Source organism: Dermacentor andersoni, chromosome 8, assembly GCF_023375885.2.
Source record: "Dermacentor andersoni chromosome 8, qqDerAnde1_hic_scaffold, whole genome shotgun sequence".
In the NCBI taxonomy this organism is placed as follows: Eukaryota; Metazoa; Arthropoda; class Arachnida; order Ixodida; family Ixodidae; genus Dermacentor; species Dermacentor andersoni.
In genome coordinates, this window is record NC_092821.1 from 74,561,364 (window position 1) to 74,633,452 (window position 72,089).

Below are 72,089 nucleotides of genomic sequence, written 5' to 3' on the forward strand. Positions count from 1 at the left end.
TGCCCGAGCCGTACGTTCTGTCACTCGCCAGAGTAATTGGAGGCTGGTAGAGGAAACACGTATTCACTTCTGTTTTAGAAAAAGTTAGTGGCGTTACACGTCATGAACGCAGGTGACGCGCAAGCGTATGGGGGGTATAGGACACACGAAACTATCGGCCATCGGTGCGCCTTTGACGCCTACCCTGTCCACATCGCAAATCGTATTCAAGACAGGGCTCGCGCGACCGTGACATACGCAGCAGCCACCGCAGTAGAAGGCCCGTTGGAAACGCTCGCTGACTATTGAAATTACCTAGCATGGTGGCAGCACGCAGAGGCAGACATGAACACTCAACATTCGATGACCACGGACACTCGCTGTCGAAGCGCAGGCGTGAGGAATCGCGGCAGCAGCAGTGAGCGAAGTGACCTTCGTGCTGCCCATCGCTTCAACGAAACTGAGCGGTAATAACACTGCGCACATAAAGCGAGGAGCCTTCCGCGCACCTAGACTGTGCCCCCAAAGCAGATCGCTTTCAAGATAAAGCCCTCGCGACCGCGTGTAACCGCACCGTGGGAGGCTATGGTGGAACCACTGGCAGGGAAGTACAGTCCAGTTCCGCAAGGTGGCACGGTGGTAAGGGGCGCGATCTCGCATTCTTCCCTCGTGACATCTAGCGGTTTGAGACGCTGTCGTTGAGACCATTGCCTCTGGTTACAGCGTCAGCGATCAGAGGTGGTGACAGGTGCTGCACAGGATTCCGAACGCGTCGCTTGAGGAAGGGGCGCTCGAAGTACCAGTTGGCTTCCGCTTATGGGTAACGCATGGCAGTAAGAAGAAGCACCCCTCATATTATAGTGCAATATAGTGCCCAAAATAATCACCTATTAATGCGTGCTAAATGTATTTGTGAATAGTAAGCGAGGTTGTTTCTTCTTAAATTGCTTCGCTGTCTATTAATAGCAACATTTCGGCAGCGCAATTTCAGGCATATGCGTGTGAGACTGTGTTCAACATGTTAGTTTAAAGAGTATGAAGACGCTTAACAGTCTTTATCCTCAAATTTCATCGTTGTCGTTGCCCATAGTGCTAATTAAATGAGCAGACGAAATTTTCAGTCAAGCGGGAGCCAGCGCAGAGGCCCCGATGCCTTCCTCCTTCGCGGCTTCAGACAAACAACGCCCATTTCACTAGCTGGCCACTTGACACGTGAACGGAACTCTGCTAAATCAATGTGTCACGTAGAGGTCGAATGCTACCGCCTCCGAATGCTCTAAGCTGGTTTGCAGTGTTCTGAAAGAATGAGGGGAATGTGTTTCAAGCGCTGTATGTTCGATAATCAAAATGTAACGCACGACGCCAGAGCGTGTTGGCGTGCTGGAAGACGACCAGTCCATTATACCATTAGAAGCACTTCTGTCGTGGCATACCGGTACGCACCACGTCTGGGCAAATCCTAGTGGTTGAGAACACCGGCATGGGCATGACAGCTGTCCTTCCTGGAAGCATACAGGCCGTCAAGAATTCTGGTGCTACCATACATGAAAAGAAACGACGTCGGGCAGCCCCCTGCCCCTACACGTTGCTGAAATTCATATCTGAGCACATAGGAATCCCGCGAATTAAAAATTACCACAGCTCAAGCTAGTATGGCGTTCTGTGCGCTGAATATTTAGATACAACAAATTACAAAAGACAAATTAGAAATATGGAACGCGAAAGTAGTATTGGTGCTTAACGAAAGAAATCAACTCCATCTCTTATACAGGGTGTCCCAGCTAACCTTAGCCAGAGTTTCAAAATATGCTAATGCCACATAGCTGGACAAAACCATGGAAATGTTGTTTGCCGTCGCTTGTGCATATTAGATTAAAATTTTTCAGGTTGCTCTACAATTTTATCATTGGAACTTCTGAACTAATTACAATATATTAGAAATTGATTAATTAATTAGGACTAATTATTTATCTAGGTAGCATTTAAAAGAAAGATAATCTGAGTATCTGCAAGCGACGGCAAACAACATTACCTTGGTTCTGTCCAGCTACGTGACATTCGCAAATTTTTTAACTCTGGCTAAAGTTAGCTGGAACACCCTGTATATAATACAGATTTATGATCCAGAAATGCACTCAATATATTGTCTCAACTAAACATGCTGCATTTACGCATGCTACTTATCGAATTAAAACACTGCGATGTCTGTAGCGTTGTTATATCTCTGCAATTTTCTGCGTCGTCTAGATTGGTTGACACATTGATTTATTATTGCATTGTATTAAATAAACTGTTGCGCAAAACACGTGATTGGTGACGCATATTCAGTGCTAAGTCAGTGTTTTAGTACATAGTTAGCCTAATCATTTAGATAGCGTACCTGAGAGAAAACTACGGAAGCGCTGGGGCGCGGTAACCTGTGTTGTGCGAAAAACATATTGTGCTCACGTGATCAGTAACATTTGCTGTCTACGGATACCATCTTCATTCTCGGCTATCATTGTTTACCTTATTAATGCGATAGCAACTACACGGAGACTCCAGGCGCATTTCTGCCGTCGGCGTCGCCGTCGCCGTCACCGTGAGGTTCGACATAAAGCGCAAGGGCAATAAAACCGTTGCTGCGCGCCGTATTCTGTGTGTGCGAGTGAAAGCTTGTGAGAGCGAGCCGGCGTATTCGGTTCAATCTCGCACGATCGAGTCACGAACACGAGCAGGAAGCGTGCCCTTTCCTGTCGCGCGTGAGGCAGGGGGTACAGGCGAAGGAGGAGGGGCGTTCTTCGGCGGCTGGTAGGGTACCTCGATGACCTCCTCGCCCGCCACTCCGTACAGAGTGGAGACAACCGCGGCGCCTACTACGGCGTGGGGCATGCGAATGGCGGACGCCGTAGGGACGCGTTGCCAGGGCTCGTGCGTCTTGAAAGCAATCTCTGACGCGTGCAAAATGCGCGCCCGCACGGGCCTCATCTTCAAAACGACCTGCGATGTTTGAAAAGTGCCCATATACCGGTAACTTCGTATGCGCTGTGTTTGCGATGTTTTGTTCGCGTTAAGGCGGAAGGTGCACGAAGGTCAATTCGCTTGCGGCTGCCGCGCTTCCTCACTCCAGCATTTTGACAGCGAGCTTCCGCGCTTATGGAGCGAGATGTGTGCAAGTGTACCTGCGCTAGCGTGACGCCGTGCTTGTTAATTTAGTTAAAAGACGTTGGCGGGCTAGCTGGTTTGAATCCATGAAAGAATATGTAAGCGCGACTAAACAAAAACGTAGAAAGAGGCAAGCACACAAAGTCAGCGCTTCGTCTGTGGGTCTGTTTCTTCCTACATCCTCGTTTAGTCACGCTTACACACTCTTATCATTGTAAATTGAGTTAGTAAGCGAATGTTTACAAGTTTATACGGCCGCTAAAACTACTATCCTTACTACGTAGAGCCATCCCCTAATTTGCTATTGCAATCGGTGCTTCGGATTTCGGGCGAAACTGTGACCATTTCCTAAAATTCATGCAAGTCCACTATTTAGCATTCGGTGAATGGTGCCGCTTCTAGTGCAGCTGCGAAATGTTTTATTTCCTTATTTTCATTTTCTGGTTTCATTTCATTATTTACAATATTATCTGCTCTTCGGCCTCGTTGGAAGGAGCGTACGTGTCAGACATCTTTATATAAGCTCTGACGCAGGCGGATAAAACATGTGAACAGCTGCTCGCCACAGCTTGTGAAGGCTATTTTTTTAATATCATGCACATATGCCTATTTAAGGCACTCTTGAAGAAACCAACAAATTAAAAAAATATAGTTTTCATGGCAGCCACTTTAACATCTAGTGATGTAGTGTCATAACCAATACAGCGCACATCAAATCCGTGCGTTCCCACATATCTGTATGCTAAAATTTGGCCTCACTCTGGCGCACTCTATCCACGAGCTAAACATTGAGGCTTGAATGATCGTTTTTGTTTGAGACTGAATTTGTCATATGTCATATTTACATATATGAAATCAATACTTCTTATTTTCTTGTGTTAAAATAGATTACGCAGAAAGTGTGCAACTTCGGTGAATGCGTCTTCCCAGTAAGAAGGGCATTGTAGAGTTAAATCAAACACAACATACTTTCAAGCCACAACGTACTTGCGATACTACGCCGCCACACTCATCTAGGGCACCTAATAGGTCCGCTGAGGAGAACATTTGCACCACGTACCTGAACCCACTCCTGTTCTATAATAGCGATCATCTTCTCTCTCTACTATGGACGCTACCAACTGTCATCTCTGAGTTTTCTATGCTTCACTGCGCCTTGACGGTAGCGACATCTGTTAAATATGTGTCTCTCCCGCGCTCAAGAAACCATTTTAACGAGGTTTTAGTAGCTGTAATTACTTTGCTAAATTCAGGACAGGCCGTTGGCCGTGTCTCTTGCATATTTTGCTATATCTTCAGTTACCTTTCACATTTCAAGAAAAAGAAATTCGCAGTAATTTTCCTCCTATGTGTTTTGTTACTTGCAACTGGTGGTTTGTTCTCTACACAGTAGGCATTCCCGGAGATTACCTGCTTCTAGGACGACCAGTTTTCAAGCATATCTGTGGAACTACACTGAGAACACTGCTTGTTAGCGTTGCTTCTGTACTGAGCTCACCTATGTAAGACAAATCTTTCTGGTATATAGAATTTTTTTCAACCAATACATCAGTCTTCCGTATTGGCTACCACTAGCCATGGCTTGTACTCAACGCAGGTTCCAGCCATTCGGCGAGCAAGAGAGATGACACAGGTGCTGCTGCTGGTAAGGGCACTCTGCCAGCCTTCAAATCCGTATCCCACGTGCTTTTTGACCTTGACGGCCTGCTTATAGGTGAGTGACACCTTAGTAACAGCAAATATGTGCGACCACAAAACGCAGTTATCAATTCAGTGTAGTTGTGTCACTCCAATAATCCGTTATAGCTTTCACTTTTCTTTTTCGTCCGTTGTGAAGGGGAAGACCTAAGCATTACTGGAGATGAAAGCTTAGTCTGGGATTCCTTTGTAAAGGCTTATAGATTAAGTTTAGGGAAAGATGTACTTGTCCAGAAAGCACATTTTTTCTCGCTCAATTAATAATATCCACTCCAAAGCAGCAGTACGCTTCGAACTGACCGCGATATTGTCAGCGATATTACTGGCAACAGCATTGCTGTAAGCAGTACTACTCATTGATCATTCGCAGCGCAAATGGCCAGAGGCATAGAAATAGTAGAGGCGAGAGGAGTGCAGTTTATTAACTCAAGGTTTATTCGTAATATGTGCCAATCAAATATACGAGATCAGAAAAAACAGTATGAAACTTATATGGCGTGACAAGAACAGCAGTCCAATGGCTTATGTGTAGTTATATCTATGTAGAAAGCCTACTCCTGTTAAGTTGCAGCGATACACGGCAGGCTCACATTAGACTACACATGCTCTTGCGCGTTCTTTTAGCTACCTGATATATTTAAACTGGCCCATGTTTCTTATAAGCCTTCAGCTAAAATGCAGTACCCGTGTCTGCGTGCATCACTCCGTCTTTTTGCAATGTAAAGCATGGATATTTTCCTAAGTCGAGTAATGTTATTTTATTCAACGGTATTTCGCAATGCAGCAGCTTGAAGGAAAATCGCCCTTGTAATTAATTCTACAGTATCCAATTAGAATGAAGGTTCGTAGGAAGATAGAGACGCATTGACCGAAAGCCCCGAGAAGGCGAAGCCCAGAGCATGAAACAACGTTCCGACAAGGCGACTTGCCTTCACCACAAAAACAAATTTTTGTGTCCAAAGGTTGGCTCTAGGGTGAAAGTTCACTCTTTCGGCCACTATAGATCGCTATGCAGTGTTCCAATATACAAACGCTTATCACACTAAACACACGAGGTCACCTTCGCGAGGAACACACGCTGTAGTATAAAGAGTGCTACGAGGACTGTGGTGTTCGAATCAGCTCCACGCATGCTTTGAAGGCGAACAATGTTACCCCTGCATATTCAGTCAGACCAGGTCAGCGTTCAATTGTGTAGTCATCTTGAGTGTCCCAACTGTGTCCTGCTTTTGCTATCACCTCTTACTATTATCGGTCTCTTTCCTTTGTTAAAGACACCGAGAAGTTCTACGCTCATGCTGCAGAGAGAGTGGCCTCTCGTTACGGCAAGAAATTTACCTGGGAGCTCAATAGGCGAGTGCTGGGAACCCCAGATGCCTGCGCAGCGCGCACAATTGTCGAGACTCTTGGTCTGCCGCTAACTCCGGACGGTTTCTTGGAAGCAGTGGATCAGATGTCCCAGGAAGTATACCACAGCGCGCAGCTCATGCCTGGTGAGCGCGCACTTCTCGCGGTTATTTTTTGGCACCGCAGGTGCAACGTGCATAGGCATAAATAATACTAGGCAAGTGGCGAGGAAATTAGAGATATTGTTTGCTAGCTTCTCACTAACTAAGATTGGTGCTGATGCTACACGCAATGAATAATGGATTATATAACAATAATTACGAAAGAAAAACGTGCTTGTAAAAATATCAAAGGAACTTTAATTGGTGAACTCTACGCGAAGCACAAGTATGGAAAGCATGCACAAATAAGCAGACAAAGTATCTACGCAAATATTTAAAACACAGAGAAACTGTTCCTCTTGACAGTGGACGTTCCTATCTCAGTTGCCATGACCTTACAATCCTTCACTGACACATTGGCGTGCCAACGAGGTCAAAGTCAATCGAATCTTGTCAATCCTCACAATTTTACAGGGCTGTAGAGGTTGAGGCATATTGCTATTACTCACGAGTGGAATTGGTGCCTGAATAGAGAAGCCGTCTGTGTATTCCCTCTCCTGGTTTTACAACAGTCCATGGACCGCAAGATAAAACTGGCCTTGCTCGAAAGGGTTTGTTTCAGCGCTGGCAGCTACCTAGAATAGCTTCGATGTAGCAAGCCGCAAGGTGGTAAAACTGAGAAACTATACTTTATGAGACTACGAAAGATATTCTAAAACTGAAAACAACTTCACGTCGGTGCACAATATCGCTGGGGCTGAGCAGTATTTTAATAACTGTCGCTGTCAGCTGACGCTTTTATTAAAGGTGACGAGCTGCGAGGCAATTGGAATATATGGCAGACCACTGATGACACCTTAAAGGCTCAACACAAACCATGCGTTTGTTTTTCTGGGTTTGCAGGAGAATTCTGAAAGTATCAATTTGAAGAACATTCAGAGTATGCAACCTAATGAAGTGACTTCATTGCGACCATTAACGCGTATGGGCACCCTCTTTTCGGTGGAGGACTGGAAAAGGGCCGTCGTAACGTGGCACATATTCGTGGCACGTTATTCGACTGTTCTATAGAACAGTCGAATGTCTTTGTGACAGATGAAGACGTTTATCCACGTAGAGCAGTCTTTATTCACAAGGGCGTCTTGAGCAAAACGCGCCTATGATGTCGTCGGCCGCAGTCGCTAAAAACACTCCCATTTCTCAACATACTCCTATGTAGTAGGCACGGTGCTCTGGGGAGAAGACCAAAATTTCGCCCGCAAGCCAGAGAGTGCTTGGTGAAAGACCTCTCGTGCTCCGAAACTGACATTTGCCCTAAATCCGCATCATCATCAGCAGAAGCAGCCTGGTTACGCCCACTGCAGGGTAAAAGCCTCGCCCATACTTCTCCAACTACCCGCTCATGTTCTAATTATGACCATATTGCCCCTGCAAACTTCTTAATCTCATCCGTCCGCCTAACTTTCTGCCGCCCCCTGCTACGCTTCCCTTCCCTTCGAATCCAGTCCGTAACCCTTAATGACTATCGGTTATCTTCCCTCCTCATTACATGTCCTGCCCATGCCCATTTCTTTTTCTGGATTTCAACTAAGATGTCATTAACTCGCGTTTGTTCCCTCACCCAATCTGGTCTTTTCATATCCCTTAACGTTACACCCATCATTCTTCTTTCCATAGCTCGTTGCATCGTCCTCAATTTAAGTAGACGCCTTTTCATAAGCCTCCAGGTTTCTGCCCCGTACGTGAGTACTGGTAAGACACAGCTGTTATACACTTTTCTTTTGAGGGATAATGGCAGCCTGCTGTTCATGATCTGAGAATGCCTGCCAAACGCACCCCATCCGATTCTTATTCTTCTGATTATTTCAGTCTCATGATCCGGATCCGCGATCACTACCTGCCCTAAGTAAACACAGATAATTTGCCCTAAACTTGGAAATAATTCCACTGTGTCGACCTATATGCTTCATTTGTGGTCAGCTTTGTCACAAATCATCAGATTGTCAGAAGAGAGCCCATCAACTTTAAACTGTGTATTGTCGTAGAGGATGATGTAAAGCATGTCTATTAATGAGTTAGCATTTTAGGGTACTTCATTCACTTTCCAGGAACTGTACATCTGTCTACGTTTGTATCAAAGTCTCTGTGTTTGTATCTAACTGTTTTTCCGCCTGCATGATTTACTGCGTAGTCGGTGGTACAATGGGTAGCGCATCGGGCTGTTGTGCTGAGGTAACAGGGCTCGAAGTCAACCATTGGGCCAACTTGGGTCACCTAGTATGCGGTAATGTGTACATGCGTGCCGCTGTTAAACGAACCTTTTCCACGCCGACCTTGGTCACTGCGGGACTGCGTATGCATACCTCTGTTCCAAGAAACTCTTTGGCGCAAATTTGGAGCACTGGATATGCGCCACTCGGTCTGTGCTCGCATTAAATGAACGTCTTTGATACCAACTTTGGTCACTGGATGTGTGCCAGTACGCATGTCCCGCTCCTCCATGAACGATTTTCATGACGACTTTGATAACTAGGTATGTGCCAGCGGAATTTGCCGCTCTACAACGATTAAAGAGACCCGCTTAAAGATCTCCAATGCTGAACGTAATCGACCCCACGTAAGAAGGGTCCCGCAAGTGCAACAACCCGGCTCCTTAACAGGCTGCGTAACAAATGCACTGGGCATGTGCCGCTTTTCAATGGACGCCTTTCACGCAGCGCTTTAGCGAGTATTGCCATGACGGTACTGGGTATACCTACAGCTCTTGAAGAACCTCTTGCCAACTAGCGAAACGGAGTATGGCCAACTGAGCGTACAGCAGGCGAAGAAATAATTCTCAGTGTTCGCAAACAACGGCCCGCCACGCTTCTCGTCTCGGGGGCTACGCGCGAACTTCGTTTGCCATCTGGTGCACAGTGGCACCAGATGACACGTACAGCGTGTCAAGAAAGAAGCGCGAGAGAGGAACCCGGTTGCCGCATGAAGCATTTAACAGCGTTCGCAGGCACCGACGACGCATGTGTTTGGAAGGCCAAGCGCAGGCTTCACGGCGGCTGTGCTAGACGGCGTCGATTTTTCTTAGGGAAGCGCGAAAGAGGAGTCCCGCTGCTGTACAAGCCTCATACATGACTCGTTTCGACGGTGGGAAACAGTATTGTTGCTGTATTGATTAAAAGCTAACTCATCACCGTCGACAGGCACCCTTACAAGTGAACGAAGATTCATGATAACCAGTCAGCTTTCGTTAGTCCGTATGTGACTACCATTATCAAGGTAAATAACACAGAGCGGGTCTTGATCACGAGAATGAAATATACAGAAGAAAAAGGGTTGGAGTCCTTGCGGCAAGCATTGCAATATTCTGTCTGAAACTTGCCACTGCCCTTAAAATAAATGTACAATCATTGCACTCTACCCGTGCTAACATATCGGGAAAAAACGTGGCGATTAATAAAGAATCTCGAGAACAAGTTAAGGACCGCACAATTCACGACGGAACTAAAATTGTTAGGCTTAATATTATGAGAGAGGAAGCGCGCGGTGTGGATCAGACAGCAAATCTGTGATAGCTGATATTCGCGTTTCCATAAAAGCAAAAAAAAAACGCAGCTCGGCAGGCCATGTATAACGTACTGCAGAAAACCGGTGGACCACAAGAGATACAGAATGGGTGCCAAGGGAAGAGTAGCGCAGTTGAAGATGGCAGAAAATTGGGCGGTGTGACGAAATTGGGCAATTTGTATGCGCTTGCAAGTTGTAATCCGCAAGGGCAAGATAGGAGGAAGCAGAGATCGCTTGGAGAGGCCTTGCATTCGGTGCTGCTGGGGACCGAAAGAAGAGGCTGATGATGATGATGGTGATGATGATGATCGTGTCACCTGAGGTTAAGTCAGACATATTGCTTTTTATACATGAGAAAAACATTGCGACAGCGCTAAGGGCACCCGACGCATTCAATACTCATCATTCTCCGCTGTTACAGGGTGAACTAATCGAACAAGCAGTCTCTATCTCGGAGGATACTGGCGTAAACAAGCCGGTTCTGTGCTCGTCGCTGGACGATATGTAACACTTACTGGGGCTAGAGCTATCCTTTTGTAAGCTAAAGGCAGTTGCATCGAGGTTCTCATAGCATGTGTAAAAATTCACTCACCGTTTCTCACTCAAACTCAACGCTGAGTGTGAAGTATACATTACTACCTCTTTACAATATCATCGTGGCAAAAGTGCTCAGCTCATGGGAAGCCAATGACCCGGACAGAACTTGGGAGGAGCCTGCGACACAATGGAAACTACTTAAAGAAATGTAGCCAATAGCGAGGCGAACGCCAAGGATAAATCACGAATGCTAGCCTAAATTTTTGTCATTTATGAAAAATCCAGGTAAAACGACAAAAGCTGATCATTGTGTAATTTCGGCGTTTGCAATCGGAGGAGCCTTATCGTGAAAAAGATAATAACAATACCCTGGAAGCTTGCAGGGCAAAGGTGGGCACAACAACGCTCCGCAAAAGACACCCGGGACACTCGATCAATTTTCACAAATGAATATTCTACCGTTGTTACCACCTATCCCCAGGTGGTCTTTCAACAGACGATGGCTGCTAGACGCCTTGGCGGCAAGAAATTGAACGTGACACACCAAAGTTCGATCTCCCAGCACAAGTGCGCTAAGTAAACAAAGGAGCTCATTTTAGAGTTCTTCTGGTCACCCATTCTACAGGAGGAGTTCTGAAGATACGTGGTCATGTGACGCCTGCCAGAGGAAATTTCCCTGCAGCAAAGAAGGCAAAGCTCCCGGCGATCGAATGCTTCTTTGTAATGCGCTGCTCAAGCCTAAGGTGATAGATTCTGCCCCACGCTAGTCCATTGCTGTAGCTGTGCCCACAATTGATGCAGCAATGGTATCAGGGGCACTGTAACGTAAAGCTAGCGCAAATTTTGCTATTCTAATTGGGCTATCAGCCCACCGCGATTGGTCACAAACTTTTGCTGATCACGCCCAATTCGCTTGTCTGTCACGCGACGTCACAAAAACCGCGATAGCTCCCCTTCTGATATAACATGTGCACACTGATGATGCATGATTGGACCGAACCAAATAAAAATAGTTATTTCTGATGCGACGCCTTTCGCGATTAGCCCTCGGCTATTAGTCAAAATTTTCCGGGCTGCGCCCACTTCACCTGCCAGTCACGCGGCGTCACAAAACCGCAAAAATTCACCGTGTCAAAGTGCCGTTACGCGTTAAAGATGCATTATTATGCCGAAGAAATCTGAATTTTCTTCTGAATACCCACGGGTTGCCCCGTTCCGGATGGAATGAAAGATGGCTGCCACCGATCGCTCAGGCACTGGCTACTCGCACCTGCCGGAGAGCATGGGTTTATTTGCGTATAATAAAGCTTTTTACGTGGCCGTGTAATGTTTTCGAGCACTTGCGACACGTTTACGACCCCGTTCTGCCAACTCTTCTTTGCTGAGAATCCGTTTTAGCGTCATTTTTAAGCTTCCGTTGCATGCTACCACGATTTTCGGCTAGCCACCGCAAGCTATGTAAGGAAAAGCGGACCAGTCGCAGACGCCGGCACCACCCTCTTCATCCCGTTATCAATTTTCAGTGCACTGGCTCGGCCCCATCGAGCCCTTCTCCACTGGAGCGCGCTCCTCACCTCTTGACAGCCAATTAGATAAGACAAGCCGGTCAGTGTAGGCAATGTTATTCGTTTTCATGCAAACAAAAGTGACCTCCTGTGAACGATGAGAGCGTTTGATTGGACTGCTCAGACAATCCAGCGTGTCACCGCCCGATGCTTGCATCAGGGGTTACGCAAATTTGAAGTCAGCAGCTAGGAATAAAAACACATTGGAGTAGTTTTACCGTATAGGACCCAAGATGAGCGAATGAAAGATATCACTGGTAGGATTTTTACGACAGCCCCTTTGCTATCAAGATTTTTGCTTCACTAGCAACTTAATTATAAATTAATATATGCTGCCTATTAGGCTCATTGGTGTGGCACCGTATCACCCATATGCGATGTTGTAGTAATAAAATTCAATAGAACCCTGAAGCATATGCAGCTTAGGTTGTGCTAAGAGCAACACATGTAATGTCACTACTTGACTGCACAGCCTTTCTGTATCGCGAAGACTCGCAGGTCAACATGGACTTCTTTTCTGCTTATCTATGGCCGACACGTCCGAGCAACTCTCAATAAGCTTGAGGTACTGCAAACGGGGGGTGATTTGGGTGAAGTCAACTCCAGATATGGTTATGCGCTTGATCTGAGAAAACGCCTTGAACGTACTTTGCATCTTGCATAAAACAGGTTGTCTCTAGCACAGAACACGCAAAACAAATAACAATTGCACCACGACACGACAGCTAAAAAGTGATCACGATGCTGTCATCTCGCTGATGAACCTTGAAAATTAGCCTTATGCACTCGAAAGGAGCATTTCATGTAATGAGTTAGAAGAGTGACCATGACTGTTGTTCCGTTCGTGGCCATGTACCAAAGCTGATACAAATAAGAAACCACCTCCTCCTAACAATGTGTAGTGCTATGTGACGCCTGCTGCTGAAGAGGAATTTCCACGTCCTGGGCCTTGATCATGGGTGGCGCTGGCTAAAACTTCCAAGGCTAATCCTGTACACAAATACCAAACATTTTGGACGAGAGCATCACTGCTGTAGAAGCACTTGTAACATTGCAATCAGGATTATGAGGCGCAGGACACTGTAAGCTGCTACAACCTCGCCCGACAGACGCTATTATTCACTGTCGTCGCTCTGCCCAAGTTTGGATCTGCACTCAAGAAAATGGCGGACTGCACAAATGATTAAGCTGTTCTAATCTCATGCGGATCTTCTACATACGGGGCGCCAAATTCAGACGGCTCTTTTTCTGGCAAGAATTGCTTTATACCTTCTCGTAATCCTTTCTAAACATCGAAATAAGTACCCATGCATAAAAAATTGCGTTGTTTTACTGATATTGCTTCGCTCTCAGCTACAGGTTACACTTTTCTTTTAGTCGGTCCACTTCTCTTGCATTCCTCTATTTCCCAATTTACTCGCTCAGTCACAAAGGTAGCAAATAAACTTGGGCTTCTTAGTGAACAGTGATATTGTAAATGACGATGGAAATAAGACAAAGTAAGGCCAAGTAAAATACACATAGCGATGACGTGTCTAGCTTACTTTGATACCGCCAAGCATAAACAATGAGATGACTGAAATTTTGGAAGTTCTGCAGCTTAAGTTCTACCTCATATCGGCATGCAGGCGCTGAACGTCTGCTGCGCCACCTACATGCTCACGGTATCCCCATGGCCGTCGCCACCAGCTCGACACCAGCTTCATTCGCCCTCAAGATGACGCAGCATAAAGATATTGTGGCCCTCTTTCACCATGTGGTCTGCTCTGGCGGGGACCCAAGAGTAAAGCACGGAAAGCCTCACCCGGACATATTCCTCGTCGCCGCGTCGAAGTTTCTGGAGACGCCACCTTCCGAAAAGGTGACGTGGAATTCTGATGTTTTGAAGCTTTACAACGCCCTCCGACGGATACTTGTATTGCAGCGAACTGTTCGGGAGCGTCAATTTTTCTTTATTTCACCATTTCTTTTTTAAATCGTAGTGCAACCTTCCGCCATTGAGATGAAAACTGTTCTTTCGCTTGGTGCAAGCGTGTTTTCTGCTGTGACCTTCCACATTTCTGGGTAATTTACATAATTATAGTTTGTAGACGTTTTACTGTATAAGGTTATTTTCCTACTTTTGTCACAAGGGAGCTGTGGGTCGCTGCGAAAAAATCTCTAAGACGAAAGATTGCAACTGTATAACGTTATGTAATTGCACACAGCGGTGGCTTCCTGGTAGAGTCACGATTTCTTCGGACGGCCCTCAAACACTTGACAAAAGCGTAGTTGTTGCAGCTTTCGATTGACACGGAAGTTCCACAGTAATTTTGTTCTTGTTTTGAGTTAGTCGTTAACGCGGTGTGCAGAATCGTCAAAATGACGATACAGGAATCCCCCATTTGCCGAAACTTACAGCAAACACGACAGCTTGGCTTCTCGGTATGTATATAACGAAGGCGCTCATTGTATTTGCCCACAATGAGTCGCCTAAAATTTCAGCTTTACACAAACGTTGTTACACATCTTAGTGCTCATTGTACCTACGTGCCTGCATGATGACCTTTATCAGTACACACTACTGTTCCGCTGACTCAGCACGAAATGAACCAAATTTGAGCCAGTACTTTCGTTATCACTTTTTATTGAGATAGCTATTATATGGACACTCCAGGCGCATTTCTGTGTCGGCGTCGCCGTCGGCGTGATGTTCCGTGTGAGTGAAAGCTTGTGAAGGCGAGCCGGCGAACGTGGCCTGGGTGCGTGCCCTCTCCTGTGGCGCGCGAGCCAATGGGGGTCAGGAGAGGGAGGAGTGGCGTTCTCCGGCGGCTGCCAGGGTGTCTCGCTGCACTTTACCGCAGGTTCCTACTTCCCAAACAAGAATCTCTCTCTCTCTCTCGATGTTCTCCTCGCCCGCAACTCCGTACAGAGCGGACACATTTCGGCGTCTACTACGGCGTTCGCCACGCGAGTCGCGGACGCCATAGGGAGGCATTGCCGGCGCTCGTGTGTCTTGAAAGCAATCTGCGATGTGGCCAAAGTGCCTGCCCGCGCGGGCATCATCGTCAAAGCGATCTGCGATCTTTGCACTGTGCGCGTAGTGCTGGTAGCTCCGTATGCGGTTTGCATTCGACGTTTCGTTCGCGCTGAAGCGACAGATGCACGGAGGTCAATTGGTTCGCGGCTACTGCTGTGATTCCTAACTCTTGAGTTTTCATAGAGTTTCCGCTGCCATTGAGTGAGATGTGTTCATGTTTACCTGTGCGCGCGTGACACTGAATTGTTTAATTTAGTTAAAACACGATGGCGGGCTAGTTGGTTTGCGTTCATGATAGAATGTGTAAACGCGACTGAAGAATGACCTAGAAAGAAGCAGACACACAAAAGAGCGCTGTCTCTAGGTGTCTGTTTCTTTCTACGTCCTCGTTGAGTCACGCTTACATATTCTATTATTGTTAATTTATTCAGTAAGCGAAAGTTTACAAGTTTATACGGTCGATAAATCCACTATCCTTACTTCGTACAGCTATCTACTAATTTGCTATCGCGATAAGTGTTTCGCCTTTCGGGCGGAACTGCGAATATTTTAGTAAACCGAAAGCACAAGAACCTTATGAACATGGAGTCAACAGATGAAAGACGCATGTGGTTAGAGATCGCTAGAAAAGGACTCCGTCTTGCAGTGAACGTAAATGGTGATGACGGCGATGAACAGGAAAGCGGATAATAAGTATTCTACATCTTCAACAACGACAACTCTACTTCTGCCACATGAAAGTTGTGGCTTCTATCATGCTGAATCCCTTTCGTTAGCGTTCGACGGTCAGGGTTTTTCTTGTAAAGAAGCTTAGCTGACTAAATTTTTACTAGAGATGAACAGTCTTTTGCGTTGATGAATGAGAAGAAATGCGCATAAAATTTACACAATTATTGCTCTAATAAGTGCTTCTGTAAAAGGTGCGCAACCTTCAGCAACTGTGCATTGTCGTGTACTATGAAGCAATGACTGTGCTCTCAATAATAGTTGCCTTTTGTGTACTTGACAGCAGTCATTTTCATCACATGTCGTGTTCGAGAATATATTTTTACAACATGCCAATGTGGTGGAGATCAAATTTCCAGCTAATTTTGCCGCGATTTCTCTTAATAACCTATTAGAACCCACTTTTGAAGGTTTATCATTTTAACATTGTAGTCTTGCGTACGTTTAAATTAAGGTTCAGGAATAGATAAATTTTCCCATGTCAGATTTTTTTCATGTTTTCGTACTGTTCCCTACTGTTTCATTTCGCATACGTATTGTTTATTTCAGTTTTTTGAAATATATTACGCAGGACGTCTATTGACATGTATTTGAGAACACGACCTTGTTTACACATTTTACATACAATTGATGTCATGAATTTGTATACAATGCACGCATTACTTTATGTGGTTCTGAAACCCTTCCTGATTAAGTGAACAGTCTCGCTGTCAACAGATTATAATACATGGGGGACAGTGAAGTTTACGCACAGATGACCAGCTCACGGTTTGCTGTGGGCGTGTGTAGCTATAGGTCTATTCGCTCCATGAAATGTATTTGTGAGCTAAAGAGCTCATCCATTATGACAAGCGACTATTTCCAAGAAGTGGTATATTGTTGAATACCCAAGCAAGAGACCTATTGTATACGTCCCACTGGAAACCTTATAGAGGCTCGTTTGTAATCAATTATTATGCTTTAATAAACGTTATTTTCTTTCCCGTCTTTTGACCATAGGTGCTGGTGTTCGAAGACTCACCTATGGGTGTAACGGCAGCTCTGTCCGCTGGTATGCAGGTGGTTATGGTTCCAGACCCTCGTATCGACGAAGAGATTCGGCGTCGGGCTACCCTGTGCATTGTCTCGCTGACTGAGTTTAAACCCGAGGTGTTTGGGCTTCCGTCTTTCAACACTTCCCCACAGAAGAGCTGACACGCTGGTGTAAAGATTGGGACGCCAAGAAAATGCTTCACTGGGGAAGGGGGGGAGGCGTATGTGAGCGTAACACTTGCTACGAATCCAATTCACATTGTGCAAAACGCACCGCTCTTGCGGCATTTCTGTTCGCTAACACGTATTCCCAAAGCACACTTTGTTAAACATCGGGGAGCATAAACGCGTACAGGTGTACTGCCGACATTCGTTGCGTCGATGTAGAAGGCTCGCCGTTGGAAGCAACGCCAAAGCAAGGAACGGCACTCAAAGACTGTGAGCTTGGTTTGGCCATTGCCATTGCGCTTCAACACGGCTGCAACCCATGCTTGCTCAATGCGGCGCTTATGTCGTGCCAAGATTCGTGACTGATACAAGCATCGGAACACAAGTGTCTCTAAATCTGTCAAGCGTAGAAATGGAGTCGTAAAGCTCCTAGCTAGCCAATATGCTCATGCGCTCTGTGCCTCTTTACATTTTCCATGTTTCTCTACTCAGTGTGCTTCAATTTGTTATTGTTCCGTTCTACCCGACATCATTTCGACATTTGCGCGACCTGCATGCATTGCTTGCCCACTTGGCGCAATGTTAAACGCAAGAAATATGAGTCCTGCTCCAAGGCAGCTACGCGGTGGCCAATAGGCACACGCCATTCGCAGTCATTCGTGCTGCCTGGTAAAGCTCCTTTTAAACCTAGCTTCGTTGTTTAGTTTTGCGCGAGAAGGGCAAAATATTGCGGGCTTCACGATCGAGAAGAATATACCATTTGGATAACGAACAAAATATGGTTTAACTCCTTACTGAAGTGCTGGCAACGCGCATAGATGCGCGTGTTTATTTCATTTAGATTTTCTTCGTGATTTACTACGTGCGCCATGCTGCAAATTTTCCGATAAAAGAACTCTTTACTCGCGAAACTTACGGGCAAAGCAGTTAACCGTTTCTATGACATTGTGAGTCCGTCATGCGACCTCACGTGTTCCGATTTCCTCCAGTATCAATTCCGCGGAACTGACTACACCGTACTCCAGTGCAAGTAGCACGCTGTGATCGTTCGCATTGTTAGGAAAAAGAATTACCTAAATTATTGTTTAATTTATGCAACACGAATGCATAAACGCAAATCAGCCGAATAGTCATAACAAACATCTAGGATTGTTCTCGCTCTAATTATTGTAGTTCAATAAAGCTGCATGTGGTATTCTACTACACGTATGAAATGTTCAACCTAGGGCTCCACCCACCACGCGGATTCTACCACAGCCTGTTTCCGTGCAAAATAGCAATTTTGTTTCTCTCTCGCACAAATAGCAAGAACGTTGTTAGAAACTATAGATATACTAACAGTTAAATTTTCAAATTGAATACGAATGTCCAAGACTACCTTGGAGTAGCTGATCGAATACCAATTGTTATTATTTTCTTAACATTGTGATGTATAAAGTATGCGTGTAGCCCACCTTCTTTTAGTAACATAGTAATGAGTGGTTGTTTACGTTGCTGCATGGAAGATGTTATGACATTTACAACTGTACTTTCGCTACACTCAGAAGCTTGTAAATGAGCTGAAGTATGATCGTAATGATAGCATAACATTGATCCTAATGAACGCACGAAAAACGCGCCACAATACGTTGTGCGAGCAATCTAAATCCCAACAGCAACGCACATTGCATGGCGAGTTCTCCAAGTAATAACTTATGTGTTATTCGTGGGAACTACCCGCAGCCTGCCTCTAGGCAAGGCACCATCATAGAAGGAATAAGAATTATTGGCAAGACTTTAAAGCGCCCTTTAAGGGACCCTTCAAGATATTTTTAGCAGAGATAAATTCACCGATATTTGAATATTTATTACATTTATCACTCAAGCAAACCACTGCATTGTGATCGACTACATCATTGCTCAGTGACGCTCACCGCAACCATTTCTGCCGGTATCGACGTCAACACTTGGTCGTCCATCAAAAAACCAAGTAGCAGATAATCGCTGCACTGCAGCGAAACGCATAAGGTTGTATTATATTTGTTTGGTGTTGTGTGTATATTAACAACGAGAGGGAGGTAAAACAAACACTGTCCTAAAGCGAACACACACACGTACAAAACACAGAGGGGCCACTCGCTGCTCTTACACCTTTAGCATCTAAGCATTGCTCTGTGTTTCAGGGAAGTGCGCAGACGCTCGTGAGGAGCCTCGTTGCTTCGTTTTGCGCGTGCAGTACACTCCTGAGTGTTCTTCGCGCGGTGCAAATTTCTAACCTCGATGTATTGCTGTGGTCGGGCTGAACTTTATTTGTTGTTCGTGTGGCTCTGCATGCTGAACCGCCTGCATAGGCTATGAGAAAAGGAAATACACGCTGTGCAGGTGCCAGGATATTCGACCGGTAGTGGCAACTGCGCCTCTTACTCATTATCGTCAGAGAAGCTCATTACAAACAGCCATCTTCCCTTCAAAGATACGGACACGACCGCGGCTCCTCGTGACTTCTTACTTCCATGGTAAATATGCGCGACCAGCTCTCTGGAGTACTAACCTTGGAACAAGGATCCATGGAGTGCCAACTTAGGCTACGTAGGCGCCTCGTGCTTTTGACACTGTCAGCTATGGGCTACGTCAGCGCGTGAGAAAGATCGGGACAGAGGCAGCGCAAGATGAAATTCATGGCATCTGTTTTTTTTTTCTGGAATTGATTTCTTGGCGGAATAGTTTTTTTACAGCGGACCCGTATATAGCGCGACTCTGGAAAAAATTGTGTGCGTCAATAGAGCCATGAAAATCGAGAATCTATTGCCATACTTGGGCCGATCCCAAAGATAGTGCAGTGCAGGACCGACCCGCGGTGGGGGTAAAGCAGGCTTTAAGCATTCCGTCAACTTACAACAATAAGTTTAATATCTAGGTTCAAATACAACCCGTATCAGATATTAGGCTCGTAAGAACAGATGCTACACTTTTACCCGCGTCGGGGATGTCTACGTTCGCACCGCGCTCTCTTTGTCGGCGTTCCAAGCGCTTGCCTATCTGCTTTCCTTCCTCTCTCCCGTGGTGGTGGTCCCATAAGCGTGCTGCCCGCCAGGACCGCGACGCGGAAAGGCGAACCATCCATGTGGCCCCGATATCGCAAACTTGGCACGTTTCATCGGACCTATGGCCTGGTTTCAGAGGAAGTTTTTGGGGAACTAACCTTTGTGTGGCCTGAGCTGTATGAGACCGCTTAGGATTTTCGAGTGACCTCACAACCATTACTGCACTACAGGACGTCGACCAACTCACGATTGCCTTAGCTACGGGGAAGCAGTGTCTGCCTTCGGAGTGCGGTGAGGTGCGTGTCTGTTTCACGCGCCCGGATTCGTTAGTAAAATATATCGTGCCGTGCCGCGTATTGGAACAATACATGAGTATGTATACTCTATGGTGCCTCATCAGCTTCTGAGACTCAACATCGTAGAGGAGTGACTAGTGGCGTCTAGCCTTCGCTTTATGTGCACACGGCGTTTCACGCACCGCAATGTATAGTTCGCCATTAAGGGGCCCACATAGACAGCCTCGCAGGCCATACACCTTCATAGAGGGGAATTTAATTGAATTTCTTTTTAAGTCTTCCGTTATACGTGCCAATACCACGATATGTGTGTTGTGTTGCGTTGGGTTTGGTGGCGCATAAGCAACTAAGGCTATCACGCGCCAAATACAAGGTATAGTTCCCGCTGCTATTTGTCCCTGAGTTTGCTGTGTACTAACAACCTGCAATTTTTATGGGGCATGGTTACTTTCTCTATATCATTGTTGCGTGTTTGTGCAGCGCATTCATCTGCTCTCTCCTTTCCAGCAATTCCTACGTGACCACGATGTAATTATGAGGCACAAGTAGTGGGGTACGTCGCGTTAATTTTGACCACCTGGTGTTCTCTAACGTGCACCCACTGCACGCTACAAGGGCTTCCATCAAAATTCAACCCCCATGGCCGATATTTCATGTCGGGCCCTGGGGCTTAGCAGCGCAACGTCGAAGCCAGCATGGCACCACGGCGGGTCGAATAACTTCGGACTGCGTACAAATATCGCTGCCGTTGTTGTTGCGTTCATCTCTCCAACCGTCGATATACGCCACCTATTACAAAATATAGGGCCATGAAAATTGTTGCCAGGTAAAACAAACGTCTCTCCATTAAGCAGGGTGCAGGCTTCTACTGGTCATATTGCTTTAAATTGGCTGGAGCTGAACATGTACCGGCTTTTTGAAGAAAAACATCACGAATCTATTATTTTGTCCCTTCAGTTCTCCTCGGTCCAGTTTTACTTTCGCGCTGTTATTTCAATAATGCTTGGAGGTTAGCCGCTCCATGCATTCACCCAGAAGCTTATTTCTCTCCTCAGGAGCCGCGGCTATCCTGCAGTAAATTATCCGAGACTGTCACCACTTGCATCTCACATTCTTTCTGCAAGCTCAAATGATCGTTGTTGTCCCTCAAATTCGGACAGCGAAGTATATTTTTTGCGTTCTAACAGTGAATTTTCAGATCCAGTGAAAATCACAACAACAAGCACTCTTCACGTTCGAAATTTAAATTGATCACATATCACTGCTTAGAACTCTTCAAACGTTGCTGTGGTCGCAAATAAGACCTAAAATATTCGACTACTGCGAAGCTGCTCTGAAGTCAAGTGTAACAATAAGATATGTGCAGACTCACCGTACGTCATACATTATAGGCTCATATTTTGATATTTATGTAAATACACAAGTGCGCCTGTCCTCGCAAACGCAGGTTATGGTCATTTACGAGAATTAGAAATGCGTCGCGTATAGTTTCCAGCGCACTATATTACTAATATTACTAAACTGTGTGTCAATATGGTCTTTGTTTTTCTACACTTTTTTCGCAAACGCATTTTGTAACACGGTTTCATAACTGGGGCGACCTATTTGTTTTTCGGTGACGGTAACGACGATTGGTAACAAAAACAGTCTCAGCAAATTCCATAATACCGGCACCGTTACAGCACGTGGTTTCTAAGGCGGTGATAATTGAATGTGCCACCCCCTTTCTGCAGTAACGCAATTACCGCCACCGTCATTGACGGTCCTTACTAGAATCTTGCCTAGCTTAGTGACAAGCAGTTACTAGCTTTTGGTTAGTAATTGAGGCGTCACTTTTGAAGACATGTTTTCTTATCCGACTGCAGACGTATTTGGCGAACGTGGGATCATGGGATCTCGTCACCAGACCTACACAGAAATGGTCGGTTAGTCGACTTGTGCATGTCATATAAACACTACAATGGCATTACCTGATGTGTCGTCATGCCGACATGTAGCAATAGTCACCAACAGAGGATTTAACGTAGAAACGAGTGTAAGTAGCCGTAAACGGAGTGGTATGTATGCTTCTGTATAGCTGTGGTCCTCTGCTGCGCCTTCGACGAGTGTCATTGAACTTAACAGCCGTGCTCTCCACCAGATGATGTGGGGTGTCCGGGTTCAATTGGGAGCCTCAGTACGTGCATGCCGCCACGTGCGGTGGGAAGCAGGGCGTGCGCTTCGTGGCACCCTAGAGGCCTGGAGGTAGGAGAGAATGGGTGCTATGCAGGAAGGCCCGAGTTTGGCAAAGAGCAATATCCGCGAGCTCTGGCGACACTCTCGGATGAGTGACCTAACTGCATCAATACATAACATTCAACCCACGGCACGCCTCCAGTTTTCTTGGCTTATGTAGATTAATTTTTGTGTTACGACAAATAGGGCGCTACCTCAAGAGTGGACGGAAAAGGAGGAGTCACGTGGCGAAACTATTGGTGCCTTCTTCCATTAGATGTTTGTTCAACCCCGTGCACTACCTGAGCAAGTAAGTTAAAGTAAAAAATCTTTCTTATGTATTATCGTAATACATTTTCGGGTAGTTTTTACTCTCGTCAAAATGTGCAAGATGTGCCTTAGCTGTGTTTTAAAATAATTTGTAATTTAATTATTTTACGTTGTACCACAAGGGAGCGCTACGGTCTGCTTCGCACTCGATGGTTTGTAGACGCATAGTGTCTGAAAGAGAAGACTCGTCTGTCACCTGCTCTAGAACGACGTGGGAAGCTACTTGCGTCGAGTGCATATATATAAATAGCGGGACGATCACGGTACTGCGAAATTGTGATTTTGCGCTGATAACAATAGGGAGCGCAGGTGCGTAACGTTGCTCAGTTGTCTGCGCTGGAAGTCAGAAAGCGGCGTGAGAAGGGTGCGCCTGTGTTGACATACGTGGTTTTTATCTGGACATTTAATTACCACTGACTTCGTACGTTCCCCCCTATCTTTGTTCCCTGACTGTCGTCGAGCAAAAACAGCGTAGCGAGTAACTCGTGGCATCGTGCTTCTGTTGCTTCAAGAAGCACGTCGGAGTGCGCATGCGCGCTGTCATCCTCGAGCACGCATGGAGGTGAAAGCGGTGCACCGGCGATGGTGATGCTTATGGTGGTGTGACCTGCCCATTACGCGCGGTAAGGATCCCCTGGGCGTGGTGTTTCTAAACACCTGGGCATCTGTTCCATGGGGTGCCTTGCAACACCGTCTAGATACGACATGGGAAAGGTGAGGAGAGTAGGCTGGTGGGATACTGTAAAAGACTCAGTGCCGTCGGAGTACGTCATAAACGCTTCATAGCAGCGCTGGCGTGTACCCGGCACGACCACAAAATATGAAGAGGTTTATTGCCGACGGATAGTAGAGAAGTAGTTGCGGGTAGTCTGCTGTCTCCAAAGTGTGCCGTCGTGCTCTTCTTTGCGGCATTGACGGTCGCGCTACTGTTGGCGCCCCTCGTCTTCGTCACACAATATAAATAACCAAGTAACGATTCCAAAGATCTGCACAAAGTTTTAGCACTTTTTCATCTCACATTTCTTCAATCGTGTTTTCGTTGCTTGCCCATCTGCTAGATTCCTAAATACCATCAATGAAATTGCGTCGGTGACAGCAAGCTGAGCCTTCAAGATATTTCGGCTCAGCCACGTGACGTGTAACATCTCATCGAAAGCCAGCGAACGCAGGGCGCACGCACTCTGCACATGAAATCGACGCTGAGCAACGCGGCATACCAGAGATTTCAGATTGGATGTCGTAGGCAGCAATCCACTCTTACGGTACTTTCTCGAGCATGGAATTAGCTCTGCGGTGGAACAACTGTGCCCCCCCCCACCCCCTCCGAGACACTGCACTTTTACACGAAGCTGTTTATGGCTAAGGTTCTGTGAAAAGTTCATGTGTGCGAACAAAAACAATCTTTATCTACAATGGCTCGTGCAACGGCACGCACATTCGTGGTCCTCGTCTTCTACAGACAGAACAAGTGAGTCATATCTTCCGTGAATAGAGCGACGTTCTGGTTTGGGAGCTATGCTCGCGCTTGAAATGTAAGTTTGGCCCTATATATTCTGACGATGCTTGTGAAGGTCCTCAGGAACTCGCTGCGGAACAGGTATCAGGTCATTAAAAAGGACTCTCGGTTTCTAACGAAATCCTGGTGGAGTCATTCAATGAGAAATAGACGTGAGGCAAATTGCCTTCAAGGTTCCACTTGTTGGAGGCTGACACCCTATCGAATGTCTCGAGCCAGGTCTCCGGGTCTTCCGATGAAGCTCCGCGGAAGGTTGTTGGCGCCCTGGGGTGCTGAAGCATTACCGTTGGTGGCGACCTGTTGCCATCGTTGGTACTGACTTGGTGTTAATCCTTTTTCTCGGCTCAGGTAGAAGACCGTGTTCCGGGGGCAAATTTTGTACTCTGTGGCTTTCTCGATGTCTGGGACGACGTTGCTTTTGTCTTCCGGGTTCGGGATTATATCACGGCTTTTCGAGGGCGTTCCGTGCATGAACGAACTTCTCTTCTCAAGCAGATGTCACCTAGTAGCGATGGTGAAGAAAGCAGCAAAACTGTTATTGTCGTAAGCAGCGTTTTATTGGACGCGCCTGTGCCCTCAAAAATACGATACACTCAAAGAACAATGATAGTGGCGAACGCTGTCGGAGATCGTCGCAATACTGATAAGCGGGTCAAGCCCGTGAGCTTTTATACGTGAGTCATCTAAAGTTCCATATTATTCACTGGTGCCCGCGCGTCTTCGTGAAAGTACTACACAATTCGCGTCGCGCCTACATGCAATAAAACTACACTAGGTTCCATGACAGCGAATAGAACCATCGATAGGACTCGAGAAATTTACAGTACATGCAGGCGTGTCTTGCGCTTAGCGAGAACATTTCGTACAGGGTGAAACGGGGTCACCCAATAAACGAGTACATGTGGTAATATATATACATCCGCGCGCCAACATTCAATCAGCTCGGCGCCATTTCGTCTGTTACTGAGACCATGTACGACGCCTGCACTTCCAAACTTGCGAGTTCAAGAGAACTGTGAACTCGTGTATGTTGGACGAAGCCAAATTCAAGAGCTTGGTGCAGGCGTTGCGCGCTGCACCGTAGAATTGAAGACAAAATGTGGTGCACTCCCTGCACTGGTGCCAAAGGTGCAGCCAAATTGGACGCAGCTGTGTATAAAACACTACCATTCCGAAATTGCACAACGAATTATCAGAGACATCATACTGGAGGACTGGCTAATGATGTTGACGATCTGTTGTTTTTTAATGAGCATTTGCATATAAGCACGCGAGCATTTGGCATTTAGCTTCCATTGGAGTGCATCGGTTCGAGATGTATATTGATAACAGAAGAATAGAGGATTTACACAAGCCGGCACGTGTGCCAGACGGATTGTTTTACAGAGAATGGTTAGTGCGATACATTCTTTCGTCTGTTTTGTCATCTTCACGATTGCAACTAATTTGCCACTCCAAGTGAGATTTGTTCCCAGGCCAAGAGTGTACAGTGGAAGGTATTGACTGAATTGATAGTCAAGCTAACGCCGCCGGCAGCGATAACAATGACACTATCACGACAACCTGTCGACTGAAATTACCTACAATTTATTCTTCGCGAAACAAAGCGCGACAACTACTCGCTTGTGCAAAATTAGCACCCGCTAGATGTCCGTTCGATATGGGACTTAAGAAACAAATATACAGGTTTATCAGGCTGGGAAATCCATCTTTCTAATTAATCGAACGTTGCCTAATTAGCGACAGAACATTTTCATGGCGAATAATTCACTGAGGTCATCATAAAAGAATTCGGCAAGCATTCGCATCGATGTTAGCGCTTCCCTAGTTTAAAATCAAGAAAGAACAACGATTAATTGAGCTACAGTGCTCCTACTAGGACGACACTGTAGGTCTCTCAATACAACACCCACCCATGCAATGTGCATGTCGAACCTGGTGTATGAAAGGCGATTCTAGCGCGCGGAAGTTCAGCGGATGGTGGGCGACGTGCATTATGGAACCTACAGCTAACCTTAACTTCCTTCTTTATTTCCCCAGCTGGAATGTATGACTGCGTCTGTGCGATAGGCCAGATTCGCCCCCTTACTGAGAGACGCCGACGCAATATAGAAAGCCACTGCTGTTGATTTGCAGCATTTATTTATGCAACAACTTTACATTTTTTGCTTGTGTAAATACGAAGCGTACTGAAATATTGAATCATTCATCCAACGAAATTGCCTGAATTATCAGATTCACTCTGCTACTTATACCGCGGAAGGCTAGTAGCACACGCTATCGTTTCATTATTCAAGACATGCGACGATTGTTACCGAGTTCCCAAAGCGACAAACGTCATATTCGTTCCTGTTTCTTTTGGAACTGAATGCGCATGCGTTGTCTTGCAGTTTCATGCCGTTGTGAAAATACCAGTACTGTTGAATCTCAGCATCAGACATGGCAAGAACCAGCGGATACATGCCTCCTATTCGAAACAACCAGGACGACGGAACGCCGAGTACAAGCCATGCAGCAACTGACGACGCTCCATTCGCTGGGGCCGACTACATTGCGTGAGTCTTCCACGACACATTTTAATTGAGGATTCTGATGTGTACAGACGATGTGGAAGAGAGCCGTTACCAAGTTTAGACATAAATACTGAAGCGCGGGTCTTTTGGCCAGACAGTTGTGGCGTACCTGGCCTCTTGCCGTGTTACCACTGAACACCCACAAATATTAAAAGCTTTTTTCTCCCTCTCTCTCAAGCGGGGCCAGTACAGCATCGTTGACAGTGCCATTGTAACTGATTAATTTTAAGTTAAACGCTAGTGTTTTCAATAGAAGCGAATGTTTGCTTTCCAGTAATGAGGGGGGGGGGGGGCATTTTCGTTTCCGTTGGTTTACCGCACGGCAGGCTTGTTTCCAGTGACTGGTTAGCTGTCTCTATAAAAGATTGTCACTGTAAAGTAGTGTCAGTAACTTGAAAGCGTGACTAGATAGAATTGTTTACCGCAAGACTTAACTTCAGCAATATCTTCCACCATCTGAAATCACACTAATAGAAATCGTCAAGTGCGTTTAAGGCGCCTGTTTTCACGGAAGTATCCTAAGGTAATATTTATAAAATTTATACTGTTTATGACATTTAAGCGAAGGAGCACAAGAGCACTTGATGGATCACCTCGTAGGCCATTGTACGCACGGTGCCGCAGCGACAGCCTAAATTAAAACGAGCGTAGTGTGCCGTTTCCTCTGCCGCGTGCGCACCCGTAGCCAACGTTAATATTTTTAAAGAGAAGCGATCTTTGCCTTATCCACCGGCACTCCCGCTATTGCTACTGTGTTACACAATAGGCTGTACACACCACGCTGCCCCATCTTTATGCCCCTATCTTTCAATATTCCTGAGTTGTGAATACATGGTCTTTCCATCGTCGTCATTCTGTTGTAGTGATTCCACTATAATCACCGCGTTGTCGTGATCCCACGGCTTGAACTGTGAAAGGGTGAGGTAGTCATAAAAAAATGCACTAACCCGTTCGCATCAGCGTGTAGCAACAACACGCCTTCATGTCGCCGTCGTCGTTGTGATGCCAACGTCGTCGTCGTCGGCCACCCTGCTGGCTGCAATTTTCAACGATTGGCTGGTACAGGGCATGGTGTCACTGCGGAATATAATGGCAATAGAGATAACCTACAGTGGCAGTTAATGCCAGTAGGCGCGGACGTGACCTCCATCTTTATATGCCGTCGTTAGCATGCCACCGTCGTCACTTCATCGCCGTAATGACATCCTGAACATTCCTTCGCTGTCATCGAGTCATCCTTCCGCTAATTTTGCTCGGTCGCAGTCGCAGCCGCTGATTGATCCTACTGTCCTCACATCACCAGCTTAGACCCGTTGTCATCAGTACGTCGTCGTCAGGCCATTATCGTGATTACGTCGTTGTCGCATAGCCGCCGTTAGGCCGTCGTCGTTGTTTCATTGTCGTAATATTTTTCTCGGTAAATTGACTGTCTTCATCACATTGTCATCATGTCTTCCTAGTGACACCGCCCTCTTTAGTACAGCATCATCATACCGCTATAGCAGCTTAATAGCGTAAACTTTTGCCTCATCGACATTGCAGCGGCGTCACCTCATTCTCCCATCTCGTTATCATACTTTAGTTGTCCCGGCGATCTCATATCACAATCTGATTGGATCGACATGCCATCGGCATCATTCCACCATGTTGCTGTCACGTTCTGGTGGTCACATGGTAGTCGCGGTCCCACTGTCCTCATATCAGCGTTGTCACCTCATCGTGGCGAACCATCGTGGTGATTGTATGAATGTCATGCAGTTGTCTTCATGCCGTCCAGGTCATTCTGTCGTGGTCGTCGTGACACCATCATCATTCCATTGCCGTCATGATGTTGTTCTCACAGTCATCGTCATGTCATCTTGGGGGTTGCGTCATTGTTATGCTTCGAATGTAGATGATCGAGCACACCAAGTTTCCGGTATGTACAATAACGGATGTGTCCTACTCGGCCGATTGGGTGAGACGGTGTCCAACTGGGCCGCGTAGTCTCTCCTTACAAGTTGTCGCCCTGTAGGAACTGCGTCCTTCCCCAACACCAATAAAATCTTCGCTTAAAGAGGTATTCAGCAGGCGATATCCATAGATTTTTTACGTGCGAACGCTGGTGTAAATCACTAATGTGGGAATGGCCAGCAAAGTTCTTTTGAGTGCCAAGATATTTATTCAAAGTAGCAAATAGTCTCTTAAGGCTTCAAACTTATTGCGCAAAATGAATACAACTGTAAATGCACAGACTGTGTTGAGCCCCTTATCCTATTCGAAAATTAATTGCGGCTCTTCAAAGCTGCACTACGCAACTATAGCAATACGTAAAAAGAAGACATGGACGAGTGCTAACTTTGAACTGAACCTTAATACCGAAAACGACTAAACATGTACAAAGGGAAAGCGAAGCTCACGAATGAGTGAAACAATGTTATTGGTGGTCCGGTGAGGTTGCAAACTCATCGCGTACCCGGCTAGTCCCACTTCGGGACCGGCACTGGCCCAGTTGCAGGCACGCCGGACAACCAGAATTCGCTTGCCTAGAGCGGGGCTACGCAGAAGCTAATCCCACTCCTCCTCGTTAAACTTGGCGTATTTCGACCCGTACTGCCGGAGCATGTGTGCTAGAGTGGAGGTCTGCCCACAGGACGGGCAGGCGTCGTCGCGATACACGTCGGAGTAAACTTCGTGTAGAACGGCCAGAGACGTATATGTGCCGGTCTGTAAGTGCCTAGAAGAAACAGCTCGCGGCCTATTCAGTTGACAAGTGCAGCGATGGACACGGCCGGACAAGAGAGCCAAGTCCGGCCGGGCATCCCCTGCGTCTGCCAAATCGCTTCCGTCCTGAGCCGCTAGGGCGCTGCTCATCTGCACTCCGGCGTAGCAAAAGGCGGATTAGGCTTGTATAGAAGGAGCTCCCATTTCTTTGGGGAGCACTCCAAGCTGCGCGGTTCTACGTATGCAACAACGTCGTTGATGGCTTGCTGGAGCGTGTCTTGAATGTCCTCGTCACTGCCCCCGGTGATCTACGGGGTTATTCAGTCTGCGTAGAGGCTATGCTTGAGGTTGGGGATGCTAGCTTATCCAGGCGGTAGTCAGAGCAAGGCCACGCTAAGCACAAAAGGGGACAGAACCGATGCTTGCGGCATGCCATTACTGCCGAAGTGAATAAGGGGGCGACCGCAACCCTCCCCTCCCATGGTGATGATGGCCGTTGGACCTGTAAGGAAATTCTTGACGTAGTTATATGTTCGATTTCCATCCTGGGGTTGTGCCGGTTGGGTCAGTATGACCTCATCCGTGACGGTATCGAAGGCCTTTGTTATGTCTAACCCCAAGATGGCAATTATCGTCATCGATAATTTGGCGCTTGAACTCAATCATGATATCTTGAGGAGAAAGTTTAGCGCGGAAGCCAACCAGATTATTGGGGAAGAGATCATTGGCGTTCATATGTCTGTGTAAGCATGTGACGATGACGTGTTCGGTGAGCCTTCTGACACATGAAGTAAGGGAGACAGGGCGGAGATTTTCCAGTAGGAGGCGCCTCCCTGGTTTGGGAATCATAATGAATTCCGCTTCTTTCCATTGCGAGGGAAGGTGTCCAGTTCCCAGTACGCGATAAAATAATCTGGGAGGGCTAGTATAGAATCCTCATCTAGGCTGTGAAGCATTTTATTAGTAATGGTATCAGCTCCCGGGGCCAAGTTACGGCGGTGTGCGAGGATGGCTTCACGTACTTCTGCTGCTTCTATAGGCGCGTCCAGGTGCTCGTTCATGGTGCCAGTGCATGCTGGAGCGGGTGCAGTAGGTTGAGGTTCTACGTGGCGGTCCGTCAGCTATTGAAGAACTTGTGCGTCCGTGCCCCTATGGGCGTGAATAATCTTTCGCGAGTTGTGCTGTTGTGCGTTCTTGCTGTTGGCCGGATCGAGGAGGCAACGGAGGACATTCCACGTTTTGGGCAGGTTTGCTTGCCTCTCCATGCTGTCGCATGTGCTGTGCCAACTTTGACGAGAAAGTTGTGGTGCTAGTCTTCGATGTGAAGGATGTGAGTGCGAATACGTTGAGCGTGTTATGTTTGTATCTTCGTTGCACACTTGCGAGGGCTTCCCACATATTCAGTAACTTGCTGTGTGCCTCCTGCAGGTTAGCTTCCTCAGGCACCAATTTAGCGACTTCGCTCGCGTCTTGCAGCAAGGATGCGACACAATCTTCCAAAGGGGGTTGGGTACTGGAGAAAGAGGTGACGGCTCTGGCCTGCCATAAAGCTTCTCAATTCGTGATGCGGAGTTGACGGCCTTCGGGCATTCGCGGGCCCGTTCGAGCTGTCGTTTCGATGAAATAGTGGTTGCTGCCAAAGTTGTCTTGCGTGTTGATCCAGCCTACCTGTGGAATTCGTTTTTGGAATGTCAGGTCCTGAGTAGTGTTTCTACTAACGCTGTTTCCCGTACGAGTGGAAGAAGTTCTGTTGGTGACAAGAGTAAGACCTACATTCTGTCCGTCAAGCCATAGTTTTCTCCTCTTTAAATGGTCCACCGGGTATCCCCATACCACCGGAGGGGTGTATAAGTCCCCTGCGATGAGCAGGGGGGCTCCCGTAGCTACCTGATCGGCTTCGGTGAATAGCCGTAGAAACCTACGCTGTTGTTTGGGGCTGGTGTACACACTCAGGATGAAGAGGCTCTGTTGCATGCACCTTGAAGATGGGGTGATCTTCAGGAGAATGTGGGCTGCTGTATCGATGCCTGTGTGATGCTGTATGACCAGAATGTTTAGCGTAGAAGTGTGGTTATTGGGGCCAGCGGTTATCATCGTAAAGTGTGGTGTACGCCGCGCATCCCGACAGATTAGCGGGTTCTTCGGTCTCTTGTAATGCGGTAACACCGAGGGAAGTATGTGGTGCGAGAGAGGCAATGTATGGCTGTATGTTTGCTCGTTTTCGCCGGAAACCCCGTCATTTCCACTGTCAAATGCAGTAGGTCACTAGTTCTGGATTACGCGCAGCCATCTTTGTCAGGACGCGAGTACGGCTTCTTTAGGGGACCCGCTCTGGGACGGAGTAGGGTGTTTTTATTTAGTTCTGTCAAAGGGGTATTGTGGTTTTCAGCAAGAGTCACGACCATGTATTGAAGTGCTTTGCGCGTGTCGTCCATTATGATGGCCCAATATGGAGCTATCACAGTCTTTTGACAAAATATATTGACAGATCTCTAAAACGGGTCACGAGATCACTACGTGTCACAAGAGGTGAACTGAACAATGCCAACATCTGCCTTCTTTTTTTCCCTAAACTACGCGTCTTTCATCTTTACCAGCAGAAGCGGCAGTAGCACCAACAGCAGCAGCACTAGGAGCAGCAGCAGCGATGAGTCAACGCCAAGAAAAAACAAGGTGACCAAGGAGCAACTTCCAACCAATCTGAAAGCCGGTGGGAGGTGAGCCCCATATACGAAATATCAAGGTTGACTCTGCAAAATTGGTGCCAATATAGTGCTGTATACAGCGCAACTGCAGCTGGTTCATTTTAGTGTAACAACAAGTAGCGTGACAGAAAGCGATATTTTTTACTGAATGTATATTTATTTTGTGTTGGCTTCCCACACGGCACATCTGCTTTGTGTGACCAGTCTGCTTTGTCTAGAAAAGCTACCACGACCGCATTTAGATGTGGGTGAAATGCAGAAACAAACGTACTAGATTTAGGAGCACGTTCGAGAAACTCACGTGGCACAAATTATTCCGGAGTCTCCCACCACGGTGTGCCTCATAATCATATCGTGGTTTTGGCACTGAAAGCCCCATAATTCTCTGAACAAACATTTTTGACCGCAAACTAAAACTGATTTTCGGATATTGCAAAAAGGGCAACCACGTGTATTCGTACTGCGCGAAACAATTTTTAGGAATATTCTGAAAACATATCGCCGGTTGAAAGATAGCTTCGATTTTTGTAGGATAGCTTCAACAAAGTGCTTGCCTGCCCGAAAGTACCATATTGCATTATCGTGATATTTATGAAATGGAGCACGTGAGCACATAGCAAACAGACTCGCAAATTTCAAGTCACGTGATAGTGCGGGAAACGCAGAAGCAGAAAAGGGCGCCGTTTCTTTGGCCGCTTCCAACCCATATACCGAACCTTATTTTTACAGCAAAGCCGTATTTGCCTAGGGTTCCGTGTATTTTTGTTCTCCGTGAATAAACGATCCTCATCAATGGCTCCTCCTACCGTATGCTCCCGTAAGGATGCAAAAAATGCTATGGCGCATAGCCGCGTAAGGCAGAGGCTACAATGACTCAGCAAAGTAAAACGAACAGTGCTTAAATTTTTTTCTAATCATGCACACAACATACAGAACAGCATGTCGAGAACTGTCTTTATCAATGGTTCGTGATTACAGTTACTTGAAGATGTAATTTTGACTTATCAGCCACATGTTTAGTGATAACAGAAACCTGGCTACATGCAGATGTGCAAAATACTGAAATAGTTCCATCTTTCTACACGCTAATCCGTAGAGACAGAGGATCACGTGGTGGCGGAGTTGCAATTGCGATAAAAACCAACATTAAATTTACTCGCTTAGATGGTATCAACAATCACGAAAGCATATGGTGCAAATTGAAATTTTTCAATAAGAATATATCTTTGGGTGGTGTCTATCGTCCTCCGAATGCTCCCCCTGAGTATATAGAAGCACTATATGATTACTTGCTGCGAAATACCAATTCACGTTCAAACATCCTTATCACTGGCGATTTCAACTTGCCCGGCATTAATTGGTCCGGTCTTTCCCATGACGGCAAGGATTCTAAAAATGCTGAGCCTCTACTACTAACTGCGCTTACCTTTTCCTTAAACCAACTCGTTTCCGAAGCTACTAGGATTTCCAATTCTTCTTCTGCTCTTGACCTTGCGTTTGCAAGCAGTTAGCTCCCAAACTGCTCTGTTAGTGTCAGAGAAGGGATATCTGATCATAAGTTACTCGTGTTAACATGTCCTATTTTTGGCTCACGATCACCCCTCAAGCCTTCTGACATTTTTATCAGGGACTACACGCATGCGGATAACAATGCAGTAGTCAGCTATATGGAAACCATGTTCCCATATTTTAATGAAATAAGAGATGTTAAGGAGTAATAGTCTTGTTTTAAAGAAATGATATTTCATTGTGAGCGCAATTATGTGTCTCTAAAAAAGAAACGTGTCAACAGGGACTACCCATGGATGAATCGTGATTTGATTCATCTAAAACGCAAGATTAAAAGCTGTCGTAAACGTGGTGACAAACAACAGCTTCCAAGTCTTGTACAAACATTTCAGGAAAAAGTGCACGCAGCAAGAAACCATTTTTTTTCCTGCACTCTGTCCTCTTTCATGTTAGAACAACCGAAAAAGTTTTGGCGTTATTTGTCTAAAAATAAAAGCGGTATCACAGAAATAAAAGAATCGGGCGTAATCATCGATGACCCCTCCACAATTTCTGGAAAATTCAACGCATTCTTCCATTCCGTGTTCACGCTGACGGCGTCACACGCACATTTGCCATCTTATGCACTTCTTGAACCGATGCCTGAAGTAAACTTAAGCAAAGAGGGCATTCTTCACCTTTTGCGTACACTTGATATAAAAAAATCACCCGGTCCTGATGAAATATCAAACGTTTTTCTTAGCATATATGCGACCTGGGTAGCAGAGTATTTGTATAAAATATATACAGTCTCGTTAGAATCTTGTGTGATACCCGATGACTGGCGCTCCGCAAGGATAGTCCCAATTCACAAGACTGGATCACCATTAGAATTAGACCAGTTTCCCTAACATCCACAGTTTGTAAGATGTTAGAAGATAATATATTTAAGGCGATTATGATACATCTAGAAAATAACCAACTGCTTCATGACAATCAACATGGCTTTAGGTCCGGTCTGTCCACTGCAACTCAGCTAGCTGAGATAACCGATGATTTCGTAAATTCCCTAAATATGAAGGGTCAGATTGACGCAGTGTTTTTAGACTTTTCAAAAGCATTCGACGTTGTTCCACATGATGATTTAGTAACTAAACTGCATGCTATTGGTATTGAAGACAACATTGTTCGCTGGATAGCATGTTACTTAGCTCCAAGGAAACAATACGTGGCTGTTAACTACTGCGTCTCTGATACACTAGATGTACACTCAGGAGTACCACAAGGGTCGGTGCTCGGTCCATTGTTGTTTCTGGTCTATATCAACGAGATCTATTTTTCAGTGCAACCTCCTGTAAAAATCCGACTGTTTGCGGAAGATTGTGTCCTTTATTCCAGCATAAATCAACACGCTGATCAAGTCAGACTAAATGATGCATTGCATTCAATCAGTGCATGGTGTGATAAATGGGTCTTGAAACTCAATACTTCGAAAACAGCAAGCATAACATTCAGTAACAAAAAAGAACCTTTACAATTTGCTTACCATTAAAAATGCTTATATTAAAAAATCTAGCCAGGTGAATTATGTGGGCGTTACAGTCACAAGTACCTTGAGTTGGGAACCCCATATAGATAATTCTCGCAGTAACGCACTGAAAAAGCTGGCATTTTTAAAACGAAAACTACGTCATGCGTCACCTGCTGTAAAGTTAACAGCATACAAAGCTCTCATTAGGCCAAAATTAGAATATGCGGACCTAATCTGGAGCCCGTATCAGCAATATTTAATTAAAAAAATAGAAAGGGTTCAGAACATGGCCTTGAGGTTCATCTATTCTACCTATTCGCGCTTCTCGAGCGTATCAGTTCTTCGCCATAAAGCTAAGGTGAAAAACTCGAACATCGCAGAATGGTATCCAGATTAAAATTTATCTATCAGCTTTACCGTGGTCACTTTAACATATAGCGTGAACGTCACATAACCGAGCCGTCAATACGCTTTGCCCGTGCACAACACAACAAAACAGTTAGGCAACCATTCACTCACCTTAGCATGCATCAATATTCCCTGTTTCCTCATGCTATTTCATTGTGGAATAAATTACCACAAGAAATAGTTAGCGCTAATACCACACAATCGTTCGTTCATCTTGTGAATGGTTTTTTTTTTATTAATAGCATCATGCACATAGGGAAAGAAAGAAATTAATCATCGTCTGTGTTTTGTAATAAGGTGAAAATGCTGAATTGAGTGATCTGTTGTGTGTATATGGCTTGTCAGTATTTTGTTGTTGAGTTGCAAACTACAAGTGTTGTTCCTATATCGTATTTATTGTTAAGTCTAAATTTCAAAGGCTGATGTTCCTGTATATCATATTTTACATACTTTTATTATTGTTCTGTGTTCTATTTCTTTTATTTCCAGCCTTTTTTATTACTATTGATGTAACCACTACTGCTTGGGCCCGAATAGGGCCTGCAGTATTTGTAAATAAAATAAATGAATAAATATCCCCTGTGCCCATACCCTCGTAAGCAAGCAAAAGTGAAATGCCTGAAAGTCCGGTAAGGTTCATGGCTACTCACTTTGCGTGAATTAGCTCCGATGACACTACCTCTGCTGTCATTGTCGGTGTTTTCAATGTGGATATGCATGTACCAGAAAGGGAGCAGTTTACGCGTTCTGCGTTGCAGACATATTCCTTGTGATGCCACGCCGATCCGGCCCAAGCTGCCACCCAGCGGCGTGCGTGCATCGATTTGGCATTATCACAGAATATGACTGCACATGCGAGTGAAATGCTTATAGATATGGTACATCAGATGAATTTATTGTAGCCTACAATTGTCGTCCGTCCCTTATGACTAAAGTTTACATTAAAACCATGAAAAAATCACGGTGATCTCGACTTTCATTCGGTCATATGAAAGAACTTTCACCATTTAATAGGTGCACTGAACTACACCATTGAAATAAATAGAACAGGAGACTGTTAGAAGGTTAAAACTCTACGAAACCGAATTAACGCTTAACTAATAACTGCAGAAGCAACATAATAAAATAACCATCTTGACAAAGTTTTCTGCGAATAGAAGACACTACAGAAAGACTCATTCGCTTCTAGATAGTGGCTAACAAATCATGATATATTGCTATACAATAAATAGCGAGGAAATGAGGGATAAAGGACTATCTGCAGCATTCGTGAACGTTTCTGTGAGGTATGAAATATTCACAATCCTGAAATATCAGGATTCTTCACAGGGAAGCATTCGCAGTCCTTGTTTTTTCAATTAGCTGATGAAAGCGATGTTTCTATATATGGAAATTTGAGAGATAAAACTAGGCGTGATCTGCGTAACAGATAAATCGGCCGACAAGGTATGCAGAAACTGTCGATTTGTCTGAGTATGCATAAACATAACCTAAATTTCAAGCTGACCAACGTCCAAATTTCAAGCTGACCCGCGTCCAAGTTTCATGCTGACCCGCGTCCAAGTTTCGTGCTGACCCGCGTCCAAGTTTCGTGCTGACCCGCGTCCAAGTTTCGTGCTGACCCGCGTGCAAGTTTCGTGCTGACCCGCGTCCAAGTTTCGTGCTGACCCGCGTGCAAGTTTCGTGCTGACCCGCGTGCAAGTTTCGTGCTGACCCGCGTGCAAGTTTCGTGCTGACCCGCGTGCAAGTTTCGTGCTGACCCGCGTGCAAGTTTCGTGCTGACGCGCGTGCAAGTTTCGTGCTGACGCGCGTGCAAGTTTCGTGCTGACGCGCGTGCAAGTTTCGTGCTGACGCGCGTGCAAGTTTCGTGCTGACGCGCGTGCAAGTTTCGTGCTGACGCGCGTGCAAGTTTCGTGCTGACGCGCGTGCAAGTTTCGTGCTGACGCGCGTGCAAGTTTCGTGCTGACGCGCGCGCAAGTTTCGTGCTGACGCGCGCGCAAGTTTCGTGCTGACGCGCGTCCGAATTTCGTGCTGACGCGCGTCCGAATTTCGTGCTGACGCGCGTCCGAATTTCGTGCTGACGCGCGTCCGAATTTCGTGCTGACGCGCGTCCGAATTTCGTGCTGACGCGCGTCCGAATTTCGTGCTGACGCGCGTCCGAATTTCGTGCTGACGCGCGTCCGAATTTCGTGCTGACGCGCGTCCGAATTTCAAGTCACCCAAACTCTAAATATCACTTGTTTAAGTCGTATTTTAAGTTTCCCCATCCGTTACCTAAGGATGTATCTTATGTGTCTGTGTATCTCTATGGGTATTCTCTTTTAGTGTTTTTGTTGTTTAAAGTGTTCCTTGTCGCCTCTAAAGCTAGCAATCATCTACAGGTTCACTGTTATAACAATTGAACGTCTACCTTTGCAAATTTCACATTTTTGTACCGATACAAGGTATAACAGTTCTCACGTGACAGAGGCTTTCTTCGTCATGGCCTTAATTCTTTTCGCCGAAGAATGCTTATGCATTAATATGCCCTCCTAATAATTAAGCCGTGGCTAAGATTCATTTTAACACTACAATATCGAATAGGCAACATCCTCCCACTATGCCATTCCCCAGGGGAACCGCAGTGTAACATAAACTTCATAAAAATATACCAGCTGATTGTCAGGCAATCTGCATGCTTGTATGCTTTCTTGAAAAGGCTAGGACGTGCTATTATAGATGGTTCCACAAATTTCACTTAACACTCTAAAATAAGTGACTGCCCATACATATCTACCCGCGAACATCAGCAGAACTGGTTTTACTCATTGAAGTAGAGTAGAAAAACAATTTTTGCTAAAACTTAATCGCCCGAAGACCCGCGCTCTTAATTTAAGTAGTACCTAACTCTCAGACAGCATCATTGTGTAATAAACCGCAGTACAGGTGCACATTTCCATTTTTCTTGCCGTTATGTAAATATAGAACACTGACGAAAATCGTTATATGTGCTGACGACAATACCGTTCTCCTAATCTAATAATATGCCCAAAAAAGCAAAGAAAGCGAACCAAATATTACGCGTGCTATCACAATGAACTGTAGCGAATACTCTCATTATAAGCAGCAAAATACTGAAGCAATAACTTTATACCCAAATCGTAAATGCATGACAAGCCTCTTCTTCTTGTTGGGTACCGCTGAGTGAGCATGTTAGGTTAGGACATTTCGGTTCCTTTATATTGTATTCATACCAGATTTCATGGTATGTACATTTCATTAATTTTATTTATGACTAGTACGAACCTCATTATTGTTCATGTCACAGGAGTGGAAGCCACAAAGAAAATGTTCATAAATAGCACTAATTAACATCTTTCGGCAAGCTGCCTAAAAAAAGAGGCCTAGCTGTACTTATCATCACATTGGCCACTGTGACATGCGCATGTAAGAATAGATACTAATGCAAACAGCTACCAAACACAACGAGCTGGGTAGTTTTCATGCATGGAAATAGCAAAAGTGATATCACAGACGGGCATTCAACAAGAAGTTGTCAGCACCATGCAAAATAGACCCTCAGGGTCTTAGGCTGTGCAGTTACACCAGGTAGCCTGCTACCAATCCGCAGTCACACGAGCAAAGAAACAAAATTTAAAAGTGTCATTGTGGATTCTCTAGAATGGTATTTAAGGGTGGTGCTGCTGTAGCTTGATTTTTTCATGGTGCGGGTATAATCTTAGTCATAATATACTACGCTGACGGGCCCGTTATAATTTCATAAAGAAATTGTAGTCTATTCCACTCGGTTTGCCACACCAGTGCTGATATACGTCCTGTGTTTGCAAGTGGTAAGGGCTGCTGCTCACTGCTCTTTTGCTTACTTCAGTCAACGATTTCTCGAATATAGACAGTATCTGGACGTTACACGCAGGTTTCTGCGTGTTTGAGATACACGCAACTGATTTGCCGTATTTCAGGGAATATAACGCACAAACAGTATTGTAGGACTAAGTATTGTCCAGATTTCGATTAAATTAACTTAAAGATGTCACCATTTTATTTTCAAAAAACATGAACGTTTTCTTTACAATGAGCCGTCGAAGTCGAAAGGCCTAATGAGTAGCACTCCTTAGAATAACGAGAAGGGGAAAGGGTGTGGTGACGGCAACTGTGGGCGTTGCCAGGACGTCACGCGCGTCAGTGGTGCCGGTACAGATGCAGCAATGGTCCGTATGCATGGGAGGTAGGGTTATCGTCGCGGCGCTTCTGTCGGCGTAGTGTGGTGCCGCATTAAAAACAAGTGTATGATTCTGTAATGTATGCAGCACATGTATGCAGCCGAACCAGCTTCGCTGGTAATCCGTCCCCATATGAACGTTGCGGCCCGCCAATTTTTACTCATGTTCTGCTGCACTGGTATTTCTCAAGACGGGAGCTGGAGAACACTATTGATATAGCCAGTGGACATTTTAAAAAACAAGCTGCATCGCGCTTTCCCTCGAATGCGTCTTTTGGAAGAAGGGCACGCTGGGTAGTCGCCGCCATTGCGCAGGTGAAGGCATACTGCGAATTCTTTTAAAGCGATTTTTTATAGTCGGTAGCAAGATGTAAGTGTAAATATTGCGGAACCTTTAGCAAGAAGTTAGATCCCTTTCTTGATCTTATTAAGGCGCCGATGAGTAAGAGTAGCGGCGGTCGAACGGGCTGCGTGCCCGTATGACACTTTATGAAACCCCGCCGGCCCGTCTGCATTAGTAGGCGTTTGGTATGTTCCGAAACCGCGTACCGGAGCACCCGAGAGTTTGGCCCTCCCGCGTGCAGCCGTATGCGGCTTAGCCGTGTCCGCTGAAAAGGGTATCCTGGGGGTTGAGCAGATGCCGGTTGTTCGGACCGTTACGGCCCCCCGGCGGAGGCAACACACCTCTTTGGCCTGTGCTTAACATAAATGGCACCTCCAGACTAACCCACTTGGAGGAAATAGGCAGTCGCCGGAAAATTTGATAAATTTTGAGAGAGTAAAATTCCAAGGCAGCAGAACGCGTGGACAGGCAAGAAGAGGGAGTTGGCAGAAGTCTTATCGTGTACAAACTCATATACAGATGAGACCAATGTCTGAGACAGGGTTTAAAAGGTAAGAGGGTGACAAACATGTTCACTACCTTTAGTAAACACGCAGGGCGATAGCTTGGAAGACCAAGCGAACTTCCTCGGCGCACATTTTTAGCATATTTCCAGTTCAGAGCACTATCCAGAAACATTTAAGCTATACAAAGCCAGAATAGAAAGACAGAAGCTGGAACAAAAGTGCAAAACATACGAGTCATATAATGAGCCATTTTGTTTACCTGAGCTGCAGGCATCAATAAACAGCTGTAAGAAATCTGCCCCAGGAGCCGACCATGGACTTTTTAAAATGTTGAAACGCCTACCCTCTGAAACACAAGAAATCCTCCTTTCTCTCTACAATACTGTATGGCCTTCTGGCTAGATCCCGCCTACCTGCAAAGAGGCCATCATAATTCCTATTCTGAAAGAGGGCAAGGATCCGTCGTCTGTTGCGAGTTACCGGCCTATAGCACTGACAATCTGCCTCTGCAAAGTGTTCTAAGAAATGATAAACCTACTATATTTTCAAAAATCAAACAAACTGCTTGACCCATACCAGTGCGGATGTTGCGGGGGCTGATCCACCACTAACGATTTCATACGTATTGAGACACAAATTAGTGATGCTATTGTCCAGTTTTTCTCAGTATTTTTAGATATGGAAAAGGCGTACGATACAACTTGGCGTTTTGGAATCCTCCGCGATGTGTCTGGAACGGGAGCCTGATGCAACTTACTGAATGTGATTCAGAGTTACCTCTCCCATCGCACGTTCCGTGTCAGGCTTGGAAACGTTCCCTCTCGTCCTTTTGCGCAAGAGGCTGGTGTCCCACAATGTGGTGTGCTGAGTTGCCCACTTTTTATTGTCAAAATGAATTTGCTCCACACTCTAATACCACGTACTATGTTTTCGTCTGTATATGTGCATGACATCCAGATACGTTACAAATAATGTAATCTAAGTATCTGCGAGCCACAAGTACAGCTTGGCTTAAATAAATTGTCTAAGTGGGCGGAAGAAAATGGTTTTAAACTAAACCCTCAAAAGTACGTGCGTTTTGTGCTCTAACAAGAAAGGTATACTGGCGGAGCCGGAAGAAATCCTTAATGGAGAACGGCTATCTGTGAGCAGTGAACACAAATTTTTCGGTATCTTAGACTGCAAGTTAACTTTCATCCCACACCTAAAGCATCTTAAAGCAAAATGCTTTACGACTATGAACCTACTGAAGCTCTTGTCACGAACTACCTGGGGAAGCGACAGAAGAAATTATTACAAACCTTCAGTGTGAGCTGCTGCTGTCAAAAGAAGCTGGGTGCCACTCACAGGCACAGCGAGATGTGCTGATCCATCAAAAGCCTGCGATTCTGCACAGAGCAAGAAAACTGCTCAGCAGGACTTCAGTAGCCTAATTTGCCTGGCTAGTTGATTTTGCATACTATTTTAAGAGAGTTCTGCAACACCACGAAGAGATAGAGCACATGTCCTCGTCCTGTCTTTCTGTTGTTCTTGTAGCACCATCTTTCTTTTACTCTAAGATAATATGCAGGATTTTATCGTACATTACTGACCGCCAGCCATTTGTATGCTTTGACCAGCATTGCTGAGGTAAATTTTGTGTCGTCCGGTGTCCCACAGGGCTCAGTGGCGGGACCACTCGTTTTTCTCATCTTTATAAACGACATCGTTGACAACATCTATGTTAAAAATAAAGTATACGCAGATGACTCTGTTTTATATTACGATATTAAAAGCCCATCTGACCAGCTACTGTTAAATCAAGCGTTTCAAGGGGTTGTGTCATGGCGTGAAAATCGGCAAATGTCCCTATATCTTAAAAAAAAACCGTACCAGTGACAATCACTCTCAAAAAAACTACTCCCTCAATTACGGCATCAATAACAATTTTCTTACCGAAGTTACCGTGTGTAAATATTTAGGTCCCCTCATAACAAGTGATCTTAGATGGAATAAAAACATCCATCAAGTCACAGCAAACACACAACGCAAACTGTTTTTCCTTCGGAGAGCTCTGAAACTGTCCCCCCCTACAGTCCGCCTTCTTGCATATAAATCTCTCGTTCCGCCTAGGTTAGATTACGCCGTTGTTACCTGGGATCCATTCACAAAAGCAAATATTGAAATGATTCCGAAAAGAGCAGTTCGCTTTTTATAGAATCGTTATGACCGCACATCTCTAACAGACTTGTTAACCAGAGCTAATCTAAAACCTCTAGCCACGAGAAACCATCATTTCCGTTTAAAATTTCTGTAACAAATACTAGCGGGACAAGTTAAGGTTGAAGCATCTACAGTTGTTCAATTTTCCTCAGGTGATCTGACGATAGGTTTCTTGTTCTCCTGCCGTGCCCACGCACGTGTCTAGGCTGTGCCTATAGCTGCTATTGCTCATGTATGCTGCTTGTTTGTGGAGATATAGAAATGAATCCAGGCCCAACAGTTGACGAAATGTTTCAGAGACTCATTGAGGGGCAGAAAGACATTAGGTCTCGTTTAGAGGCAACGGAAAGGCCACTGGGGAACTTTGGTGATCGCTTGAATAAGATAGAGGCAAACATAAAAGATCTACAGATGAAAACAGATGGGATTAACAACATAAGCATAGCTTTAAATGGTGTGCAGGATGCACTTACACGGCATCAAGCCAGACTCGATGATTTGGAAGATAGAAGTCGGAGGTCAAATTTAATTGTTTTTGGCGTAAAGGAAGATCCTATTGAATCAGAGTCAGACTTGCGCAGAAAAGTTATCGATGATCTCTTTTCTGCTAAATTGGGAGTGCAGTGTTCATCTGTAGCTCGAATCCATAGACTGGGGAAAAGTTCTTCTATCGACCTGTCATAATGTACTTTCAGGACTATAGAGAAAAGCAAGCGGTCTGGAGCAATGTATCTAAACTAAAGGGAAAAAACATTAGAATCGATAATGACTACTGCGCGGAAACGTTGTGCAAACGAAAGCATCTTTGGCAAAGTGCAAAACTTGAAAAAAAGGCTGGAAATAAGATTTCCTTGGTTTATGACAAGTTGAAGATCGATGGGCGGTACTATAAATGGGATGCTGCTCTAAACTCTAGAACATTGATAGAGCGCAACACGAGATCCTTAATTGAAAGCTAACGGCCAGATACGTCCGATGTGCGGTTAGTTTCTTTCAATGCAAGAAGCATTGTGAACAAAAAAGATACACTGGAAGATTGTTTGCACTCTTTGGATCCGCACGTGTGTGTCATAACTGAAACCTGGCTACACGACCAAATAAGTGACGATGACATAGTCCCACCAGGTTATCGGTTATATCGGCGGGACCGAGGATCTAGAGGGGGTGGTGTTGCTGTGGTTGTTAAATCCTTTGTCGATGTTGACGTAGAAAGCCAGATTGCTGAGCATGAAAGCCTTTTTTTCAAAATCAAAGTGGAGGAAACGGCGTTTTATTTGTGTGCAGTTTATCGTGCTCCAGACACTGATGAAAGCTTTTTGAGTAAATTGTATGACCGTTTGTTGTTGTTACGAAATAAGAATGTTATTGTAACGGGTGACTTTAATTTGCCTTTATTAAATTGGAACAATCTGTCTTTTGGGTTATCGCATACGAGCGATAGAATCCTTGATGTTATGCTTGCTCTTGGTCTTGACCAAATAATTACTGAATGTACTCGCGGAACATCAATTCTTGACCTGCTGTTCATTAGTGAAGGATTTAGACAAGGAACTGTTACAATTGAACCCGGCATATCTGACCATAAGTTAATTTCTTTTTCCTGGAAGGTCGAAAAAATCAAAAACACGTGCGCTTGATGTCGCTACAGTTAAGGAATTTAGTAGAGCTGACGATGTGGCCATTATTGACTATATTGAAGAAAATGTTGGGATTACATGTGATGATGTGGAAAGCTCTTGGCAAAGGTTCGCTAATGTGCTTGGGCATTGCATTAAAAAATACGTTCCAAACAGAAAAATACTTAAAAAGCGTAAACATCCATGGATTACTCGTGAAATTATACACATTAAGCGTAGACTTAAGAGATATCGTAAGAAGCAGGGGACGTCAACGCCACTGTTTATAGAAATCAAACGTGAGCTATTATCAAAGGTGAGCTGCGCCAGGACTAAATATTTTACACACACATTAGCAGAGTTTCTAAAGACTGATCCGCAGAAATTTTGGCAGCATTTGAGTAAACCCAAAGATGCACTTACTAAAATAAAAGTTAGGGACAAGGTTATCACTGATGCTGGCGAAATAGCTGAGAATTTTAATCAGTATTTCTACGAGGTGTTTTCAGAATTAGACGAATATGAAATAAAAGCAGTGGCTGCACCAGAGGATGGCATTGAGGTAACTCGTGAGGGTGTTCTGGCGATGCTCTTGAAACTGGACACTAAAAAATCCGTTGGACCCGATGGTCTTCCGAATGTATTTTTGAGGCGTTACGCAGAACAAATATCAGGCTGCCTCACAGACATCTTTAAACTCTCATTAGCAAACGGAAAAATTCCTTCACAATGGAAAATAGCACGGGTGGTTCCCGTATATAAAAAAAGTGATCGATTGTCTGTTTCAAATTATCGGCCTGTTTCCATAACATCCAGTTGCTGTAAGATGTTGGAGCATATTGTAGCCGGTTACCTGCGAAAGTTCCTGAGCGATCATAATCTTTTGTCGGATAATCAGCACGGGTTTCGGCAGGGGTTATCCACAGTTACTCAGACTGTTTTGTCTGTACATGAATTTGCGCGGGTGCTTGATATGTCCGGGCAAACGGACGTGGTTTTCTTTGATTTTAGCAAGGCCTTCGATAAGGTGCCACATGGCAAACTTCTCTATAAGATGGAATGTATGGGTATACCATTTTTTATTATTCGATGGATTCAAGACTACCTTACAGACAGACGGCAATATGCGGAAATTAATAAGACCGCTTCTAGTGTTGTTAATGTTCATTCAGGAGTTCCTCAGGGAAGTGTGCTGGGACCTTTGTTGTTTTTAATATATGTAAATGATTTAGTTGCGGTTGTTCCTAAAGATGTCTCTGTTAAGTTGTTTGCAGACGACTGTGTTGTGTTTAAACAAATTTCATCTGAACATGACCACATCTGTTCAAAAAGCAGTTTTTGCTATTGAAGAATGGTGTCTGAAATGGGCTATGGAACTTAATAGTGAAAAAACTGTTCTCTTACGTATAACTAGAAAGAAGTCTCCCATTTTGCTTCCTTACTTTCTTCGCGGCAACATGATTTTGGAAGTTGACAAATATAAATATTAAGGCATAACACTCGACAATAAGTTAAAATGGTCGGCTCACATTACTAATATTTCTACATCTGCATTTCGAAAGCTATGGGTTTTACGAAGAAAGCTAAAAACTGCCCCTGCACACATAAAAAAATTGGCTTACGAAACTTGTGTGCGGTCTTTACTTGAATATGCTTCAGTAGTGTGGGACCCATACACAAAAAAAGATATAATGACCCTTGAAAAAGTCAATAGGAAAGCGGTTAGGTTTATATACGGAAAATACAAAAGGGAAAACTCTCCTTCGCAGTTAATGATCTCAAATAACATTCATACACTAGAAACCCGCAGAAAGATTAATAGATTGATATTCTTGAACAATAGTTTAACAGGAAAAAATAAGCTCCAGCTTCCAGAGTGCATAAAGCGTCCTCTAGTGAGAAGGACTCGGAGCGTTCATGAGCATTCACTTGCTCCCATCTTCGCCAAAACTAACAGCTTTAAGTACAGTTTTTTCCCTAAAACAGTACAAGATTGGAATTCGTTACCGGCATCTGTTTTTTCGTCACAAAATTTTTCTGATGCCTTACATCGTCTCCTTACCTGATATGTATGTTTTGTATCCTTGTGCTGCTAATATTGTATAATTTTATTCTTTTGGTATCCGTATGCTGCTAATATTGTACAATTTTATTCTTTTGGTTTATTCTTTTGATATATGTGTGCTGCTAACATTGTATAAATTTTATTCTCTTGGTTATGTAACAATGTAAATTCATTCCTGCTTGGGCCAAGCAATAGCCTGCAGTATTCTGAAATAAATAAAATAAATAAATAAATAAATAACACCAGACAACGGCATGATCGAACGTTAACACCGTATCAAACACATAATAATTGTTTTAAATATTCATTTCTCCCAAGAACGACTTGTGACGGTAATTTATTAAGAAACGACCAAGTGTTACAGCCCTCCCTGGCTGAGTTTCTCTCAAGCTTGTGCATATAGATCTCGTTCTCTACATATTTGTTCTTGTGCTTCGCAAACCTGCTTTGTAAATTTATTGCTTTATATGAAGCGAGGGCGTGTATACCGCAGGTATGTTTGTGCGTATGTGTTTATGGATATGTATTGGTACATATCATTATATGTATGTATTTCTATGAGTATAGGGATTGCATTGTATACGTTTTTCTTTTCCTTTTTTTCTCTCTCTCTTCTCCGCCAATATTATTGTATCAGATCATGTATCGCTCATTTCCCACCCTACTAAAATCCCGACCAGGGATTGTAGTATTTATAAATTAAATAAATAAGTAAATATAGCGTTAAAGCTAAAAACTGGAAATCGCCTTTACCTTGAAAAGGAAGTTTTCAACCTATTGCCGGTCTCGTCTGCGCCAGCACATGCATGAGCTATGGAAGGAGAAATGTACAAGAAATGTCACAATACATGGATGCACGTGGTAATGGACGCTCACCATTGTCCAATGATTAAAGCTCAAGGGCACTGGGGGCAGCAGGGGCTTGTGAATCTGCATGACGAGTTGAAAGTGCATCTCGTACAGCATCTTACAGAGCACATAGTGGTGACGATAAATTCCTGTTTATCTGAAGGTTGTTTAAATACTTAAAATATCTACCTTTAATGTGAGCAGCTAGCGAGAAAAGATGGAGGTAGTACAGAGCCTTAACAGGAGCCGGTAATTCTGCAGAAAGCAAAGAAACAGGGCTGCGTGCCAAATATCGCCCGGATGCCGAGTAAACAACACCGTTTTACCTTGTGATCATAACGCTTCCAGGGTATTGCAAGCCTCATCTCCTACTGCACCTACATGAGGTACATAGGCAGATATGTCGTGAGACAAAATACAGGTGTATGCTGTATGCTGCAAGTTTGCCTATACAGAAAATATTACCAGTAGCTGCCAGGAGTTGGGTGCCGCTCAAGGGTGCAGCAAAAACATGTGCGCCATTGTGGGGCAGAACTGGCAGTGAGCGGAAAGAAACAGCACGATAAAATATGAGCTGCAGGATGAGAAAATTACATTGCCTACATTGGGACACTGATGCTGAAGTTTGCTCGCTTGGGATATGCAATCTGGTACCTGCACACATGAACAACGTAGTTATGTAAGAATGCTACTACATGCTCTGACACCGTGCAAGTAGCCTGGTAAATACACCATACGTGTTCTCGTAATGAGAATTCCCATGTCCATTAATTTGTAATTTAATCAACATGATCTTTCCCAAGTACTCTCTAGCCATGAAGCTCAAGTGCGTTAGACGCATGGTCAGTGAAAAATTTATTTGCAAAACGTTAAGACATTCAAAAGTGTCAGCTTACATTGAGCCGGTAGCTTTGGCGGTCGGTGTTGCTTCCTATGGCTCAATATTGATGTCGCATTCTTCAACTTTCTAATTCCGAACTTGTTTAAGACTAGCTGCTCATTGATTTTCTTCAAAATGATCCCGGACATAAAAAACAAATCAAATTGAACTCATGTAACAGCATCAAAACACCAGAAACATCAGAAACTTCACAGAACAGTGTATGAAAATTATATGCAGAAGCAGGGATACAAAAAGAAGTGCAGTTGCGCTTCTGTGAAAATTTGGTCCCCTAATCTACTGCACGACAAACAGGCACCATGCCGAATTACCATGACTATTTTAGACTTCTCCGCTAACCTCATGAGGCGATAATCGGCGGCGACACACGGCGCGATGGCCTGAAAGTCGCTGAACCGCGGTCGCTCATAGCGTCGTTCAGCTTGGGGGTTTGCAGAAAATTTAACCCATCGCCACCATCGCGCAGAAGAGGTTCGTCAAATTGTACAATATGCAGAAGTCGTTGTCGGCACATACGCGACGTCCGATGTAACTATCTAAACTATGTTCGTATTTAATAGAGCGGTTTCACCGAAGAAATTGCCGACGCTCGCTCCGTTTTCAGCCATCCATCTACACAGTACAATGAAAATGTTGTAGAATCTGCGGAACAGCAAGGAGTGTTTCAGTTTGCGCCACTCACTTATTACACATATCCGTAACTGATTAATGTGGTTAAGCGCCACAGTACAGTGTTCTGGCCCATGCCAATTATTCGATCACGAGGAGAAAGAACGCTGCACCACAAAAATCGAGCAGCTGAAAAATCGTCACTCTGCCGTCTTGTGTACGTACCTTTCTCCGCCCTTGTTTCTCACGCTGCCCTATAATGTCTTCAAGAATGCACCAGCTAGACCAAACAAGCCGTTACTACGTTTGCTTTATCTGCGTCCAGTCCCGTCTCCCCGTGCGCAAGCGGCAGCGACAGACGATGGCGCCGTCATCTTGCGACCTGTCGCAGGGTTACCTCACCTCACGCGGTTACCACTTCCTTGCCGCAAAACTAACTGGCTAGGGCAAGCGACTGCCTTGGTGGCTGAAAAACGACACGAAATTTTGCGTGTCATTGAGTCGGAAGTCGACAGTTTACGCAGCCCGGCAAATCAAACCACAGTAGAGTAACAACCCACGAGCATTTCCCTCACAAAGGCGCGACGATCCCGTAGGTTTGGCAATGGCTCGACCTATTCTGTGGAGCCAGGCTTTCCGACGAGCTTCCTTCTGTTTTTCGCGCGGTAAGTAAAAAGGCTTTTCCCCTTCCCTGTCATGGTTATTTCATATTTCATTAGGCTATGCCCACAGTTCGACACGCAAACCAAAGCGGTGGCCGACAGCTCGCAAAATAAGTCGTTCACACCGGACCTTTGAAGACATCTTTATCCCGACAGATCCTGCAGCAATAAGGAAAAGTGCCCAACGACAACTGATTACCTTCATACGAGACGTGGGGCTCTTTGGCGCCTGGTGACACAGATAGGGACTCTCACAGGAGACTCAAGCGAAACAATTGCCTGCTATGAATGCCAAAAATGCCCCTCCTTCTGCAACACCACTACTACCGTCATATATGTGTTACTACTAGAAGCGCGAACGCCGATGGGCAAGGAGACTGCCATTCTCCTCTCCGGCCATAGCCCTCTACTGCAGCAGCTAAAGGGAATGTGGTAACGTGAGCAGAGAACCGCTGTCTTTCCCAGCACTCCAGTATTGTAGAGAAACGTACAGATGCGAGAAAGCTTTCACGCAACCGCACCTCCTATTTGGCGATCGGCTATGAACTTACCTTGTAACTACGTTTGGATAAAGCACGCGCTAGTACGGAGAAGTGGAAAGTTTCCGTTAATTCTAGAACAATTGCGTCCATCTCAAGGCCAATCTTCACCAAAGTGTATGTGAACATACGTTCATTTGTGGGGCCTATGCAGGCAACGTGACGGGCAATTTCTGGGCAATCGTTTAGTACAGTGATTGATTTTGGGCAACTGAGTCGCCTATTTTGTGTATAGGTTAAATTTATTATTAATTCAACCAAATTATAGGCGGACATCACCCCTTGTGGATCTATCGCATTCGTTTGACGACACATATGGACCAATCACTAAGACGGTGAAGTCTAACACTATGTGTTACGAAATGCGAAGTGAACAATGCCACCTTCAGTCGCCTTTGTCACACTACGAGTCTTTTGTTATAACAACAGCAGCAGCAGCACCAGTAGCAGAAGCAGCGATGAGTCAACGCCAAGGAAAAACAAGGCGGCGATGGAGCAACCTTCAGCCATTGCGAAAGGCGGTGTGAGGTGAGCCCTATATACGAAATCTTAACGTCGCATCTGCAAAATCTGTGTCAATATAGTGTCGTATGCAGCTCAACTGCAGCTAATTCATTCTAATGTAACAACGAGTAGCGCCACCGAAAACGAATGTTTTCTTTTATTATTGTATATATTTTTCTGTTGGATTCCCGCTAGACACATCTGTTTTCTGTGACTGGTCCGGTTTGTCGAGAAAAAACACGACGGCCGCATTCAGATGTTGTTGAAATGCGGAAACAAATGTTTTAGATTTAAGCGCAGGTTAAGAACTTAACGTGGTGCAAATTATTCCGGAGTCCCCTGCTACAGTGTGCCTCATAATCATATATACGTTCTGGCGCTTAAAAGCCCATAGTTCTTATAAAAGATATTTTCACTTCAAACTAAAAGTTCTCTTCAAATATTGCAAAGAAGACGACAATGTGTATTTGTACGGCACGAAAAAGATTTTTTTGCATATTGTAGAAAACCTATTATTGCCGGTTGAAGGATCGCTTCAGGTTTCTTCAGAGTGCTTCCCTACACGAAAGTACCCTATTGTACTGTCCGGACACTAATCAACTGAAACACTTGAGCACGTGGCAAACACACTCGAAAGCTTCAAATAACGTGGTAGTGTGGGAAATTTGAAAGCAGGAAAGAGCGCCGCTTCTTCGGCCTTTTCCCAACCTTTTACACCTAACCTTCTTTTTTCTCCTGGTCTTTATTCTGAGACGCCTGCAAATACAAACTACTTCATTCGAATTGGATATGAATGCACTCTAATTGTCGCGTATTCCGAAGCTATCGGAGTAAATACTGAACATAACAGTAAGCATGATCGCGCTGTCTGAATCTACTGTTCCGTTTCCCGTGCAATGTCAACATAGAAACGGAAAGACGTGCAAAGCGAAATGCCACAAGCAGAAGAATCCGCACTAGTTACTTTTTTTGTTCTAGCAACTTGCCAGAGCGCCGCAGAACATTTCAACAAATCTATTTGCCACGTGCTTCAGTATTTCCTTTCATGAAAATGACCATAGCTTGAACATGAAAATAGTCAGAACCATTAGACGCATGTTCGGGCAAGGTAATTGTGTCTTTAGGTGGGCTTGACGTTTTTAGTTTTACACAATGAAATCACTTTTCTCGTCACATGCTTCGCGTATTTTTAACATGTGTACTAAAAGAGTGCAAAGGTGTTTCAACAGGGAACTTCTCAATTGTGTTTATGTGTGTGTACTTCTATATCAGTATTGCCGCGACAAAATAGCGCAAACGGATAATACATTCAGGTAGTTATCCTTTGCACACAACTATGGTAGCGTGTCATTCGTCAGCAACATAGTTAATGAGGCTTGCTTCTCAATGGCGCCCTTTCAGGCAATACCAAAATAAATTTAATTAGTTAACGAATTCGCACAAAGGTTTCTTATGGCATAGGAGAAATATTCTTAGCACTGCTGGCAGCATCTTCATACAGTGGGTAGTTGTGAATCGATTTAATTTATCTGTCTTAGTCCATTCATTGAAGTGCCCAATGTCGGCCTCGGCTAAGACAATCATATTACTAATCATTTCAGAATGAAATAATTGGATCAATGCTTATCGATACTCTATTACTTCAGACGGCTTTTATATAGCTGGTAATTGTTGTAGGTCAGTTACGACAAAAGTTGGCATAGGTTCATATGAAAAGAAATGCAATATTTGATATGTGCGATGGACTACAATATTCAATTATATAAGTGAGGAGAGTGTTAGAACCTTTAGAACACTACGAAGGCCACCTAATGTTAAACTAATTTCGCTAAAAGCAACATATTACAATAGCCATTTTCACAAAATGTTTTCTGAGAACATACAATCGAAAGAAACACTTTATGTGGTTTCTAAATAGAGGTTACTAAATCATTACATTTTTCTTAGAAAAAATATCGAATAAAAGAAGGATGCAACACCGCCTCTAGCATTTATTACCGTTTCTGTGAACTAGGAACTATTTCCGATCCTGACATATCACGATTCTCGGGAGGCAAGCTTTCGAAGTACTTGTTTTTATCACTGATGAAAGCAATGTTGTTTAGATATGTAGAAACTTGAGAGATGTGGCTAGGCTTCATCTTCCTAATATATAAATCGACCGATAATATATGCATAAGCTCCGCTGGAGTTGTCTAAGTATGTCTAAACATAACCTAACGTTTCAAGCTGGCCTACTTTCAGCTTTCCAACTGGCCAACGCCCAACTATCAATCTGGCCAACGCCCAACTATCAAACTAGCCTACGCCAAACTTTCAAACTGGTCCACGCCCAAGTATCAGTTGCCCAACCCCTACTATAAGCAGGTGTGGGGCTTGTCCGGCGACTAAGAGCAAGAACTCGCTGCCATTTTCATGCGGCGCAGGATACCTTCCGATCTTTTGTATGGGAATAGCCTAAAGGATGCCGCTTCGACCCGTCAACGTCTTTTCCAGACGCTACCTGCAGCGTCAGGATACCCCACCTACCATTGGCAACGCACCATTTCAACTGCCCAATACAAATTTCTTGCGCTAGACCTTATGATCAGAGCGTTTCAAAACCACCTAAAAGTGTAGCACACGGTCCGGTGTGTGCACAAACAGAAACTCGCGCAGCGGAATTCTGCATACCCTCCCTTTATGTGTCACCGTCTGGCCGCCTGGTTCCCGTAATTTCGTCTACAACAGTAGAAAGTGTCGCAATTACCGCGGCTTTGCGAAAACTACGCGCCTATTCTGTATTTGACGTCGTGGTGCTGGCGGACTCAAAGTCATCGTTACAATTTTTACACCGTGGCCTACCTCGACACAAGTTTACAAGGCAGTCTCTGGCGCTAATCAAAGTTCTAATGAGCAAGGGCATTCAGCGTCAAATTTCATTGGAAGCTATGCCACATAGATTGGAAGGAAATGAAAACACCGACGCTCTTGCACGCCTAGCGCTGATATGTGTCCCAAAAGTAAGAGCGCCAAAAGTTTTTGAGAATCCTTAGCATGCAATGACCATCCCCAACTGCTAATTAGTGATCGGCCAAGAACGCACCTTGTCACTACGTTACGAGAAAGCACGCGCAAGTTAGGAGTGGTGGGAAATATCAGCGAATTCTAGAACGCTCGCGTTCAACTTAACGGTAATCTTGACCAATGTCTACGTGAAGGTTCGTTTGTTTGTCTAACCAGCGCATCCCACGTGACGGGGAAATTACTGGGCAACTGTTTCGTACAGTGGTTTATTCTGGGAAGCTGAGTCGCATACATTTATATACTGCTCATTTATTACTAATGCAAATAAATTACGAGAAGACTTCACCCCGTATGCAGCTATACTATTCTTTTGACGAAACATATCGATTACTCTCGAAGACGGTGTCATCTAACACTATATTTCATTAGAGGTGAAGTGACAATGCTAACTTGTCTTTTCTTTACACTATGCGTCTTTTGCTTTTACCAGTAGCAGCAGCAGCAGCAGCAGCAGCAGCAGCAGCCCCAGTAGCAGCAGCAGTGATGAGATAACGCCAAGGAAAAACAAGGCGGCCGTGGAGAAAACCCCAACCACTGTGAAATACGGTGTCAGGTGAGCCCTGTATACGAAATCTTAACGTTGGCTCTGAGAAAGCTGTGCCAATATGGTTTTGTATGCAGCTAAACTGCAGCTGGCTTATATGAGTGTATATTTGTGTTCTGTTGTATTCCCGCTCGACCGATATGCTTTGTGCGACCGGTCCGCTTTGTCTAGAGAAACAACGATGCCCGCATAAAATGTGGGTGAAATGCGGAAACAAACGTGTTAGCTTTAGGTGCACGTGAAAGAACCTCACGTGTTGCAGATTATTCCAGAATTCCCCACTACGACGTGCCTCATAACCATATCGTGGTGTCGGAACTTAAACCCCATTATTTCTTTGTTTAGAAGAAAAAATATTCTGACTTCAAACTAAAAGTGCCTTTCATATACTGCAAGAAGGGTGGCCACATGTATTTCTACGTCGGGAAACCCATTTTTCAGCATATTCTAGAAAACATATCGCCGAGCGATGGATGGCTTGAAGTTTCTTTAAAGTGCATACCTGCACGAAAGCAGCGTGTTTCGCTATCGTAATATTTATGAAATGGAGCATGTGAGCATGTGACAAACATTCAAGCTTCAAGTCACTTGGTATTGCCGCAAACGCAAAAGCAGCAAAATGCACCCTTTGTTCACCTGCTTCGAACGCTTTATACTAAACCTTATGTTTTCTCCTGTTTCTTATTCTGAAACGCCCGAAAATGCAACCTATTTCATTTGTATTTCACAATTCTACGACGCGCTGTCAGCGAAGATGATGAAGAGAAAGAAGACGATAACGCTCGGGGATATTCATACGGTTCGGCCGCTATTAACTATAGAACATTATCTTCTCCCCTGCCGCCGCTTTCTAAGACATAGAAAAATATTAGTATACTCATTCACCAAACTTAGGCTATCGCTAACCTCGCCAACCATTCTTTCTTTTGGTGCGACCTCACTGGGTTCCAGCCACAGGGATGCTTTTCTTGCAATTTATAATTTTATTAGAAAGACTAATAGAATACCTTGCTGAATTTCAAAAATTATCAATATTCTCTATTATTTCATTTATTTACGTTAACTTATTTTATCAAAATTCCTAACAATATTTTCATCACACGTCTCAATTACAGTTCTAGTCCCACGCTCCACTAATAAAATCTAGTTTGGCTTTACGTCTAAGCATGCGGAAAACCGCCTGCTTCTTGGCCAATCCCCCACAGTGGGTATGCGCAACTGTCTGGGACACAAGACAAGACAAGAGTGACATTCGAAGCGTCCTTCTGTATATAACCAGTAAATATATTCTACGTCTTTTCCTCCCCGCAACATTCTGGTGGAGAGTGCGGGTTCTTAACACTCAAGACGGATCTACGCTCCGGACACTCTTTGGCACCATCTGCCATGCCTACTCAAGACGATGATGGCAGTAATTCAGGCACATCACCGACCGTGCCTCAACCGACTACCACCAACCGCCATCTTGTGCTGATAACAGTGCGTGATCCCAGTATATATTCCACCCACGACAACACTGATGTCGAAGACTGGGTGGGAATGTACGAACTGGTAAGCGGATTCAACAAATGGGACCATGTATTCATGCTAGCCAACATAACATTTTACCTTGCGGGAACGGCACAAATTTGCTTTAGAAACTACAAACAAGAAATAACAACTTGGGATGCGTGTAATGAAAGCTCACCAATTTGTTTGGCAAGTCCATCGGACGCTGTTGTCGGAGGCTGACCGGCGTCCCTATATCAAGCTAAACGGCGCCCGAATGTCAAGCTAACCGGCGCCCGAATGTCAAGCTAACCGGCGCCCGAATGTCAAGCTAACCGGCGTCCGAATGTCAAGCTAACCGGCGTCCGAATGTCAAGCTAACCGGCGTCCGAATGTCAAGCTAACCGGCGTCCGAATGTCAAGCTGACCGGCGTCCGAATGTCAAGCTGACCGGCGTCCGAATGTCAAGCTGACCGGCGTCCGAATGTCAAGCTGACCGGCGCCCGAATGTCAAGCTGACCGGCGTCCCAATTTCAAGCTGACCGGCGTCCCAATTTCAAGCTGACCGGCGTCCCAATTTCAAGCTGACCGGCGTCCCAATTTCAAGCTGACCGGCGTCCCAATTTCAAGCTGACCGGCGTCCCAATTTCAAGCTGACCGGCGTCCCAATTTCAAGCTGACCGGCGTCCCAATTTCAAGCTGACCGGCGTCCCAATTTCAAGCAGACCGGCGTCCCAATTTCAAGCAGACCGGCGTCCCAATTTCAAGCAGACCGGCGTCCCAATTTCAAGCAGACCGGCGTCCCAATTTCAAGCTCACCGGCGTCCCAATTTCAAGCTCACCGGCGTCCCAATTTCAAGCTCACCGGCGTCCCAATTTCAAGCTCACCGGCGTCCCAATTTCAAGCTCACCGGCGTCCCAATTTCAAGCTCACCGGCGTCCCAATTTCAAGCTCACCGGCGTCCCAATTTCAAGCTCACCGGCGTCCCAATTTCAAGCTCACCGGCGTCCCAATTTCAAGCTCACCGGCGTCCCAATTTCAAGCTCACCGGCGTCCCAATTTCAAGCTCACCGGCGTCCCAATTTCAAGCTCACCGGCGTCCCAATTTCAAGCTCACCGGCGTCCCAATTTCAAGCTCACCGGCGTCCCAATTTCAAGCTCACTGGCGTCCCAATTTCAAGCTCACCGGCGTCCCAATTTCAAGCCCACCGGCGTCCCAATGTCATGCTGACCGACCCCCGTAGGGGCGTCGGCGTAAGCAAGCGTTTGGTGTATTGGCACACCACGTACCCGAGCACATGAGGGCCAACCCTCCCACTTGTCGCCGTGCGCGGCTTAGCAGTGTCTGGGGAAAGGGAGATCCTGGGGGTTGAGCCAATAATGGGTGTCTGGATCTTTAAAGCCCCCCGGTGGAGGCAACACACCTCTTTTGCCTCTGCTTCACATAGATGACATTTCAGACTGAACCATCTGGATGAAATCAGCATCGCCTTTTCCTGTCCTTCTGTCCAATCTTAGTCTTTCTATTTCCTTTTCAACTTTCCTGACTTCTCATGAGTTTCTATTATTTGCGAATTTCCTAGCACCAAGGGTTAACCTTCTGTTATATATCCAGTCTTGGGTATGTATACATTAGGTTACAGCGGCAACACATGGCTGGTGTCTGAGGGCGTTGTTCCCTACCTAGCAGTGTCCCCTTGTTCTGCTCGGTGGTGGCTGGCTACAATCACCGCTGAATTTTCCAGGGTTTACATGGCAAAGGTTTTTCTCCTCCAAGAACGCCCTCAAAAAAGTTGGCTCACCGAAGCAACATTGCAGTTCCTTTTGGAACCTAACCAAAACCCCTTCCTGAATTGCCATGCCCTTCACAGTAAAGGCAACACAACCACATGAAAACTCTCATCATTCCTATTATCTGAATGCCTATCAAACACGATCTGACCAGGCCAGAAAGCATCAAAGATGGCAAGCGGAGGCCTCCTCTAACTGGTAAAGAAAGACCAAGTCGAAAAAATCGCTCAACTCACAAGTATAGGTGCCATTATTGCGACAATCTGTCTGCGTCGCTTGCTCAACACAAGCAGATGAGTAATATACGAAGAGGTTTTCTTGAACCTCAGTGACGAAGAGCCCTTTGAGGGATTTCCAGAGCAGAACATAATTAAGGTACAAAGAATAGCAATTCGATGAAACGACCAAGAGATCCCCACAAGAGACCTAATATTCGCATTTGGTTCTAGTACTGTGCCCAGTTCACTCGACGCAAGATACCTGAAAATCAACGTCCGACCAACCCGAGACGGTGCTTCAAGTGTCAGAGGTTTGGGCATGCATCAAAATTATGCTGAGGAAAAGAAACGCGCGAACTGTAATGCCAATGACCATCCACCTGACAAGTGCAATACTCCTTTACAATGTGTCTGCTGCAAGGGCGATCATCCGGCTTACTAGCTGCCCTTGGTGGAAAAGAAAAAAGAAATAATCGCAATCACTGTGAAGGAAAAGATCTCATTCTATGAAGCAAGAGAAAGGTTAGAGCACTTACGTCTTTGGGGCAGTGCCACACTGGTTTCTAGAGTCTACAAGGTCCATGTCCGGTACTCCTGTAGAAACTCCAAACGGTCCCTTGGTGGCCGCAGCCAATGCCGCTCCATCATCATGGAACACGTGCCGGCAGACCGCCGTGCCGCAAGGCCGAAGGTTAAATCGAACTCCACGGCCCGAGACGCACGGCTCGTCGCCTGGTTCTCGATCCTCCAGCGCCTCGGAGAAGGCGATGGAGGTCGATCCGAAAAACCCGGCGTTGTCGACGCGAAAAGATCCGTGCTCCTTGGAGTGCGCCAAGAAGGTCGAACTTCTTGTAACTGCACCGAAAAAAGGGACAGGTAACCTGAACGGTTACCACCCTTAATGCAAGTAATGATGTTTTTGATACACGTCACCTTCAACTAGTAAGGTCGCACACATACATTTTTCCATTTCCATTAAAATGACATTCATTTGGAATTGCAGAGGCATAATACACAGTCTAGATTACATCAAATATATTGATACATGCATATTGCCTTGCTATTGTGGCCTATGCACGTGGCCACCCCGACGAAGGCGATGAACGCTTTCTGGTTCTCGAGCTCTCGGCTGTACTGGCCAACGCTGCAGTTACCTTTCGTAAATATATTTTGTAATCAGACTCCAGTGTTAGTGCTTTGTACGCGTAACAATATTGTAAATAAATTATCACCAGTAGCATTCTGCTTTCAAGAAACGAAAGTATGCCCGAAAAATACACATTTTCTGTCGTACGAAACTACCGCGAGCACTCCAGAGAAGAGAATCGATTTAATTTATCTGTCTTAGTCCATTCATTGAAGTGCCTAATGTTAACCTCGGCTAAGACAATCATATTACTAATCATTTCAGAATGAAATAATTGGATGAATGCTTATCGATACTCTATTACTTCAGACGGCTTTTATAAAGCTGGTAATTGTTGTCCGTCAGTTACGACAAAAGTTGGCATAGGTTAATATGAAAAGAAATGCAATATTTGATATGTGCGGCGGACTACAATATTAAATTATATAAGTCAGGAGAGTTTTAGAACCTTTAGAACACTACGAAGCCCACCTAATTATAAACTAATTTCGGTAAAAGCAGCATGTTAGAATAACCATTTGCACAAAAGGTTTTCTGGGAACATAAAAGTGACAGAAACACTTTATGTGGTTTATAAATAGAGGGTAATAAATCATGATTTTTTACTTGCAAAAAATAGCGAGGAAATAAAGGATGCAACACTGCCTGTAGCATTTATTACCGTTTCTGTGAACTAGGAATTATTTCCGATCCTGACATATCACGATTCTCGGAAGGCAAGCTTTCGAAGTCCTTGTTTTATCCCTGATGAAAGCAATGTTGTTTCGATATATAGAAACTTGAGAGATATGACTAGGCTTCATCTTCCTAATATATAAATCGACCGTTAATATATGCATAAACTCTGCTAGAAATGTCTAAGTATGCATAAACCTAACCTAACCTTTCCAGTTGGCCTACTTTCAGCTTTTCAACTGGCCCACGCCCAACTATCAATCTGGCCAGCACCCAAATATCAAACTGGCCCACGCCCATGTATCAGTTGCCAAACCCCTACTATAGGCAGGCGCGGGGTTTATCCGGCGACTAAGAGCAAGAACTCACTGCCATTTCCACGCGGTGCAGGATGCCTTCCGATCTTTTGTATGGGAATAACCTAAAGGATGCCGCTTCGACCCGTCAACGACTTTTCCAGACGTTACCTGCAAGCTCAGTATACCCCACCTACCATTCGAAACGCACCATTTCAGTTGCCCATTACAAGTTTCTTGCGCTAGACCTTTTGATCACAGCATTTCAAAACCATCTAAAATTGTAGCAAACGGTCCCGTGTGTGCACAAACAGAAACTAGCGCAGCGGAATTCTGCATACCCTCCATTTATGTGTCGCCGTCTGGCCGCCTGGTTCCCGTAATTTCGTCTACAACAATAGAAACTGTAGCAATTACCGCGGATTTGCGAAAACTACGCGCCTATTCCGTACTTGACGTTGTGGTGCTGGCGGCCTCAAAGTCATCGTTACAATTTTTACACCGTGGCCTACCTCGACACAAGTTTACAAGGCAGTCTCTGGCACTAATCACAGTTCTAATGAGGAAGGGCATTCAACGTCAAATTTCATTGGAAGCTATGCCACGTAGAATGGAAGGAAATGAAAACACCGACGCTCTTGCACGCCTAGCACTGGCATGTGTCCCAAAAGTAAGAGCGCCAAAATTTTTAAGAATCCTAAGTATGCAATACCCATCCCCAACTGCTAAATGGTGATTGGCCACTAACGCACCTTGTCACTACGTTACGAGAGAGTACGCGCAAGTTAGGACTGGCGGGAAATACCAGTGAATTCTAGAACGCTGGCGTTCAACTTAACGGTAATCTTGACCAAAGTCTATGTGAACATTCGTTGATTTGTGTAACCAACGCATCCCACGTGACGGGAAAATTTCTGCGCAACTGTTTTGTACAGTGGTTCATTCTGGGAAGCTGAGTCGCATATGTTTATATACTGCTCATTTATTACTAAGTCAACTAAATTATGAGAAGACTTCACCCCTTATGGAGCTATCATAATAATTTGACGAAACATATCGATTACTCTCGAAGACGGTGCCATCTAACACTATCTGTCACTAGAGGTGAAGTGAACAATGCTAACCTGTCTTTTTTTACACTATGCGTCTTTTCCCTTTACCACCACCAGCCTTAGCAGCAGCAGCAGCGATGAGATAACGCCAAGGAAAAACATGGCGGCCGTGGAGCGACCCCCAACCACTCTGAAAGACGGTGTCTGGTGAGCCCTATGTACGAAATCTTAACGTTGGCTCTGCGAAAGCTGTGCCAATATGGTGTTGTATGCAGCTAAAATGCAGCTGGTTCATATGAGTGTATATTTCTGTTCTGTTGTATTCCCCGCTCGACAGGTGTGCTTTGTGCGACTGGTTTGCTTTGTCTAGAGAAACAACGATGCCCGCATTAAGATGTGGGTCAAATGCGGAAACAAACATGTTAGCTTTAGGTGCACGTGAAAGAACCTCACGTGATGCAGATTATTCCAGAATTCTCCACTACGACGTGCCTCATAACAATATCGTGGTTTTGGAACTTAAACCTCATTATTTCTTTGTATAGAAAAAAATATTCTGACTTCAAACTAAAAGTGCCTTTCAGATATTGCAAAAGTGGCGGTCGGGAAACCCATTTTTCAGTATATTCTAGAAAACATATTGTAACAGCTATGAAAGGGACGGACAAGAAGAAAGAAGAGAAAACGAAGAGAACGAGGAGTTTGTGAGACCGAGCGCCGCTACGATCAAGCTACGATCATCGTTCATCTCCTGTAAATAAAACCGTTTCTTCGCAACTCTTAGTAACAGTTGTAGTGGAGGTGCGGGGTAATCGACACCCGAAGAAGGAGGCTGAACCACAAGTTCTTCGACAGAGCCGTCGCCTTGCTGGACAACCACCGAATCTACCGCAATTAAACATGTCCCACGACGCAGACGAAGAACGACCCATTCCAACAGCTGCGCCGATAAGTTCCGTTCTACAACTGAGAGATGTGCGTCCCTTCGCCGGAAGATCAGGCGAAGACGTCGAGGAATGGTTCATCCGTTATCACCGGGTGAGTGCCGCGAATAAGTGGACTAGTGCTTCTCAACTTTCGAACGTCGTGTTCTTTCTAACGGATATTGCGTTGTTGTGGTTCGACAATCACGAGGGAACGTTCACGACATGGGGAGGACTTGTTTCGGAAATCAAAGAGCGATTCGGCGACTTCCCGACGAAAACGAAAAGGGCAGAACAGACGCTACTGCAACGTGCGCAAGTGCCAGGAGAAACCTGCACGACCTACATTCAGGCGGTAATAAAGCTTTGTAGGATGGTGGACTCTGGAATGTCTGAGGAAGACAAAGTTGGGCACATCCTGAAAGGAATCGTCGAAGATGTTTATAATTTCCTCATCGCGAAAGACAACCTGTCATCTGTCGCTGACATCACTCGGCATTGTCGTACTTTCGAGCGACTGAAGACGAGGCGCAATTGGCCGGGGTTTGGTAGGCTAACCAATGTGACGACAGTTGCAAGCGTGGACAGCAACCAGCCCCTCGATCTTGTATCAACGATCTGTCACATAGTTCGGGAAAAGCTCAGCCTGCACGCGCAAGTGACACATCCAGGCACTCATAGCTTCCGCCTACAACCAGATTTCGAGCCAAACGTGGCATCCTTCTCCCCGTATCCTGCTGCGAGGGGCACTGAGGATTATGAACTCGCGCCCCGACAGCAGCCACATCTCTACGACAGAGGTCCTACTTATGACGCTCGGCCACAACGAGAGCAGCTGCGTTTTTACCCCCGAGGCCCTGTGACTTGTCAGGCCGAGATAAGAACAGCACCGACCCTACTGCCACGACGTGACTTATAAACAATATAACGGATTTCAGCGAGCAGCAGAGACACGTTATGCACATGACTACGAATTTTCTCGCCGCCCGCAGCAGCCTAGCATCCGTTTCGAGGAAGATGCTATGAACCGCGACCCTCCCGTGTGCAACAACTGCGGTTCCACAGGCCATATAGCTCGGTATTGTCGCCAAGGCCGTCAATCACGAAGGACACCACTGATGTTCTCGCCACCCAGAACCCGTACTTCATATAACTTGCGGACGACCGATTTGCTTCCAGCGGACCACTTCTCACACGAGACCAGACGCAGCGATTGCAGGATGCTAGTTTCCCGGCGGCGCTGACGAAGAACGGCGCCGAGGTCCCCTCGGCGGCGTTCTTGGTCAGCGCCGCCGGGAAACTAGCATCCGCGACCAATGTAGGTGAGACCGCCGGACGGTCTTTGCAAGCAATACCTCTGCCTGTCGTGAAGCTCAAAAACAAAGTGAATATCTCGATTGACGGAATACCGACCATGGCGCTAGTTGATACTGGGGCCACTGTCTGTGATGAACCTCGCTTTCAAAAACCGTCTAGGCCACAAAGTTTTGCTTTCTTGGAACGACGGTATTACCTTTCGTGGAGCAGGCGGCGAGTGGTTTCATCGCCTTGGTGTTTATGCTGTGAGTGTTTTGTTGGCTGGGAAAGTTTTTGTGTCGGGATTCCTTGTTCTTTCTCGTTGTTCGCACGATGTTATTCTTGGTATCGATTTTCTTGAACAGTGCGGCGCTTCCGTGGACAGTGGTTGTGGCGAAATATCATTGAACAAGTTAATTATATCAGCACATTCCGAACAAAGCTCGCGTGGCGAAGACAGGGACACAGACAAACTCAGTGTTCTTGATGAAGTGATGGCACTATCGTAGTGCCTGACGCCCGTTCGTGTTTCTGCAACTACTGTTGACGCTGACTGTGTTGACCTTGTAGTTAGGCATCTCCGCATAAACTGTGCTAAAAAGATATACTTGTGCCCTGCTCCGTCGTGTGCATGTCGAAAGGAGTCGCCACATTGTGGGCGCTGAACTGTTTCGCCAGGCCGGCTGTCCTTCCTCGCGGTATGAAAATCGCTTTCTTCGATGAAGCCGCATGTAACTCAATATTGGCACTAACTACGGACGTCTCTATAGCTTGCTTTCCTTGCGATAATCGCCATCTTGAAGAACTAATGCTTGGCATGATCAGCAAGACTCTCGGTACATCAGAACGGCAAGCACTGGTACATTGCCTTGCCAGGCATGAGGCTGGATTCGACTTCACGCATGGAGATGCACCCCTTCATTTACCGTCGTCCCGCGCTCGTCACAGAATAGATACCGCCTCCGCACACCCCATCCGCCAGAAGCCCTACCGAGTGTCCTACCGAGCCCTACCGGTAGAAGCCCTACCGAGCCCCAGTAATCCTGGTCCGCAAAAAAGATGGCTCCTGGAGATTCTGCGTGGATTACAGACATCTAAATGCAGTGACGAAGAAGGATGTCTATCCACTACCGCGAATCGATGACGTCCTTGATTGCTTACACGCTAATTTTTGCTTCTCAACACTTGATTTGCGATCGAGGTATTGGCAAATACCTATGGACTCTGCCGACAAGGAAAAGACCGCTGTCGTGACTCCACATGGCCTATTCGAATTTAATGTTATGCCTTTTGGCCTTTGCAATGCTCCTGTCACCTTCGAAAGATTCATGGACACAGTACTACGTGGTCTAAAGGCGGAGATATGCATGTGTTACCTCGATGATGTTGTAATCTTTGGCCGTAAGTTTGAAGAACATAACGAACGCCTCAGCCTTGTTCTCGACAGCATCGAGAAAGCTGCACTGGTTCTAAACCCAAAAAAATTTCGCTTTGGCGAACGTCAAACGCTGGTCTTGGGACACTTAGTCGACAAGGATGGCGTCAGACCCGATCCTCGTAAGATTGAAGCGGTGAGCTCCTTCAAGCCACCGCAATCAGCACGAAAACTTCGCTCATTCTTTGGCCTATGTTCGTATTTTCGTCGTTTTGCTCCCCGGTTTGCCGACATCGTTTACCCCTTGAGAAATATTTTGCAACAAAATGCATCCTTCAATTGAACACCAGAGTGTGACGCATCATTTTCTCCACTGAAGTTTATACTAACGTCAGCACCCCTCTTGCGTCACTTCGATCCATCTTGCCCGAGTGAAGTTCACACTAATGCTAGCGGAATTGGGATAGGAGCGGTGCTTGTACAACGTCACAGTGACGCAAAACATGTCGCACATGCCAGCCGTTGCCTGAGCAAATCTGAACGCAATTATACGGTTACGGAACAGGAACGCCTCGTAGCTGTTTTCGCCATACAGAAGTTTCGGTGTTATCGTTACGGTAGACCATTCAAGATTATCACCGACCATCATTCTTTATGCTGGCTGGTCGGTTTGCGTGATCCCTCTGGTCGCCTCGCACGTTGGGCGCTGCGCCTCCAGGAATACGACTTTGTGGTGTCGTACAAGAGTGGCCATCGTCACGCTGACGCAGACTGCCTCTCTCGGATTCCTCTTGCGGCTACCGGCTGCTATGCTGAGAATTTTGTTGACTGTCTCACTGCTGTTACTTCTACGTTCCCTGACGCGGCAGATTTTTAGCGAGAACAACGGAGTGATATTAACCTCGATCCACTTTCTGTCGCCGACCGTACTTCTCAAGGCAGCGGTCGCTTTACTGCCCGTAATAAATTACTCTACGAAACTAATTACTCCGCGCATGGAGCATGTTTTCTGCTTGTTGTCCCCGAGAGTTTCCGCTCCGAGGTTCTACGCGCCATGCATCACGATGTGACATTCGGCCATTTCGGCTTCGTACGAATGCTACACCGCACGCAGGAGCACTTTTACTGGCCCAAGATGTACGAAACAACCAAGCGCTATGTCGCTAGTTGTGAAACCTGCCAACGTCACAAGCGACCGACCACTGCAGCCCCGGGTCCCCTTCGGCCATTCGCACCACCCACTACGCCGTTCGAGCAAGTAGGCATTGACCTTTTGGGTCCATTCCCGTTATCTAACAAGAACCGTTGGATAATTTTCAGCGTAGACCATCTTACACGGTATGCAGAAACTGCAGCCATACTGTCTTCTACCGCCGCTTCCGTGGCGGTCTTCCTGCTGCGTTCGGTCGTCCTTCGTCATAGCCCACCACGGGTCATCATCAGCGACCGTGGTCGCCAGTTCACGGCTGATGCCATTGAAGAGTTACTTTGTGCACTTCACAGTTCCGTCATTCCACGCTGTATCATCCACAGACCAATGGCGTCGTTGAAAGGACAAACAGAACGCTGACCAACATGCTTTCCATGTACGTCTCCTCAAATCATAAGGACTGGGACGACGCCCTGCCCTTCATCACTTACGCATACAACACGGCAAAACACGAAACCACGAACTATAGCCCATATTATTCCTGTATGCAAGGTTACCGCGAAGCCCTCTGGACACTTTCTTACCCTTCGTTCTGCAGAGTGACGATTCTGTATCGAAGACTTTGTGCCTCGCCGAAGAAGCCCGTCGAATGGCTCGTCTTTGTAGTCTGGCCTCACAAAGTCGTTCGAAAGAGTGATACGACGACCGTCACGTATAAGTATCGTTGGAAAAAGGTGACTTGGTCCTTCCATGGACACCGCAACGCAAGCGCGAATTGTTCCAAAAGTTCTCACAATATTCAGGCCCATTTGTAGTTGTGGACCGCCTGAGCGAACTCACTTACGTCATAGCTCACCTACTGTGCAATGGTCGGCGACCAAGCAGAACTCGGCTGACTCATATTGCTCGCCTGAAGCCTTTCTACCCTACTTGTCCATCCTGACTCGACCAACGGGCTTCGTCTGCTTGCGGGGAAATGTAACAGATACGAAAGGCACGGACAAGAAGAAAGCAGAGAAGACCCATACAACGAGGAGTTTGAGAGGCCGAGCTGCACTACGATCACGCTACTGTCATCGTCCATCTCCTGTAAATAAAAACATTTCTTCGCAATTCTTCGTAACAATATCGACGAGCGAAGGATGGCTTGAAGATTACTTAAAGTGCATACCTACACGAAAGTAGCGTGTTTTACTATCGTGATATTTATGAAATGGAGCTTGTGAGCATGTGGCAAAGAAAGATTCAAGCCTCAAGTCACTTGGTAGTGCCGTAAACGCAAAAGCAGCAAAGGCCACCCTTTCTTCGCCCGCTTCGAACGCTTTATACCAAACCTTATGTTCTCTCCTGTTTTTTGTTCTGAAACGTCCGCAAATGCAACCTATTTCATTTGAATTTCATAATTCTACGAGGCACTCTCAGAGATGAAGATGAAGAGAGAGAAGACGATGACGCTTGGTGATGTTCGTGCGGTTCGGTCGCCATCTAGAGTGACATTCGAAGCGTCCTTCTGTATATAACCAGTAAATATATTCTACGTCCTCCACGCAACATTTTGGTGAATAGTGCAGGATCTTAACACTCAAGACGGATCTACGTTGCCGACACTCCTTCGCACGATCTGCCATTCCTGCTCAAGACGATGTTGGCAGTACTTCAGGCACATCACCGACCGTGCCTCAACCGACTACCACCAACCGCCATCTTGTGCCGATAACACTGCGTGACCCCGGTATATATTCCGTAGATGACAACGCTGATGCCGAAGACTGGCTGGGAATGTACGAACGGGTGAGCGGATTCAACAAATGGGACCATGTATTCATGCTAGCCAACATAACATTTTACCTTGCGGGAACGGCACAAATTTGCTCTACAAACTACAAACAAGAAATCACAAACAAATGAAAGCTAACCAATTTGTTTGGCAAGTCCATAGGATGCTGTTGTCGGAAACTGGCCTGCGTCCCTATGTCAAGCTGACCGGCGTCCCTATGTCAAGCTGACCGGCGTCCCTATGTCAAGCTGACCGGCGTCCCTATGTCAAGCTGACCGGCGTCCCTATGTCAAGCTGACCGGCGTCCCTATGTCAAGCTGACCGGCGTCCCTACGTCAAGCTGACCGGCGTCCCTACGTCAAGCTGACCGGCGTCCCTACGTCAAGCTGACCGGCGTCCCTACGTCAAGCTGACCGGCGTCCCTACGTCAAGCTGACCGGCGTCCCTACGTCAAGCTGACCGGCGTCCCTACGTCAAGCTGACCGGCGTCCCTACGTCAAGCTGACCGGCGTCCCTACGTCAAGCTGACCGGCGTCCCTACGTCAAGCTGACCGGCGTCCCTACGTCAAGCTGACCGGCTTCGCTACGTCAAGCTGACCGGCTTCGCTACGTCAAGCTGACCGGCGTCCCTATGTCAAGCTGACCGGCGTCCCTATGTCAAGCTGACCGGCGTCCCTATGTCAAGCTGACCGGCGTCCCTATGTCAAGCTGACCGGCGTCCCTATGTCAAGCTGAGCGGCGTCCCTATGTCAAGCTGAGCGGCGTCCCTATGTCAAGCTGAGCGGCGTCCCTATGTCAAGCTGAGCGGCGTCCCTATGTCAAGCTGAGCGGCGTCCCTATGTCAAGCTGAGCGGCGTCCCTATGTCAAGCTGAGCGGCGTCCCTATGTCAAGCTGGCCGGCGTCCCTATGTCAAGCTGGCCGGCGTCCCTATGTCAAGCTGGCCGGCGTCCCTATGTCAAGCTGGCCGGCGTCCCTATGTCAAGCTGGCCGGCGTCCCTATGTCAAGCTGACCGGCGTCCCTATGTCAAGCTGACCGGCGTCCCGATGTCCAGCTGACCGGCGTCCCGATGTCCAGCTGACCGGCGTCCCGATGTCCAGCTGACCGGCGTCCCGATGTCCAGCTGACCGGCGTCCCGATGTCCAGCTGACCGGCGTCCCGATGTCAAGCTGACCGGCGTCCCGATGTCAAGCTGACCGGCGTCCCAATGCCATGCTGACCGACCCCCATAGGGGCGTCTGCGTAAGGAAGCGTTTGGTGTATTGAGACACCACGTACCCAAGCACATAAGGGGCGGACCCTCCCGCGTGCTGCCGTGTGCGGCTTAGCCGGGTCTGGGGAAAGGGAGATCCTCCGGGTTGAGCCAACACTGGTGCCTGGATCTTCAAAGCCCCGCGGCGGAGGCAACACACCTCCTTGGCGTCTGCTTCAAATAAATGGCATTTCTAGACTGAACCATTTGGATGATATCGGCATCGCGTTTTCCTATCCTCCTATCCAATCTTAGTCTTTGTATTTACTTTTCAGCTTTCCTGACTTCTCTTCACTTCTTATTACTTGAGAATTTCCTGGAGCCAAGGGTTAAACTTGTGTTATATATGCAGTCTTTGGTATATATACATTAGGTTACAGTGGCAATACATGGCTGGTGTCTTCAGATGTTATTCCCTACCTAGTAGCGTCCCCTTGTTGTGCTCGGTGGTGGCTGGCTACCATCACCGCCGAATTTTCCAGGGTTTACATGGCAAAGGTTTTTCCCCTTCCAACATCGCCCTCAAAAAAGATGGCACACCGAAGCAACATTGCAGTTCCTCTTGGAACCTAACCAAGACCCCTTCCCAAGTTACCATGTCCTTCACAGTAAAGGCAACACAACCGCATGAAAACTGTCATCACTCCTATTATCCGAATGCCTATCGAACACGATCTGACCAGGCCACAAAGCATCAAAGATAGCAAGCGGAGGCCTCCTCCTCTAACTGGTAAAGAAAGGCCAAGTCGAAAAAATCGCTGAACTCACAAGTATCGGTGCCATTATTTTGACAATCCGTCTGCATCGCTTGCTCAACACATGCAGATGAGTAATATCAAAAGAGGTTTTCTTTCTATCCTTATCTGCTGTAACCCCCCTTACGTAATACCCCGACAGAGGTCCTTAAGAAAATATAAATGATGATGATGATGATGATTTGACGAAACATATCGATTAATCCTGAAGATGGTGCCATCTAACACTATCTGTCACTAAAGGTGAAGTGAACAATGCTAACCTGTCTTTTTTTACACTATGCGTCTTTTCCCTTTACCACCACCAGCCTTAGCAGCAGCAGCAGCCCCAGTAGCAGCAGTAGCGATGAGATAACGCCAAGGAAAAACAAGGCGGCCGTGGAGCGACCCCCAACCACTCTGAAAGACGGTGTCTGGTGAGCCCTATGTACGAAATCTTAACGTTGGCTCTGCGAAAGCTGTGCCAATATGGTGTTGTATGCAGCTAAACTGCAGCTGGTTCATATGAGTGTATATTTCTTTTCTGTTGGATTCCCGCTGGACAGATATGCTTCGTGCGACCGGTCCGCATTTCCTAGAGAAACAACGATGCCCGCATTGAGATGTGGGTAAAATGCGGAAACAAACGTGTTAGCTTTAGGTGCACGGGAAAGAACCTTACGTGGTGCAGATTATTCCAGAATTCCCTACTACGACGTGCCTCATAACCATATTGTGGTTTTGGAGCTTAAACCCCATTCTTGCTTTTTATAGAAAAAAATATTCTGACTTGAAACTAAAAGTGCCTTTCAGATATTGCAGAAAGGTCGGCCACGCGTATTTCTACATCGGGAAACCTATTTTTCAGTATATTCTAGAAAACATATCGCCGAGCGAAGATGGCTCGAAGTTTCTTTTAAGTGCATACCTACACGAATGTATAGTGTTTTACTATCGTGAGATTTATGACATGGAGCATGTGAGCATATGCCAACGAAACATTCAAGACTCAAGTCACTTGGTAGTGCCGTAAACACGAAAGCAGCAAAGGGCACCCTTTCTTCGTCCGTTTCGAACCCGTTATACCAAACCTTGTGTTTTTTCCTGTTTTTTAGTCTGAAACGTCCGCAAATGCAGCCTATTTCATTTGAATTTCATAATTCTACGAGGCACTGTCAGCGATGAAGGTGTAGAGAGAGAAGTCGATGACACTCGGTGATGTTCGTGTGGTTCGGTTTCTATTTAGAGTGAAATTAGAAGCGTCTTTCTGTATATAACCTGTAAATATATTCTACGTCCTTTCCTGCCCGCAACTTTTTGGTGGAGAGTGCGGGTTCTTAACACTCAAGGCGGATCTGCGCTGCGATCACTCCTTGGCACGATCTGCCATGCCTGCTCAAGAGGATGATGACAGTACTTCAGGCACATCACCGACCATGGTTCAACCGATTATCAACAACCGCATTTTTGTGCTGATAACAATGCGTGACCCCGCACATATTCAGGTGACGACAAGACTGATGTCGAAGACTGGCTGGGAATCTACGAACGGTGTAAGCGGATTCAACAAATGGGACCATGTATTCATGCTAGCCGACATAAGATTTTACCTTGTGGGAACGGCACAAATTTGCTTTACAAACTATAAACAAGAAATCACAACTTGGGATGCGTGTACTGAAAGCTCGCCAATTTGTTCAGCAGGTCCATCGGACGCTCTTGTAACGCTCTCAAAACACTTGCATGCCGAGTTCAGAGCTGCACCGAGTCGTACATTACATATATATTCAAGATGACATAGCGCTCTGCCACAAAATCGATCAAAATATGCTGGAAGCTGAAAAGGTTGCCGCCACACTTTAACGGGTATAGCAAACGACGCGTTTGCCCTGCTCATTTTCGAAGACTCCTTCACAGTTCGAGACGTCATGGCTGAACGCTGGCGGTTCGAAGAAGCGAAAAGTATCCCCATTGCACGCTAGTTTTCAGGCCTCCCCAACACGCCTTCGACATCTGCGTGCAAGGACGCCGGCCTACCACCCGTTCCGGTTGCGCCAGAGAATATTAGTGTTTCAGTTGAGCGTGTTTACGCTCCGCTAAGCAGCTAAGCGGAGCGGAAGCGCGAATGCGCATGCGCCGTCCGCTTAGCCGTAAGCGGGATAGCGGAGCGAGGAACATGGTCCGCTGAGAAGCTGCCTGAGCGGAGCGTGCCGCGCAGCACTTTGGCTAGCGTTGGCGTCAGAACGGATTGGATTGGATGCCGAAAGCAAGTGCGCTGGCTAACACGTGGCGTTCCCCAAGACGGCGCTTTATTTTCCATTGGATAAAATGTACCGGTAACGCATTACAAGCGCACGTCTAGATACTTCATGGAGAAACAAGTTATATATATACATATATACGTTTTACGGTATAAGAGTGATCATAAAGTGTTTTTATTTTCTTTCATTACCCTGAATTTAGCCAGGGGGCGCTGCAACTACGAAAGGTCCGCTCCGCTACGCTAAACGTGCAACTAAAACGTAAAAATCGCCCGCCGCTCCGCTGTGGCTTAGCGGGGCCACTCGGAGCGGAGCGTATCGTAAAGACGCTCAAGTAAAACACTCTATTGTGCCTATCGTACAAC

At 45.8% G+C, this 72,089-nt stretch overlaps 1 protein-coding gene and 1 non-coding gene across 2 annotated transcripts; one reads left to right on the top strand and one right to left on the bottom strand.

Annotated features, from left to right (window-relative positions):
• Positions 1-1,459: 1,459 nt before the first annotated feature.
• LOC129386780 (pseudouridine-5'-phosphatase-like) lies at positions 1,460-17,340 on the top strand. The gene is made up of 5 exons (XM_055074980.2): positions 1,460-1,511; positions 4,721-4,837; positions 6,096-6,314; positions 13,561-13,793; positions 16,677-17,340. The coding sequence occupies exons 1-5, from the start codon at positions 1,460-1,462 to the stop codon at positions 16,869-16,871; spliced, it is 816 nt and encodes a 271-aa protein (XP_054930955.1). The 3' UTR covers positions 16,872-17,340.
• A 2,325-nt stretch (positions 17,341-19,665) lies between these two features.
• On the bottom strand, positions 19,666-19,848 carry LOC126538896 (U2 spliceosomal RNA). Its single transcript, XR_007601186.1, has one exon. It is a non-coding gene; the product is annotated as a U2 spliceosomal RNA (small nuclear RNA).
• Positions 19,849-72,089: the final 52,241 nt, after the last annotated feature.

Bases quoted from the DNA above. Each gene is read 5' to 3' on its own strand.
- LOC129386780 (XM_055074980.2), top strand. From the start codon at position 1,460: ATGGGCATGACAGCTGTCCTTCCTGGAAGCATACAGGCCGTCAAGAAT. The intron at 1,512-4,720 runs GTGCTACCATAC...TACTCAACGCAG, and splicing joins ACAGGCCGTCAAGAATTCTG to GTTCCAGCCATTCGGCGAGC. The intron at 6,315-13,560 runs GTGAGCGCGCAC...ATCGGCATGCAG, and splicing joins CAGCGCGCAGCTCATGCCTG to GCGCTGAACGTCTGCTGCGC.